Source organism: Oryctolagus cuniculus, chromosome X, assembly GCF_051225735.1.
Source record: "Oryctolagus cuniculus isolate XC-2025 breed Fujian yellow rabbit chromosome X, ASM5122573v1, whole genome shotgun sequence".
Classification (NCBI taxonomy): domain Eukaryota; kingdom Metazoa; phylum Chordata; class Mammalia; order Lagomorpha; family Leporidae; genus Oryctolagus; species Oryctolagus cuniculus.
Genome location: NC_142888.1, coordinates 25,214,861 through 25,286,117, shown reverse-complemented (window position 1 = coordinate 25,286,117; position 71,257 = coordinate 25,214,861). Strand labels below are relative to the sequence as shown.

Genomic DNA, 71,257 nt, shown 5'->3' with positions numbered 1-71,257 from the left:
CATTATTATTGACTATGGTCCCCCTGCTGTGCAATAGATCTCAAAAGCCCAGTCCTTCTGTTTACCTGAAACTTTGCACTCTTTGATTGACAGCTCCTCGTTCCCTCCCTCCTGCTGCCTCCCAGTCTCTGGTAACCATCACTGTACTCTGTACTTCTGTGAGTTCAACTTTATTAGATTCCACATACAAGTGAGGTCATGCAGTATTTGTCTTTCTGTGCCTGGCTTATTTCACTTAGCATAATGTATTCCAGATCCATCCAGCCATTCATCCATTGCAAATGACAAGATTTCCCCCATTTTTAAGGCTAAATAGTATTCCACTGTGTATATGTACAGTTCATTTTCTTTATTCACCCTTCTGTTGATGTGTGTGTGTGTGTATGTGTGTGTGAGAGAGAGAGAGAGAGAGAGAGATCTAAAATAGCCCTGCAGAATAACCATAGAACAGTAGCCTGAGCAACACAGACTTTTATCTAGTTCCCGTGCTAAGGAGTCTGGAGTTAGGTGTTTACAAGATTGGTCAAGTTGTACACAGTGATTATTATCAAGGCCTGCTTCATGCTTCTGCTCTGAAGTCTTTATTTTGTTAATTTTTAAAAATTCCTTCATCTGCTGGTGTAGCCCCTAACCGCCTGCGATGGCTGGAGCTGGGCGGGGCTGAAGCCTCCCATATGGTGGTAGGAACACAGTGACGCCCACGGTCACTGCTGCTTCCCAGGGTTTGCATCAGCAGGAACTGGGACCAGGGGCTGCATCTGGGAATCAGGTACTTCAACACGGCGTGCAAGCATCTCACCCTCTAGGTCAAATGTCTGCCCTTGCTTCGCAATCTCCAGCATGCTCTTTCGTGGCCGGCGCTGTGGCATAGCATGTAAAGCCACCGCCTGTGATGTCAGCATCCCGTATGCGTGCTGGTTTTTGTCCCGGCTGCTCCATTTGCAATCCTGCTCCCTGTTAATTGGGCCAGTGCCACCTATGTGGGAGACCTGGATGAAGCTCCTGGCTCCTGGCTTCGGCCTGGCCCAGCGCTGGCCACTGCTGCCATTGGGGAGTGAACCAGAGGATGGAAAATTCTCTCTCTCAAAATAAATAAATACATCTTTTTAAAAATTTTTAAAAGCATGCTCTTTCAACCTTTAAATGTGTCACCTTATGGTCCTAAGACAGCAGTTACGGTTTTATGTACCCACATAATAGTACCCCAAGCAGGCAAGAAGGGAGTGGATAGAAAAGGAATATTCTTCCTGAAGTGCTTTCTCCTACTTTAATGACTCCTTGCGCAGAATTGGGTCATGGGATCATTTTCCAATCTCTGCCAAAGAGGATTGGGATTTCCATGGCTGAATTAGCACAGCGGCCCTCTGAGGCTGGAGAAAGAGCCATATTTCCCTCTCAGGTGCTCCCTGCCAGCAAAGCCAGGCTTCTGTTAGCAAGGAAGAAGGGAAGAGAGGCTGCTGAGTAGTCAGCCAAGAGCGTCCACCGTGGGGCCCCAGGGTTGAGGTCAAGGGCATGGGAAAGGAGGGGGACCTGGGGCCTGAAGGTGAACCTTCAGCTCTGGGGCACACCTTCAGCTAAAGATGGCCCAGGTGCCTTTTACCTGGGCTGCAGGTGTGCATTCGGATGGCCAAACTCTTCCATTAAGCCAGGGCTGCTGAGGGTGGGAGCATCCCACGAACGTTCTGCAGCTGGGCAGCGCGGGCAGCGTTTCCTACATCCTGGTCTGCAGGCAGGCACCAGAGTCCCCTGGGGATGCTTGTCAATCATGCAGATGCCCAGCCCTGCCCTGCCTTCACAGGTTCTGACTTCAGAGGCCTGGACTGGAGACCCCTCCGGACAGAGACGGTGCTGTCTGGGGCTCCTGTTGCAAGGGTCCCAGTAATTCTGAGACTCAGGCAGGTTTGGAAACTATTGGTTTCGCATTCTAGATGCAATTAAATTCATCTGAAGATGGCGAGAAGCAGCTGGGGGTTCTGGTTAACTCACTGAATCCCCGGAGGAGAGCTGCTTGCTAATTCCTGTGGCATTTAGCTCCCAGGTGGATGCCGGGACTGGGATTCTCTGGGGTCCTGACATTTCCCGGGGACCGCTGTTTTCTGTCTTCCGGGAGGTGAGGCTGTGCTGCCATTCTCCCCCAGAGCTCTCGGAGGAGTGGCGAAGCTGCACGGTGCTCACAGGGGACCTGCACAGGCTGCAGGCTGTGGGCTGCGGGCTCGTGAGCTCCTGGCGTAGCTTGCTGTGTTGGTTTTGTTTCGCTGCAGTAATAAGTCACCACAAACACAACGGCTTGAAAGAACACCAACTTCGTATCTTACAGCCTTGAAGGTTAGGCGTTTGAAATGGGTCTGTGTCACTGTGTCAGCGGGTGTCACTGTGTCACTGGGTCTCCTTTCTGGAAGCTTCTACAGAAGGCTTTCTTTCCTGGCCTTTTCCACCTTTTGGGGGCCACCCATGTTCTTTGTCTTGTGCTTTCTCTTCTTCACCTGCCAAGCCAGTAACGGCAGGTGGAGTCTGTCTCCCAGGGCCTCGCTCTCAGCTCCTCTCCTGCCCCCCTCTTTTCCTAATAAAAAACCTTTCTGATACATTGAGGCCACATGGATCATCCAAGATGATGCCCCCAATCCCAAGGTCTTCAACTTAATCACACCTGCAAAGTCCCTTCTGCCACATAAGGTAACAGAGTCCCAGGTCCCAGGAATTGGGATGTGGCTATCTTTGGAGGGGAGGGTTATCATTTTGCAGGCCTTGTTTGGCAGTATGGGAAAGCTAAGAGTCATAGGAGAAATAACTTGAACTTGTATGGTTCGAGAGCCCTTTCCTTAGTTGAAATGGTTTCTCTCCCTTGGGATAAATGAGTTTTCCCAGAACTTCAGCCGAGGGAAGCATTGCTTTGGGGGTCAGGGCATTTCCTAGCAGGGTTCTCATTCAAGGCCACTCTTCTTTCCTGTGATTGGGCAAAGGAGGGGCTCACAGTCCCTGGACATGATGTGAGAGGAGGGACTTCCCTGATGGAAAGCCATCAATTACACGACTTTGTCTCCCTCAAACCTAGAGGTAGCACTTTAAGTGGAGGATATCTTATTGTTGTTTGATCAGAAGAGTTTTTTTTTTTTTTTAAAGATTTCATTTATTTATTTGAGAGGTAGAGTTACAGAGAGAGGAAGAGACAGAGAGAAAGGTCTTCCATCCGCTGGTTCACTGTCCACATAGCCGCCGATCCGAAGCCAGCAGCCAGGAGCCTCTTCTTGGTCTCCCACGTGGGTGCAGGGGCCCAAGCACTTGGGCCATCTTCTACTGCTTTTCCAGGTGCATTAGCAGGAAGCTGGATAGGAAGAGGAGCAGCTGGGACATGAATTAGTGCCCATATGGGATGCCAGCGCCATAGGCAGAGGCTTAGTCTGCTATGTCACAATGCTGGTCACAGTCAAAAGAAGTTTAAAACATGGCCCTCATAGTCTGGAATTTTCTTCTATTTAGGGCTTTGTCCCACATCATAGCTCTCTCTTTCCAATTTTATTATTCCTATTTCCTCTGTTAGTACTGTCTGCTGCCTTTGTCTCCCTCGGGGTACCCCCAGGGGAGCCGGTAGCCCCTCAACAATGTAATCCCAGGTGGAGGTCCTTTCCGTTTAGTTTCACGTGGGAAACCTTTTAGGGCCAGACACCGTGCTGTCTTGCTACTTCCGGCTACTGCGGCCACCACCTACAGTTCCCCAGGGCTCTCCCATTTATTATCAAGTGTCCGTTTCCCCATTCACACAAGGCGGATAATGCTGGTGTTAGAGGCGCTATTGGCACCTTGCCCGGACCCCCTATGTCTTCCCCTTGGAGTGCACACAGGCCTGTCTTCCAGCCACTAAGATATCTGTGTCTCTTGACTTCCTCCGGATCTGCAGCCCACTCCACCTGCACACAGCAGAGCAGGGAGCTGGCCCTCAACTGAGGACTCACGCCCCTTGGTGGATCAATACCCCAGCTTCTGTGCTCCGTGAACAGGTTAATCAAAGTGCATATTCTACAGTGGCTCCCCAAGCTCCCCAGCAGGATTGAGCCCCAGCGGCCCAGGGTGGTGGTAGTGGCTTCCCCTCCTTCCCTGCCTCACTTCCCCACTCCGCTGTCGGCACCTGCTGGAATACCTTCCCAAATTACTTGCGCTCATATCCTCATCTCATGGTCTCCTTCTGGGGGAAGACAAATGCGACTTCATAGACTGTACTGAGCAGGAGGTGCAACAGGAAAGGAAGCAGGGCGGGTGTTCAGTCACCACTTGGAACGCCCACATCCCATAGTGCAGTGCCCGGCGGAAGCCCAGGCTGCTCCTCTTCCCAGCCAGCTTCCTGCTGCCTAGGAGGCAGAAGGTGAGGGAGGGCTTGAGTCCTTGGGTCCCTGCCAACTATGGCGAAGACCTGGGTTGAGTTCTGGGCCCCCAGCTTTGGCCTGGCCCATCCCGGCTCTTGTAGTCATTTGGGGGCGTGAACCAGTGTCTGTCTCTACCTTTTCCTCTCTCCTTCTGCCTTTCAAATTAATAATAATAATAACAACAACAACAACATGGAGAAGAAGCATGACAACTCCTAGCAATAATCGGCACTCAATAAATGTTGAGATGGTTGAGTGCTCTGGTTAAAATGTGGGCTCATGGTGTGGGCCCCGAGCTGCCATTTCCCCAGCTGACGCTGGGCCAGTTCTCTGGGGGCTCTGGACTTCATTTTCTACATCTGTCATGAGGCCTCGGGGTGTGTGAGTGTTAACAGAGATAATACACGCAGAGCTCTTGTACATTATAAGACTCAACTGATATTAGCTACTTGTGTTGGGTTCCTCTACCTAACTACCGTCTCTTTTGCCTACAAAAAGGACTAAAAGAGAAAAAAGTCCCAATTCAGAAATCCTGTTGGGAAATACAGCGAGATGAGAATGACAGATAGATGTTAGTTTATGAAAAATGTGGATGTTGTAAAATTTTTGAAGAGTTTCCCAAGTAGAAAGGATGTCAGCAGTCGGCTCTATCACCAATAAGCTGGAGTACTTCCAGAAAGAGCTCCCTGAACCAAATAGGTGGCAGAAACATCAGCCAGGGTGACAAAGGCTCTCTTAGAACCAAGCTAGCGTCTAAAGGACACGTGACCACTAGGGGACAAGGTCATCAGAAAAATCAGTGTCCACTATTGACAGCACCTTCACCGAACCCGCGCTCCCCAGCCCCCTGCGCTAGCTCAGAAGGCTGAGCGACAGCAGGGAGGACAGATTCTCAGCTGGGATGTCTCCCTGGGGAAAGGGGCAGCACACACGGGCTGTCCGTTTCTCACTTACCAGAATCCCAAGACTCAGTTGAAGCTGCAACGTGATCAATTTCAGAACAGAGAAAAAGGGGGATCCAGTGTGGTCTACAGCCCCAAATCAAAACCAAAGTTATGGTTGGCACTGTGGTGCAGCAGGTTTAAAGCTGCCAGCTGTAATGCCAGCATCTCATACGGGCTCCGGTTCGAGTCCCGGCTGCTCCACTTCCAATCCAACTCCCTGCTAATGTGCCTGGGAAAGCAGTGGAAGATGGCTCAAGTGCTTTGGTCCCTGCCACCCACGTGGGAGAGCCAGATGGAGTTCCTGGTTCCTGGCTTCAGCCTCGCCTAGCGCTGGCTGTTGTAGCCATTTGGAGAGTGAACCAGTGGATAGAAGACTCTCTCTCTCGCTCTCACTCTCACTCTCTCTCTCTCTCAAACTCTGTCTTTCAAGCAAATAAATAAATCTTTAAAAACAACAACAACAACAAAGTGACATGGCTTCTAATGTCTAACTCGGTGTATGGCTTGAACGTGTCTCCCAGAAGTTCATGTGTTCAAACTTGAATTCCTAATGCAGCCGTGTTGGGAAGTGGGGCCTAATGGCAGGTGTTTAGATCCTGAGGGCTTCACCCTCATGAATGGTTTCAGGCTGCTCTCACTGGACTGAGTGAGTTCTCGCGGGAGTGGGTCGTTCTCACGAGAGTGGGCTATCATCAGAGCAAGGTGGGCTTCCTCAGCTCTCTCTTGCTCCTTCCCCCTTGCCCTTGGGCCCCGTTACGAAGCAGCAAGAAGGCGCTCACCGGAAGGTAGGCGGATGTCCATGCCTACTCCTGGACTTCCGAGCCTCCAGGACTGTGAGCTCAACAAGTCTTTCCTCACAAAGTCTGCTGCAGCCACAGCGAGCACGTGGATGGAGACGGCACACCCTCTGCGGTCTTCCCAGTTCTTGGCACCTGTACCCTGGCCTTGTCTGCTTGGTCCAACCAAAGTGAAGGAGAGCTTTTCAAGTACAATTTTTTTTAAAAAGGAATTATTAGTTATTTTTATTTATTTTAAAGGCAGAGTAACAGAGAGAGGAAGAGAGAGAGAGAGCAAGAGAGATCTTCTATATACTAATTCACTTCCCAAATGCCAACAGCAGCCAGGCTAAGCCAGGCTAAAGCCAGGAGCCAGGAACTCCATCCGGGTCTCGCATGCTGGTGGCAGGGACACAAGCATCCGCTGCCTCCCAGGGTGTGGCTCAGAAGCAAAGGTGGGAGTCGAACTAGACACTGATATGGGATGAGAGTTTTGCAAGTGACGGTTTAACCTGCTGTGCCACAGTGCCTGACCTGCATGCAGACTTCCAATCTGACTCAGGCTGGTCACAGAAAATGCACACTACACACCCTACAGAGAATCTAGTCCCAGAGAGCTCATTTCTACTGTAAACATTTCATCATTCATTCAGAAATCATTTATTAAGGATCTGTTATGTGGGTCTGTCTTAGTTTTTCTTTTTAACATTTTATTCATGTATTTGAAAGGCAGAGTTACAGAGAGAGAAGGAGAGACAAAGAGATCTTCCATCTGCTGGTTCACTCCCCAGATGGCCACAACCGCCAGAGATGGGTCTCCCACATGGATGCAGGGGCCCAGGCACTTGGGCCATTCTCTGCTGCTTTCCCAGGCATGTTAGCAGGGAGCTGGATTGGAAGTGGAGCAGCCAGGACACAAACTGTTGCCCATGTGGGGTACTGGCATTGCAGGCAGCAGCTTAACTTGCTACCTCATGACACTAGCCCCAGTCTGGTTTCTTTAAAAACTGACTCTGAGGGACCGGTGCTGTGGCGTAGCAGGATAAGTCTCCTCTTGCAACCTCAGCATCTCATATGGGTGCTGGTTCAAGTCCTGGCTGTTCTACTTTCAATCCAGTTCTCTGCTATAGCCTGGGAAAGCAGCGGAGGATGACCCAAGTCCTTGAACCCCTGAACCCATGTGGAGGACCCAGAGGGAGCTCCTGGCTTCTGGTTTCGGTCTGGCCCAGCCCCGGCCATTGCAGCCATTTGAGGAATGAACCAGTGGATGGAAGACCTCTCTCTCTCTCTCTCTCTCTCTCTCTCTCCCTCTCTCCCTCTCTCCCTCTCTCCCTCTCTCCCTCTCTCCCTCTCTCCCTCTCTCCCTCTCTCCCTCTCCCTCCCGCTCCCTCTGTTTCTCTGCCTTTCAAATAAATAAATAAATCTTAAAAAAAAAAAAAAGAAAAAGAAGGACTTGAACGCAAGAAGAGTAGTTTATTTGGGAGGTGATCTCAAGAAGCATCGGTAGGGAAGTGAGCGCCAAGTGGGCGAGGGAAGGGAGGGAAGGCAGGCAAGCAATAAACAGTGTATTGTCAAACCCCACCAGTGAGGGCAAGGGAGGTGCACATCGTAGGCCAACGCTGAAGCCACTGGGGATCGTAAGCCTGAGCGTTCCCATCCAGGAAGGCACAGGGCCGTGCCAACTCCTTTTGAGGGCTGCTGGGAAGGGCATTCATTCTCCAGTTCTCCCAGCCAGCCGCAGGAACAGCAAAGTGGGCTCCGGAAGCCAGAGAAAACACCCGGGCAAAACTACAGAGGCTGACTATCGGAATTGGAGAGGTCTGCCTACACAGAAGCCGGAAAGCCAGGGCTCAAACCGGTGAGCACGAACTGCACCTGCTGGCCTGAGTCTCATACAGGGCAGGGGCAGGGGACGCAGCCCTGCCCCCAAGGAGTTTGCGGTTTGTAGATGACAACAGTGCAGCGGACACGCACAGAGCCCTACGACAAGTGCCTTGGCCGAAGCAAGCCCAGGGCGCCCTAGGGACCGGGTGGGACAGGTGAGAGTCCCACCAGAGGAGGTGGGGGCAGGCTGGTGTGTAGGCTGCGGAGGAGGTGCTGGGAGAGGCAGTCAAGAAAGCATTTTCCAAGTAGGGAGACTTGGATTTGCAAATGCATGAAGGTCCAGGAGGGCATTTTGACAAACGTCCTTTATGTCTTGTTTTTCATAGCACGCATTCCCTTCGACCAAGAGCAACCTTTCTTCGGCCCTCCACGCTGGCCGCCGCGCCCATTATTGGATGTCTAACGCACTCCACAAATTCTATTATTGTATGCTGGATGTATGGGGCTATCTGTTAATATCTGACAGTTATTACCGAGAAACTAAATGAACCTTGGAGTGAATATTTTCTTTTCCTGAAAAAAAATAAAATAAGGAGAAAAGGTGAAATGTCAGTAAAAAGAAGAAATATTTTAAGCCATGAATCTTCACAGATGCACAGCATGCTTTTAAAAAAACACATGAAAAGATGTGAACTTGAGATGGGGCTAGGATGCATTCCCAGCGCCGGCGTGGATGTCTCCTGGACGCCCGCAAATGGCTTATCAAAGGCTCCAGCTGCGGGCTGGACTCATTTGTCACAGGCCTGACATCTGATGATGTCACAGAGCCACAGCTCTCCTGGGCCTGACTTGGAAAAGGTGCGTTGTGAGAGCTGCCATGTGGCCGCACCCAGCCCACCCGGAATTGTTCTGGCTGACGGTGGCGTAAGTCTTAAATGTCAGATTAAAATATATGCTAAGGGGCTGGTGCTGTGGTGGAGCGGGTAAAGCCGCTGTCTGCAGCGCCTGCATCCCATGTGGGCACTGGTTCGAGTCCTGGCTGCTCCACTTCCGATCCAGCTCTCTGCTGTGGCCTGAGACAGCAATAGAAGATGGCCCAAGTCCTTGAGCCCCTGCACCCGCGTGGGAGACCCGGAAGAAGCTCCTGGCTCCTGGCTTCGGATTGGCTCAGTTCCGGCTGTTGTGGCCATCTGGGGAGTGAACCAGAGGATGGAAGACCTTTCTCTCTCTGCCTCTCCTTCTCTCTCTGTGTAACTCTGACTTTCAAATAAATAAATAAATCTTAAAAAAATATGCTAAAAATCTGGCTGGCTTTGGCGGAATTGCGAAGCAGGTGAAGTCCTTCCTCCTTCCATGCTTGTCCTCTTCCACTGCCCCCCCCCCCCAGCCCCGTTTGTTTGCTGGTGACCAAGACTTGACTGTCCTGGGAGTGTCCAGTAGGCAGAAGTTGGCCAGCTACGGAATTGTTACCTGCCACACTGATGGATTTGCATTTTAAAGGGGAACCCTGGGTGGGGCGCATAGAGGGATGCCTCAGCCATCTGGACCCCTTAGGAGCCTGATTTGGGGCTCCTTTCAAGTGCGGTCAGATTTGAATCCAGGTTGTTAGAAGTCCACGCAGTCTTGGGAGCAAGGACTCCTGGGCCACTGCTGGTGTTCTGCTTCCTTCATCCGGGTGCTGCTGGTTGCATGATCTGCTTTGTGAAAAGTCATCAGATGGCAAAACTCATCAGGCAGAACAAGTTCACTTTCAAAAAGTAGCTTTGGAGTCTGGGAAGAGAAGACTTGGTTCTGGGAGTATCTGCTCTCTCCTAGCTGTTTATGTGTTACCACCTCTAAGCCTCACACCTGCCCTCACAGGTGGGTCCAATAATTATAATTATAAATCGGGTCCTCCCTCTAGAACGTTTGTGCTCTTTCAACGGTAGTGCAAGTTGCAGACACCAAACCTCCTGCTGCAGACAGCTTAGGGGAATGCTGCTTCGATGAGGGGTCTGAAAGAGTTCTGTGTCTGAGAAGAGAGGATTGGCAGGAGGCAAAAGGCCTGGACAGGTGGCAGCTGGGGCTGGCAGGCCAGGACAGCAGGAGTCAGGTTGGACGCCCCAGAGTGGTGATGGTGCCCAGAGGGTGGACAGAAGCTGACATATGTGGGCAGGGACCCAGAGGGGCATGGCAAGCTGAGTGAGACCACGATCCAGGGAGGGCAAGGGGCCGGTGATGAGAAGGCTCAGGGCAGCGATGTTTGATCCAAAATAGAAAGAGCCCTGGGGATCCTGTATCTTCAGAATCTGAAGAGGTAGCAACTGTTCTTGGCCTTCTTGGACCTGTAGCTGGGGTCAAGGTCAGTGGGTGAGGAAGGTGTGTGCTTCACCAAGATGACTACCATTTCCCCATGGTCTTCTGCAGCGTGGCCTGCCACTCATCTATCAAATCTCTGCCTCCAGTCTTTCGAATCTGGAGAGGTCCCATGATTCCCTTGAGCAACAGAATGTGATAGAAGGGAATCTCTACCAGTTCCTGCTGTAGCTTCCTCCTTCTGCTTCTTGAGACCTGTCGCCGTGCTGTGAGGAGCCCAAGCCACCAGGAGGTACTCTGGTTCACAGCCTCTGCTGAGCCACGTGTGTGTGCCACGTTGGATGCCCAGCCCAGTCCAGCCCAGATGGCTGCAGCTGTGACTGCACGAGAGATTCCAAGTGACAGCCACCCAGCTGAGTGCACTCCACTCACAGAATCTGAGAAACAATCATGATGGCTGTTTGAAGGCACTCCATCTCAGGGCGGTTTATTATACACAAAGACGTCATGGGAAAAGAAAGACAAGGGTCCCGAATGATTGGCACGCTGAGGGTGCCAACTCGGAGGGAGGCTACAAGTGCAGTTGGGCTTCCTCATCAGAATGCCGGTGTTGCCAGCAGCCTGGACACCTGAGCTGTAGACTTGGCTCTGCCACTCGCTACCCCTGGCACTTTCAGCAAGCCACCACCTCTGTGCACCTTGGTTTCCTCATTTGTAAAAAGCAGACGAATCACTCTTCAAATACAGACTATTGGATCTGGGCTCCAACTAGGGTAGGCAATGCAAAAATCAGTATGACCCAGCCCGTGAGACCTGTGCCCACTCTAAGAGGAAACCGGATGCAGTGAGAATGTTTGCATATAAATCCATGGAAGTTGGTGTTAATTGCATGCAAATCCCTTAGAACACTACCTAGCACTTACTAAGCGCTTAGGATGTATTCACTGCCATCATTATGCTGTGCTTGCAATTTATTTCTCTGAATGGGGTCTGACCGGATATTTGTGCCTGGATTGCAACTTTCAAAAGTTAACTGGGTACAACCACTTAGGAAAACGGTTTGACAGCGGAGTTGGACAATGGAGTTTATGGCTCAGCAATTCCAAAGAAACAGGTTTTTCTATCTGCTAAAAGACATATAAGACAATATTCACAATCACCTCATTTGTAACGGTCCCAAGCTGAAGACACTCCAAATGTCCATCAACAATCCAACAGATAATAATGGTTCATTCATCCAATGGAGCACCGTTCAGGGTTTGAAAAGGGTGAACTATGGCTCACACCACAGAATGGATGGATACAGCAGGAAATGAGTGAAGACACCGCACACCGAAGAGCACACGATGCATGACTCCATGGACAAAACAGGCAAAGCTACTCTATGGTGCTACAGATTGGAGGGTGTTGGCCAAGAGAGGCTGTGAGGGAACCTTCGGGACTGCTGGCAACGGTCTGTAGTTCTGGACCTTGACCTGGGTGGAAATTATGCAGGTTTAGTCATATGGAAAGATAATCAAGGTGTGCCCTTAGGAGGTGTGTATCTTGGGGCTCGGAACACAGCACCCCAAAGGACTTGGAACACAGCAACCCCGGAAGCAAGTTCTCCCTGATCTTCTGCCCTCGGGTCTCATGGAGTCACAGAAGTCAGAATGATCCTTCCGCAAGGTGGGTCACAGAAGCTAGAACCCCTCTCTCTGAAAGTCAGCCCTAAAACCTGGACAGGGTGGGGCCGGCGCTGTGACGTAGCAGGTAAAGCTGCCGCCCGCAGCCCCAGCATCCCATATGGACGTCTGTTGGAGTCCTGGCTGCTCCACGTCCCATCCAGCTCTCTGCTATGGCCTGGGAAAGCAATAGAGGATGGCCCAAGGCCTTGGGCCCCCGCGCCCACGTGGGAGACCCGGAAGAAGCTCCTGGCTCCTGGCTTCGGATCGGCGCAGCTCCAGCCATTACAGCCATTTGGGGGAGTGAACCAGCGACATCTCTGTCTCTCTGCCTCTGCCTCTCTGTGTAACTCTGCCTTTCAAATAAACAAATAAATCTTAAAGAAAAAAAAAAAAGCTGGACAGGTCACTCACTGCCTTGTCCCTTGAAGGATACAACAGTCGTGCTGTATGCTGGGGTGGGCTGGAGGGGCGTGGGTAGAGGGACCTGGCCCACGTGTCCCGTCACATCTCTCTGTGGCCTACACCCCTCTGCAGTCTTCTCTGAACCCCAGAACACAGGCAGAGCTTAGTCTTTGGGCTCTGAAGTCTTTGGCCACGGAAAATGTGAGTAAATACATTTGCTAGGCTTTTCTCCTATTAACCTGTGCTATAGAAATATGAGTTATGATGCCCCCCCCCCCACATTTAAAAAAAGGTTTTTATTTATTTTTTTAAAAAGGGTTATTTATTTATTTTTTGGTTTATTCAAAAGGGAGTGAGACTGGTATCTGCCCAGATGCCTGCCACAGCCTCCAGCCCACCCTCCGTATACAGCACAACTCCCATCCCGGTCTCCCACATGGATGACAAGGGGCCCACACACGTGGGCCATCTTCCTCTGCCTTCTGGATGAAAGTGGTGCAGCTGGGACTTGAACTGGCGCTCCAGTATGGGATGCCATGGCTTCACCTGTTATGCCAAACGCCTACCCTAGTCTTGTCCCTGATGGTCGGGAGAAAAAATCATCAGGCCTTCCCCTCCCCCCCCCTCGCCCCAAGCTTATACTTCAACAGAAATGGGGTAATGCTGGCTGGCTGCCGGCAGGCTGCTTCCGGGTTGCCCAGGTGGAGGGGGCGGGGTCGGAAAGGGGAAGGCTCTAGGTGGCGGTTCCTGTTAAGTCAGTGACCCTGGAAGCCCTTAGGGTGCTCCCTCTGGGGCTATTCTGAACTGCTTGTGGTGGGGGGGGGGGCAATGTGGGGCTCCTCCACGGACCCCTAAGGCCCTGAGGCCTGGCCCCTGCCTTGCACAGGAAGAACCTCATCTCCAAGTCTCAGAAGTCCGGTCTGAAAGGGTGACCCCGACTTCTGTGGACACGAAGAAGCACCGATGACTTCAAGAACCAGGGACCCAGACACGGAGCACAAGCCCAGGCTGGAGTGGAGACAGGGCACAGCTCAGTGGGCACCCACCGTGGAAGTGGAGCGTGGGGCGCGGGGCGGGGCGAGGCGGGGGTGGCGTTTGGTGCAGAATTTCTGCAGCTGGGAACTGGACCACAGGAAGGGCATGGGTTCCTGAAGCAGGAGGCTTTGGGTCGTTGGTGGCAGCAAGGCAGGCTTCCAGGAAGGGGAGGACTGCCTGGAGAGAGGCTTCCTTCTGGTCCCTGTTTTTCATCTCCGCTGGCCTCTGTCGCCTTGGAGAGGGAAGTCAGTAACACATGACCGCTCCCGGCCACTGTGCCCTTCGGTGCAGGCTCGTCCGAGCCCGCCGGAGCCCGGGCCGGCAGAGCGCAGCGGACTCGGTGTAATTAATTTAGAAACCAGGGCGGATTTTTTTTTATCACCTTCTACGCTGGAGCAGGTTTCGCTGCTGCCTGCGGGCTTCCCTGGGAGAGCTCTCGGGCTTTGGAGCCTGGGGGCGTCATCTGCCGGCAGTAGCCATGCGGGAGGGGGCGGCAGGGTTGGAGCGCTTGGACCACCAGGGTCTCCTGCAGCGTGGCGAACCCCCCAGGGAGTCCCCCTCTTTCCGCCTGCCCGTCTGCGCGTTCCGTTCCTGGCACTGCTGCGGGGACTCGGGAGGCGGCCCGGGGGCAGCCGGAGGCCTTGGCATCACCGCAGGGTAATTGGAGCGCGCCGGGGACCGGCTGGAGGAGGGGGAATGCCTGCAGGGCACCGATCCCCGCCACAGCCGGGGAGAGGGCGGCCGGGACCCCGAGGGCCATGCCAGGGGTTCGCGCGGCCACGGAATCCCTCCTCCCCAGCTCTGTGCCCGGGCCGCGCCGCACCCTCCCCGCAGCTCCGCCCGCTCATTAGCGGAGGCCGGGCCGGCCAGTTCGCCTCCTCCGGCCGCCAATTACCCGCCCTGCTGGCTCCGAGCGCGCCGCCGGGCCAGACAAAGGCGCGGGCGGCGGGCGGCGGGCGGCGGGCGGCGGGCGGCGGGCGGGGGAGGGGAAGGGAGGGAGCCCGGGGCGCCCGCGCCGGCAGAGCCGCGGCGGCGGCGGCGAGATAAGGGCGTCTGGGACGCGCTGCGCTCCAAATGGAAATGAATCCGGCGAGCAGCGCTGGCGAGCGCTGCAGTGAGCCGGGCATGGGCGAGGAGGTCGGACCCGGCTCGCCCCCCTCGGATCCACATCCCTCACCCCTGGGTAGGGACATCTGGACCCCGATCGTCCCGGGGCGCCACCGCTCTTGTCTAGCGCGGCTGTGCGTTTGGAAAGGGCTGGAGCGAGGCGCGCCACACGCCTCCCCTGCGCAACTCGCTGAATCTCGCTGTCGGGTTGTGCTTGGCTCCGTGCGGCTAACCAAAGCCTTCCATGTGGCCTCCCCCGCCCAGACAGGCCTTTCCCAGGCAAAGCTAAGTTGGGAACCTGGGTCGGGGGTATAATCAGCGTCGCGCCTTGGCAGTCTTGCTTCCAGGCATCGCCTTTGATGATCAGGCAATTTTTGAAATATATATATATATATATGTGTATATATATATATATTTGGAGAATACTGCATGGAGAAGTGAAATGATTTATTCGCAAGTCCACAAATAAGTAGCAGCATCTAGCGAAATGGTTTGTGGTCTTCTAACATTTTAAATACCCCGACTTTTTCAGAGAAAAATACACCCCACCCAGATCTTGCACTCCGATATTTTTAGATTTCGAAAAGGCCTTTGCAAAGTCCTTTCCAACAGTCTGTCTCCCCCCCCCCCAAGAGAGAGAATCTGGGGCCACTCTGCCAGCGCAGTGATTTCGAGGAGGGTAAGTTCTATAGTTCGCATTCTGAAAACCATCAGTGATTTTTTTTTTATAATCCAAAGTATGATTCTCAGGCTGGATGGGAGTTTCAAATTTCCAGAATCGCTGGCCCAGGAGGACCCGGGTTTTAGGGGTTTGAGTCTGTGATGAGGTGCTCCCGCCTGCCCTAGGTCAGGAGTCCTGGGCTGGGTGTGGAGCCTTCTGGGGTGCTGCCCAGAGTTGTCTGACATCTGTCACCTGGCTCTGAGGGGCTTACAGAGGCTGCAGCGCGGGGGCGGTGGGTGTAGGGGTCAGGGAGACTCGAGCCTCAGGGCACGCCTCCGGGATGAGATGTAGACTGCCCCAAATGAAGACAAATGTCCCTCAATAAAACGCCATTCCCGGGGGGCCTTCCTTGCAGTCTGCTGTCAGGCAAGGGTTAGGGCTCTTGAGGTCAAGGTCTTCCTCCCAGCCCCCCAGGCTACTTAGCTTTGCGCAGAGACTGGCCGGTGGGGGGCCTTGGCCTCCTCCTCCTTCTGCTCACATATGCCGCCTCAGAGACCAGGCACCGGGCCAGGAAGACAGCGGGAGGCTCCTTGCAAATCATTCCGTCCTCCCTGTGGGAAGAGGGCTCCACGAGCCCGGCCGCCGCGTGTCTGCAGCGAGTGTCTGCTTCAGAAGGGACTCTCTCTCATCCCCGCTCCTTCCTGGGGACCTGGCTTACAGAGCAGCGCTCTGTCCCCTTGGCTTCCCACCAGGAGGCCCTGGCCTGGATCACACGCAGCTGGGTGGCTCCAGCAAAGCCTCCGCATCACCACTCCTCTGAGCTCCTGCAGCCACAGCTCCAAGGGCCCCTCCCCTAGCTCACCTCCTCCCTCTACCCAGCGACGAAAGGGTTAACAGCAGGTGCAGCCGGAACGCTTCCGGACCCTGCACCTGGCCTCTTCCTTTCTGATTGGCCAGTGGAGAAGACAGGCTGTCCCTGACCTGGCTTTTCCAAAAGTATTAGGTGGCCAGTTAGTGACCTGTTGGTGAACTTGAGAGACCTCACTCTCAAATATCCCTGCTGTGGAGGCTCCAAATAGCTCTCCCATGATTTCATTGTTTTCCTATGAAGCTTTGGCCTCCCCTTTGGTCCTGTCTTCAGATTTTTTTTTTTTTTTTGACAGGCAGAGAGACAGAGAGAAAGGTCTTCCTTCCGTTGGTTCACCCCCCAAATGGCCACTAAGGCCAGCACACAGCGCTGATCCGAAGCCATGAGCCAGGTGCTTCCTCCTGGTCTCCCATGCGGGTGCAGGGCCCAAGGACCTGGGCCATCCGCCACTGCACTCCCGGGCCACAGCAGAGAGCTGGACTGGAAGAGGAGCAACCGGGACTAGAACCCGGTGTGCTGGCGCCACAGGCGGAGGATTAGCCTAGTGAGCCGCGGCGCCTGCCCAGATGTTCTTTACAGGTTAGGTTTTGCAAATCTTGTGTCCCAGAGGTGATTCAGCTAGGGAGGAGTGGGTGCCAAGATGGAGAGGGTGGCATACCCAGCTGCCCTCCCCAGCCTGACCACCGGAAGACAGGGACATGGCCATCTGTCTGGGAGTGCCTTGGGCGGGGGTGGTAGGGTGGTGAGGGCCTGAGGTTGGAGTATCACAGAGGTGCAGAGTGACCAACCTGGCCTTAGTCCCCCCGTTCCCCCCGACCTGGGTGGTTTGGGAAAGCGGGGGCTGCTTCCACAGCCCTTTGCAGGCTCTGCTCCTGGTCAGCTGTGGCTGGCTGCATTGAGAAAAGCAGCCGGCTCTGGTCACCTTCCCACCTGCTTATACCGCAAAAGGGAAGCAGAGACCCTTAGCTGCTCCTGGCTTAAGGTTTGCTGAGCTGGAGAACAGGACCCTGGCCCCGCCCCCCACCCCAACTTCCTTCAGATAATTGCCCCTCAGGGTCAGGCAGAGCCACAAGGTCAGTTCAGCTCCAGAATGCACCCTTTGCAGAAGCCAGCTCAGAGTGCCCCCTGCTGCCCTGGGGTTCTTATTAGGCCTGGGGCGTCGGATGGGTTGGGGGCTCAGCTCCTGGAAGCTGCCCTGCATTCTTCCAAGGTTCAAAGCTGAATTCTTAACACCCCGCACGCACAGGGCCCTGTGTGTTCCTTCCATGCCGGGATCGTGTGTGTCTCAAGAGAATGTACTGAATTCTACTTCTGAGGGGGCGTGTGGGAAAATTCTAGACGGACAACAGGACTGCATTAGGTCAGGTCTCACCAGAAACCTTACTTATCGCGAAGGTCCCTGGGAAGTCAGGTTAATTTTAAAATTAGGTTTGTTTGTTGGTAGCCCACAACAAAATAAAATTTAAAAATGGCACTTTCTATTTCTTCAAGTCAAGCACTTTCACTATGGAACATCTTGTTTTGGTGTTGTTTGATTCCTGGTTTGTTGCTTCAGTTTGACTGGAAGGTACGCAATGACTGTGTCTATTTATTTATTTGAAAGGGCGGAAGGAAGAGAGGGAGGGAGGAGCCAAGTGGGGCGGGGAGGAAGAGCGATATCTATCTTCTCTCCCCTGGGTCAGTCGCCAGATGCCCACAACAGCCAAGGCCAGGGTCAGGCTGAAGCTAGGAGCAAAGAACTCCTCCATCCAGGTCTCCCACATTGGTGGCTGGAACCCAACTGCTTGAGCCACCAACTGCTGCCTTCCCAGGGTGTGTATTAGCAGGAAGCTGCTTTGGAGGCAGAGCTGGGACGCATAGCAAGCACTCCCATATGGGTCGTGGGCATCCCAACCACTGTACCCAACTCCGGCCGCAGACTGGTGACATCGTAATGCTAGGGGATGCGTAGGATGTGTGCCTTGAGCAACCTTTTCCTTCTGTGCCAAGGGGTGGGGGCGGTCGGAACACAGGCAGGCAGTAGCTTGATGGATTCTCTTGTCTAGGTGATCACCCAGGGTTGAACCTTACCCAGACCTCAGGAATCAATTGGCAGAAGGGATAAGAGACAAAGGAGACAAAGTGATCAGATTTCAGAACCGCCAGGACAGATCTCAGGTGCGTGTGCGCGCGTGCGTGCACGCACACACACACACACACACACACACACTGGGCCCCAGGAAGGAAGAGGAAGGCGGCAGTAAGATTTCCTCAAGTGTTCATTTGTGGGTTGAAGACACCCACTAGGAGAGAGAAGTTCACCAAGCAAATGACTACAGAAACAACTCCAGGGGGCCTATTTAAAATGCTCAGGGGAATAAATTGTTTTAAAGCATTTAAAAAACACCATTTACATACAATTAATATGTTGATTGCACAGCGTTCTTATTAATTCATTATAGCAAGGACTTCCACAAAGCAAAACAGCCTTTCATTACTTAGCTTAGCTTGTGATAGAGCATGAACCAAGAAATTATAAATATATATATATATATATAAAAATCACTATATGAGGCCACTTCGAAAAGTTCATGGGGAAATTGAATCAAAAGGTAAGTTTATTTTGGTGCAAAAAAATAAACTCCATGCAAAATACACTGTTTCCATGAACTTTTTGAAGGCCTGCCCTGTCTATGTGTGTGTGTACCTGTGTGTGGTATGTGTGGGCATGTGTGTATGTAAAACATAGTCTTTTTTTAAAAAAAGATTTATTTATTTACTTGAAAGTCAGAATTACAGAGAGAGAGAAGGAGAGGCAGAGAGAAAGAGAGAGAGGTCTTTTGTCCGCTGGTTCACTCCCTAGATGGCTGCAACGGCTTGAGGTGTGCAGATCCGAAGCCAGGAGCCAGGAGCTTCTTCCGGGTCTCCCATGTGGGTGCAGGGGCCCAAGGACTTGGGCCATCATCTACTGCTTTCTCAGGCCATAGCAGAGAGCTGGATCAGAAGTGGAGTAGCCAGGATTCAAACCAGCGACCATATGGGATGTCGGCACAGCAGGTGACAGCTTTACCCACTATGCCACAGTGCTGGCCCCATAACTTGTAGTCATTAGTAATTCAAATCTTGTTTCTCAGCATCCATATCATTTGCCACACAGAGTAGAAGGGAAATTTTATTTTATATCCTTATAACCCTAGAGCTCCAATATGTTATCACAGTCAAGGTCCGTGACTGAGGGAGGCACTTGATCATGAAGATTACTGTGTGGGCGATGTAGATGCTACAGTTTAGCAGAACCCCTACTTTTGCTGAACAGAGGGGTAGGAGAAGAGTGGTCGTTGGTGGGGACCCACTGTAGCAAGTGCATGTCAACAGCAGACATGTGGAATTTTCATAAAAATTGTCAGAATGTATGATCATGACCTTGAGGCTGCTGAAGAATGATCTATGTTTTGCTTATTCACTGCTGGTAACAAACTATCCCAGAACCTGTGGGTTTGAGGCCGAAGTGATTTTATTATTTTTCAGGATTGTGTAGGTTGTCTAGGGCTCAGCTGGGTGGATCTTCTGCTGGTCTTGCTCAGGGGGTTTCTGGTGCAGCTAAAGTCAATGGTGGACAGGACTGGAATGTCTGAGGTGGCTTCATTCACATAGCTGACTCTCTGGTGGGCTGGCTGGAAAGCTGGGGTCGTCTGCATGGTTTCTGCTCATGGCTAGCTCGGGCTGCCTCGCTTGGTGGCTAGATCCCAAGAGTGAGTGTCCCAAGAGAACAATGCACGTGTGCTTACCTAGCCTCTGCCTGCATCGCTCTTGCTAAGGTCATTGACCAAAGCAGGTCACATGGTCCAGGCCCAGAGTCAGGATGGGAGGGAACTGCGCACAGGGGTGAATACTGGGTGGGAGGCATTGTTCACTGGGGGCCAGCACAGTAGCCGCTCCCACTTCTGTACCCTTTGAGGTCTGGGTTTCCATACATTCTGTATTCTCTGTTCTCTCCTGCCGTCCTCTGCACTGATCCCCATGTCCCCATCAGAGGCACGTGTGTGGGAGACCAGGCAGCACAGTGGTCAGTGGCCGTGGGGGTGGCTTGTTCCCAGCCCACCTCCCTTCTGCCAGCACCTGGGACAACTTGTCCTTGTCCGTGAACTCACCTCTCTCCAGCCCCGGGGATATGAAGGGTTATACAATACACAGACTGAGCAGGCAGGATGGATTTTTGTTAAGATTCCAAGTCAGATGTTTTAATATTTCACTGAGCTGCTGCAGAAAGCCCTTCATTATGGGCTGGAAATGCTTGGAAAATGGCCTTCTAATTAATGTGAAATGAGAGAGTGCCCCTCTGAGCAAGGGGGACTTGGCAGCTGTGAGGGTGATGTCAGTATGCCAGCACTTCCTGGGTGGGGTGATTGGATGGGGCCCGATCCCAGGATAGATTTGCCTCGTGGAGCTCATTCAGCATAAATCCTGCCGCGGGGCCAGGCTGGAGACAGCAAATTGAGAACCTTCCACAGCTCGCTGAGTTACCGCTTCCCAGAAATTGCTGAAGCCATTGATCTTGATCTTTTTAAATCATTAAATGATTTTGGCATTCAGGCACGCGGCGGGTTTGTGCTTGGTGACCTGCAGGAAGCAAGAATGAGTTCGACAGCGGATCCTGGGCGCCGACTCTCGCCAGGCACGGGCTCAGTCACGTGGGCCGCGGTACAGTGACCTTGGCACCAGGGTGCAAGCTGGCTTCTAAGTAAGACACAGAGCGGCTCCGTCGGCAGCACTCCCTCCCTCCTTCCCTCCGCTGAGAGCCTCGGGAGGGTGGTGGGTTTATGAGAGGCTGTAAAGGCAGTTCCAACCCCGGCGCCAGAACCCAGGACACTGTCACTGGGTTATGCAGCTCTGCCTTCTTGCGTGTGCCTCTCCGTGAATGAAGCAGTTGTTGGTGCTGTCTTGGAGTAAAAGGAATTAAAAAGTTCGCTTCAAGCTGGGATCATTGGGTGGGAAGTGTAGCAACAGCAATAACATCTAATATCTATTGAGCACTTACTGTGTGTTCCAGCACTGAGCAGTGTTGTCTCCATGATTTTTTTGCATGTGAACTTGACCACGAACCTTCCAAAGATGGTAAGTACCAGGTGCCCTAGCTATTTTTAAAATAGTGGCTACCCTCCTGGCCACCTGACTTAGTTCTATGCTTCTTATGACATTCAATTTAATCACTATTGATTGAGTGCTTAAAAAATGCCAGCCCTGGAAGAAGATGGGACACAGGACAGAGAAAAGAACCAAGTCACTGTGCTTGAAGGCTGGCAGTTATGGAGGTAGGGAAGGAAAGTCCAACCACTTCAGAATGGTTCTGACGAGTTAGCCACACTGCGGGCAGGTGTTTCTGCATGGGACTTCAGTGGAGGCGGCAGGGTATGGTGGGAAGGTGCTCATGTCCCCTCAGAACTGAGTTCAAATCCCAACTCGGCTGTGTGTTTTGGGACAATGTGCTTGTCTTTGTTTTTGTGGACTGTAACAAAATGCCCGAGGCTGGGTAAGTCTATAAAGAAAAGAGGTCTACCTGGTTCATAGTTCTCGAGATTTAAGGGCATGAACCACTTTGGCAAGGACTTCCTGAGGAGTGGCCTCAGGAGGTGACAGGCCACATCACCAGATAGGAAGCCAGAGAATGACTGGAGTGCACCCCCAAAGACCCAAGCACCTGTCACTAGGGCTTGCACTTTAAAGCTCTCAACATTCCAATGCTGCCACACTCAGGACCAAGAGTCCAGCACATGGACCCCTGGGGGACAAGCCACATCCAAGCCCTAGTAGTCATTGTCCTTTTGGGCCTCAATTTCCTTTTCCATAAAGTGGGGGTGACAATAGCTATTAGGAAGTAGGTTAGGTAAAGAGTCTCAGTAACGCTCTCATCAAGTGTAGTGCTTGGGGGACAGAGGACAGATGTTAAGTGTGAGTTCAAAAAGGGTTGAAGGAAGAACGTGGGGGGAAAGAGGGAGATGGACATGTGATGATCGTGGTTGGTTTTGTGCCTGGATGCGCACACACAGATGCACACATGGGCATGCGCACACGGGACTGCAGAGCTGGCGGAGAGGTTGGAAGCTGGGGAGGAGGCCCCGTGAGAAACTTCAGGGAAGCTGGGTGCTCACCACCCGGATGTCAGCTGCAGCTCTTTCACACAGGAGGCCTGGAGACTGTCTCTGCAGAGGTGGCCCGCAGGTGCTGCTGGGAGCAACTCTGCCCCAGGCAGTCCCAACACATCCTGTGCATTTCCTGCTTCGTTGGGGGCAACAGAATGTGCTGTTTGGGCAGGCTTGGGATGAAACAGGTGATAGCTGTGTGCCCAGACTTGGCAGCTGGCCTGCCACCATTGGTGCAGAGCCTTGCCTGGGACCGGGGCCAGGGCCAAGTGGGAGGGTGAGAGGCTCCTCCTAGCGCATCTGCAGGTCACAGCTGCCCAGAGACCTGAGAGTCACGTTCTCTCCCAGAGGGCTGGGACTGAGCCTTCTGGTGCAGGGACAAGGCTGGCCTAGGTGGCCCACCAGGACCTGGCATGGCTACGTTCTGGCTACATCACAAAATGCCAGGCTGAGGAGAAACTACAAGTCTTTTTTGGGGGTGCAAATGACAGAAACCCAACTCCAACGCACTGGAGCAAAAAGTCAAACTTATTGGTGTGGGGACTGGAAGTGTCCAGCAAATAACACCAGACACTGTTGGGTCTAGGGGCTTAAGCTTTGTCATTTCGTTTCGTAGCCAGTTTCAAGGCACGTGGTAGACGAGATGGCCACTGGCAGCTGCATGCTCCCTCACCCTGGTGGAGCGTCCTAAGGGGAGCTGTGATTGGCCAAGCTAGCATCAGATGCACGGTGACTGTGCCCCTCACTGGCCAGCGAGGGCTGGGCATTGAGTCTCGTGCAAGGTGGTGGTGGCAGCCTTGCACCTTTTCATGGAGTTGGTTGTGTGTGTGTGGGGGGGTGCTGCATAGACCAAAGCAACAGCCACCCACGACTGGTTACCAACCGGGCTTTCTTAACTGTTGGCAGGTGGCTGTTACTAAGGCTGCTCCAGAAAGTTCTACTGCAGCAGACTTGCCTTTCACATTGCCCCGCGGGGGTGCCTGAGGCTGCCAGCCAGGAGCGCCCGCCTCCCCTCTTCACCCCACCGCCCCCACTGGGCCCAGCTGCATCCATTTAGCTGGGCCATTGGGACCAGGAACAAGGGCTGTCCTTTGAGTCTCTGTGGCATTCAGGAGCACCTCGTGCTCAGCCGAAGGGCCGCGCCTGGTCCAGATGTCCAGAGGGGCCGGTGTCATGTGTCTGACAAGGCCGCCTTTCTGGGCAGGAGGATCTGAAGGAGGGAGCCGTCTGCAGCCTGGCCATGGGGTGATAAATGCCCCCTCTGGAATGCAGAGATGAATTCTTATAAAGAGGGGGAAAAAGGCTTTCATCATTCTTGCAAAGACTGCAAACAAGGGGGTTTTCTCCTCGCAGACTGCAGGATGCACTAGGAGCTGGGGAAACGGGGAATAGGGGGAGGGTGGCTGGGGCCGGTGACACAGACGCTCGACTGTGAAACCCCTAGGGACGGCCCACCAGAGCAGCAGTGTCTTTTCCTTTGGAACGGCCCCCCGGGGGCAAGGCCTTCCAGCCTCACTCGGCCTCCTGCTGCGTGTGCAGAGGCAGGCTGCTTACCCGCCCCAGAGAATGCCGGTGGTGTTTGCTTCTCTCTCTCTCTCTCTCTCTCTCTCTCTGCCTCTCTCTCTCTCTCCCTCATCCACGCACTGCCCCAGAGCTGCCCCCACACAAATGGCATTGTACAGCCTTGGACAAAAAGGGCCCTTCATTCCCGGCCATGCCTGGGGACAAAAAGCTGAGTGTAGCTCCCTTTGCTGTGGTTTCGAAACCATGGGGCTGCTGAGGACAGAGAAGGCGGGGACCTCCGGGGCCAGGCAGCGATGGCCGATGGCCGGGGGACACAAATTAGCTGTGATCATGTGAAAGAACCGTGGGACCCAGATCCACCCGGCCAGCAAGGCACTGCCTTTGCTACCCTTTGACCTACTGGCGCAAGAACATCACTCGTGGTGAGAGCTGATGGCGACATTAATGATGGGACTTCCAAGAGTTCATGGAACAATGGAATTAAAATATAAGTTTACTTCGCTGCAAAAAAAAAAAAATCTTTGACATCTATGCATAGATTTTCCATGATACACATTTTCCATAAACTTTGGAGATCCCATGGTATGCATAGATTTCAAGATTTTTTTTCTTTTTTTGCACTCAGAAAAACCTTACCTTTCCCATGTTTCATGAAGTTTGGGGAGTATCCTCGCAAAACACTTTTCTGGAGAGAGCCCTGTGGCCTTTGCAAATGTCTAGAGATTTTTTTTTAAAGATTTATTTATTTTACTTGAAAGTCACAGTTACAGAGAGAGAGAGAGAGAGAGATCTTTCATTCGCTGGTTCAGTCCCCAGTTGGCCACAACAGCCGGAGCTGTGCCAATATGAAGCCAGGAGCCAGGAGCTTTTTCCGGGTCTCCCATGTGGGTGCAGGGGCCCAAGGACTTGGGCCATCTTCTACTGCTTTCCCAGGCCACAGCAGAGAGTTGCATTGGAAGTGGAGTGGCCGGGACTCGAACCGGCACCCATATGGGATGCTCGCACTGCAGGTGGTGGCTTTACCCACTACACCACAACGCTGGCCCCTAGAGATTTTCATTTACTCTGCTAATATTTATGGACTCAGCACATGGTAGACGAGTGAAGCATGGAGTTTGGGGATCAGACAGAACTGGTTGCAAAATCGGTGTCAGAGTTTTAGCTTTATGACCTTTGGCATGTCTCTTTCCCCACATGTGACATGGAAATGACCACAGCGTCTGGAGGGTTCTAAGAAGGAGCAGGAGACCCAATGCACATAGAGTACTTAGCATTGAGCCTAGTATGTAAAAAGTGCCCCAGACATGTTACTAATTAATTAATAAATAATATTGGTAGCTGTATTCAAGTGGTAGATATTTTGGAGGGAAAATGAGAATTCTGGAAGACCCACCTTAACGAACGAGTTGTGTTGCAAAGTTAACTTGGGAATCTGTTATTTGGACCGAAGAACATAGTTCCAACTGAGACTGTGCTGGGAATACAGAGTGGCGGCTTTAAAACATGGTTGGAACATTTCTTAAAAAATGGGCTCTGCATCCCCTCCCTCTGAGTTTGCTGGGCTTGTGGCTACTGCAGTTATAGGGGGTGACAGAAGTGATGTCATGTGACTTCAGAGGCCATAGGGCTTCTGCGTTGTTTGCTGGAAAGCCACCACCTGAGGTTGTCTGCTTACCCTGAGGTTGCGTCTCCATGTGGAGGAGCCCTGGGTTCTCTCTCTCTCTCTCTCTCTCTCTCACGCACGCACACGCACGGACGCATGCACGCACACAAAGACTCTGAGCCCATAGTCGATGAAGTCACTCATCACCACTGGAGACTTCCCAGCGGAGGCCCACACAGTCGGGGCGGGGACAGGCCCCCTGTTCTGTCCTCTGTCTGAATTGCCCACCCACGGGCTCTGTGAGCTTTCATTTCACAGCTGTTGTTTTGCACCACTGCATTTTGGGGTAGTTTGGTCACCAGCGCTTGCTAGCCACAGCCCTGTGCCTCTGTCCCCAGGACTGCAAACACTCCGGACAGTGGTGGCCAGTGCCACGATTCTGTGTGTGCCACGTGTGTTCTGGAACCTAACCGAATCCCTCCTCAAGCACACCCTCTGAGACAAACTGCCAGTGGTAGATTCCTTAGATCCGAATACCACGGACAGTAGCTTCAAATGGAGAAAGTATCTTCAAGCCCAATGCTGAGGCTTGAAGGAAAATAGATATTAATTAGCTATGTCTGAGGAGACACATGGAGACTTGGCAGTGATTATGGATGGCACTTCTAGACAATTTCAAGGGTTGTTAGAGATTGATGGCACTGACTCTTTATTTTATCTAATTTCACTTCAAAACTAATAGCCTTTCTTCTCCTTGGTTCAGCTGTATCTGTTGCAGAATTTCATGTGGCATCGCTGAGAAGTGGAATGCAGAAAATAAAAAGGAGGTTTCTTTTTCTCCCCTGTGATTGTTAGACAGGCTATGAAAGAAAGAAGGGTGGCAGGACAGAGGTATAAAGCAAGGAGTAGCCAGGGATTCATCGCCCGAGCAGCCAAACTGAACGGGCAGAGGCGGAAAGAGGCAGTGAGCGCTCAGTGGCTTGGTGATGTAATGACGGTGGCGTACATGCAGCGGGAGCGTCTTCCCCTCGTGGTAAGTGGAGTCGGCTCTCCCAATTCTTCACCCTCCCCTGCAGTCTCATCCTTGTCGTGGTTTCACCCCTCCTCTGCTTTGGGCTTGCTCACGTGACTTGCTTGGCCAATGGAATGGGGTGAACGTGTTCATGTCGCGATTCGGAGCCTAGGCCCTAAGAGACTTGGTGAGTTTTTTCTTGTACTCTTTTGTCCCCGCTGTCACCATGAGAAGGTGATGCCCTGGCTTGTATCAGTCCCAGGAGGAGGATGACCGTGTTGGGAGCCAAGTCCCGCAGTCAAACCACAGGCTTGTGAGAACACGGGGCTTGTTGCTGGATGCTGTTAGGATTTGGAGATTGTTACGTAGTTGACTGATACACCAATAATCCAGTCTAATTGCTGTCTGGAGGAAATGGGAATGATTGGGGGATGTTGAGCAAATGGGGAAGTCATTACCCAGTAAATGGCTTTGCCCCGTGTCACTCTGACTTTGCTGAATTACGTTTCCCAGCATCCCCTGCCCTGTATGCTTCCAGGTTGTGCTTGGCCAGACGAGAAATGCGCATGCATGGAAGTGGAATGCAGCCATTCGTACCCTCTGCCAGTCAAGAGCAGGCCTGGCAGGCGCTGCTGCAGCTCACGCGTGCCAGCCCTCACCTGCAGGCTGACCTTGACGGTGTGGGCGACAGCGGGGTCAGTAGTGCCTCCAGCGCCTGCCAGTGCCTCTCTCTCAGCTGCCCTGGGTCTGGAGGCTGCTGGATGTGGCTCCGTGGTGGAGGGCACTGGCTAGCCTGCGGGTCACCCATGTTTTTGAGGTGAGAGGTGAGGAGGGATAGATGTAGGTTCCAGTTAGGTCTGGTGAGTTCTTGGTCCCCCAGCCCACCCATGTCCACCTTCCTGAGTACTGGCCAGGCTGCCTTGGGAGCCCACCCCAGGCAGAGAGGCAGCAGCCTCCCCCAGACTGCCCAGTGGCTCCCCCACCGCAGCTGGCATGATCTGTCCGATAACTCCTATAACTCCCTCTCCTTGTGGTCCCACCGACTCGGCTTCCCCGCTCAGACTCCTGTGGAGCAGCCAGTCGGGCTCCACACACAGAAGACAGCTGCAGGCCTGCTGTCCCTAACCACAGGGGTGCCACAGGCCTGCATGTAAGGAACTGAAAGTCTTACTGAGAGGAAAAGGCAGAGCCCCAGGACATGGTCAGAGGCAGGTGTGAGGCTTCGGGCCCTGGGGTACTGTGGACCGCCCAAAGGGGACAGGCAGGTGGAGGAAGATTCCTGAACGCAGCAGGAGAAACCGGAGGTGGATTTTCGCCTCTCATGGCCTTAGGATAATGGGTTTCTCTAGACTTCCAGGCAGGGCTGCTGCAAAGACAAGAGGCGGCCAGGGAGACGAATGCAGGAAAGAGAGAATTGCTGTCACCCCTGCCACCTGTAACCTAGACGAAAAACTTCTCGTTCCTTCTCATCCCAAGAACCTGGACTGCACAGCCCCCACCGGGGCTGGGCTGTGGACCAGGCACTCAACAAACACTGCTGCTCTTGGCCTTCCCTCCTAGGGGGTTTCACTTCTATTATTTATAGTGCCAGTGTTCATGCTGCCTGCCTTTCAAATAGATGCACGCTCAGCTACAGCTAATTTGGAATTTGTTTCTCCAAAAGCATTTAGAATTGTTTTTGCCTAATGCATCAGATTTAAATCCCGGGGCTAATTAATACCGAGGCATGAGAAAGAAAGCAAAAAGTCGGTTAAAATGCCTCGTGGAAATGAACTGGAATAACCCCCTCTTCAGTGCCGTACTGGGTGCAGTCCAGATGCACTGACGAGGTCATAGCTGGTGCCATGCCTGTTTCGGATGTCACTTCCGGCCCAAGTGGGCAAGGAACTGGCAGAGAAGAGATAGTATGTATATGTGTGTGCATGCACATGTGTGTGCTACGTGTGGGCTGCATTGGGTTTGGCATTGCATGTGTGTCTCTGCGTTGTGTATGTTATGTTTATGTGTTGAGTATAACACATTTGTGTATGTTGTGTATGTCATGTATATTGCCTGTATGATCTGATTTGTGTGGTGTGTGCATTCTGTGTTGGCCTTGTCTGTATTATGTGTTGTATGCATCTTGTTTGTGTACATCGCATTTACATGTGTTCTGTGTTGGATAATTCCATGTTTGCATTATGTGTGTTGTATGTGTGTGTTGTATGAATGAGAGATTTTTTTTAGTATCAATTCCATGAAGCTCCAGGGGCTTACAATGAGCTTTCAAATACAAGATTCATTGTATTTGGCCTTGAACTTGGCATCTTCAATGAAATCAGTGGGATGTTCTCACCCACTTCAGCCTGAAACTGAAAAGGATGGGAGTAAGGGTTGGGGTGGGATTTGAAGCTTGAGCATTTTAGGGTTCTTCTCCTAGTGCTATGGTCTGAATGTTTGTGTCCCCACCCCTCAATCATATGTGGAAATGCTACCCCCCAGGGTGCTGGAGTTATGAGATAGGAGCCTTTGAGGGCTGATTAGGTCACAAGGGGTGGAGCCCTCACAAAAGGCATTAGTGCCCTCCGGAGGGCAGTCCTGCCCCTCGTGCCATGTAAGGGCACAGCAAGAAGGTGCCAGCTACGAGCCAAGCAGTGGACCTTAGCAGACAGTAAATCTGCAGAAGTCTTGACCTTGGGACTTCCCAACCTCCAGAACTGTGCGAATGAATGCAAGGTCCTGGTTGCCAGCCCTCCAGCAGCGGATGGCATTTTGTTTCAGTGGCTGGAATGCACTAAGACACCAAAGAAAATCTCTTCTAGCTGGAGTCATCTGTACTGGGAGGGGAAGTTGGAGGTCCCCAGGCTGGGAAGTGAGAAGCGGTTTGGAAGTCCTGCTCCAGGGCTGGAGGGTGGCAGTGGGAGGGCCTGGTGATGGAGGTGGCAGGGCCCAGTGGTGAAGGGAAAGCATGGCCCCAGGCCCAGGTTTGGCCTGGCCACTCCAGTCGGTTCACCCATGGAAAGGCTTTTTCCCACTGGCCTGGGCCTGGAGTTACTCATCCTGCTCTCTGTGGGCAGTAGGATGAGCTGTCGCTTTCCTTTTCTGCAAAATACGGGGCTTGAACCCTTATCCAGTCTTCAAAGTTTCTTTCCGCTGCAACACCTCAGTGGCCCCCGGAAGAACAAGTCTTCATTCCTTCCTCCTCTTATTGATTCAGTAAATGTGTGAGGCTTTCCTAGGTGCCAGATGCTGGTCCTGAGGCTGGGGACACACAGGAGACAAGTCCAGTGCAAAGTGACCCTGGGAGTGGCTGGAGCTGCAGCGGTCAAGGCAGAGCTGGGGACCCCTGGAGGAAGAGCAGGGATTTGGGAGAGGGCCAAGAGGGAGAAAGGCGCCTGAGGCCGCAGGAACAGGATGGCAGAGAGGGGAAGAGATGGCAGATTTTGGACGCTAAAAGGCACTGCGGTGGCTGGAATATTGAGAACAAGCCAGGAAATGTCAGGGACAAGGGTGGACAAGTGCGTAGAGGAGGGGGGCTTTGGGGCCAACGTCAAGGATCTCTGTTTGGTCTTTGAGGTGCCAGGAACTCTCAAAGATATTTGCACAGGGGAGTGAGAGCATAAGGTTTGCCTTCCAGAAAGATGATTTAGCTCACAAGGGGAAGGAGTGAGATTGGCGCGGGGGAGCTCAGTTGGTGAGTGTGGGAGAGTGCGTTCAGGCATTGGGCACTCTGGTTAAGCCACTGTTTAGGATGCCCTCATCTCATATCTAAGAGCCTGAGTTTGAGTCCTAGCTCAGGACTCCATTCCAGCTTGCTATTATGCACACCCAGGGTGGGGTGGGGACAACAGGTGATGGCCCAAGTATGGATCCCTGCCATTCATGTGGGAGATGCAGATGGAGGTTCTGAGCTCTTGGCTTCAACCTGGCCTAGTCTTGACTGTTGCAGGCATCTGGGGAGTGAACCAGCAGAGATAAGACCTCTGTCTGTCTGTCTGTCTGTCTCTCTGCCTTTCAAATAAATAGACCTAAGTGATAAGTGTAATGAGAAGAAAAAAATATGTGAGGGCCATCGTTATGGCACAGCAGGTTAAGTTGCTGCTTGCGATGCCGATATCCCACATGGGTGTCGGTTCGAGTCTTGGCTGCTCCGCTTGCGATCCAGCTCTCTTCTATGGCCCGAGAAAGCAGTACAAGATGGCCCACGTCCTTGGGCCCCTGCACCTGTGTGGGAGACCTAGAAGAAGCTCCTGGTTCCTGGCTTTGGATCCAGGTAGCTCCGGCCGTTGCAGCCATCTGGGGAGTGAATCAGTGGATGAACGACCTCTCTCTGTCTCTCTTTCTCTCTCTCTCTCAACCTCTGCCTCTCAAATAAGTAAATCTTAAAAAAAAGATCAAGGATAGTGCACACTCCCAGTTCCTCCTCCACCACCACACCAGTGTGGACTCCTTGCCCGCAGCCTTCCTTGGTGGGTGCCTCTTGGACTGCTTCCTCTACCTGGCCTACCCTCTACTCTGCTCTTCACTTCTCTCCCTTCCCCATGTCCCCCAAGTTCCTATTCATTTCATTTTAATCTGAGAGGCAGACAGAGACAGAGAGAGAGAGAATTTCCCATTTGCTGATTCACCCCCCAAATGCCTGCAACAGTTCCCTTGCTGGGACAAAGCCAATCTGGGTCCTCCATGGGGTAGCAGGGACCTAACTACTCTGCCTCCTGGGCTCTGCATTGGCAGGAAGCTGGAGTCAGGATCTGGGGTTGGGAATTCAACCCAGGCTCTCAGATATGGGGTGTAGACATCTTAACTGGCATCCTAACCATTAGGCCAAAGGACTGTTCCCCATTCATTTTCTATGCATAACATTTTATTGATCTCATTTGTTGGTTTTCCTCTAAAGCCCACCCTTAGACTTTTCCTTGCCCATTCAAGGCCTTTTCCTAAACAAACACTGTTTCTTTCCTAAAAAGGAGTCCATTGCAGCCTTTCAAATAACTATCTCACCCCACTACATGGCCATTTAAGGGAGAGGGCAGAGACAAAACAGCACCTAAGGGAATTCACAGCGGGGGGGGGGGGGGGGGGGCACTTGGCAACAACTAAATGACATCACCAGTGTCATCTTATCTGATTCTTCCCTCCACGGGGTGAGGCAGGGGAGGAAATGTAAGGGATAACAGAATGTTTGAGATGGGTACTGTGGTTTGGGTATGGTCTGAGTGTATCTCCCAAAGGTCCATGTGCTGGAAGCTTGGTGCCCAGTGTGGTGATTTGAGTGGTGGTGGAACATTTAAGAGGCAGGGCCTAGTGGGACGTCATTTGGTCATTGCGGATGCCACCCTTGGAAGGGATTAATGTAGTTCTTTCGGGACCCCTGTTGGTTCCCCTGAGAGTGGGTTGTTAGAGATCAAGGCCACCCCCATGCACTTGGGGTCTTCTGCATACAGCTGTTTCCCTTCCCTCCTCTCTGCCTTGCTGGGATGGAGTCAGGTGGCCCTTACCAGAGGCTGCACAGACGGGGCCACCCAAGCTTGGACTTTCAGCCTTCAAAATGTGAGCTAAATAAAGTGGTTTCCTTTGTAAATACCCACTCTGAGGAGGTATGCTGTTATAGCAAAAGCAAGTAGACTAAGACGTAAGATTATGGAGAAGAATCTGAAGTGAAGACTCACATGTGAGTCACCGATTACGGATAGACTCCCAGGGCAGCCACTGAGGGAGTGGGGGGAAAACAGGGCAGGGAGGGGAAGGGAGCCAGGCAAGGTGTGATCACAGGCCGAGCCTCGGCCTCAGCCTGATCCTGATCCTGTGCAGGAGGCCCGGAGGGGGCTGAGTGACACCTCTGAATCTACCCCAACTGGAAGAGGGGGAGCCGGGCTATGCCTCCATACCAGCTATAATCTTTGCCCACGTGTCTCGCTGGGGGAGCAGACACTCCCAGGCATCTCAGCTCCGCACAAGCTGGGGAGAGAAGCTCTGGAAGCCGCTGGCCAGCTGGCTAAAACAGAACTGCAGATGTGGGCCGCTTGAGCACACGGCAGATTGGAAAGGGCGCACTAAAGCCAGGAAGAGGAGCTGAGCGGATCTGCGCCAAACACGAACAGTGTCTGCTACGCAGATCCATGCGTGCGCCCGCCCCCCCCCCCACCTTCCTGCCATTATTTTAGTTTCTGTTGCTGGGTAACGAATGGCCACAATCGTAGAAGCTTAAAATGCCTCAAATCTCTTCCAGTCGTGGGCCACATCCTGATGTTTTGGTCACAGACAGATGGCATAAACAATGGTGGTCCCTTAAGATGAAATCATCTAGCGACATGGTAATCTTAGCTGGTGTATGGATGCTTTGTGAGGTCCAAACAATGAGGAAATCATTTATTAGAATGGAGTCCCGTCATTACGCAACACACAACTGGATCCCCTGGTTCTGTAGATTCGGATTCCTGGCTCAGTGAGCCTGGATTTTCCGTTTAAGGTCTCCCTGGGCTGACACCCAGCTGTTGGCTGGAGCTGTGGTTCTCGCCTGTGGCATGAAGTCTGCTTCCAAGCTCCCTGGGGATTGGCAGGATTTGGCTCCTTGGGGTTGTAAGACCAGGGCTCTGTCTTCTTGCAAGCTGTTCTCTGGGGACTGTGCTCAGCTTCCAGAAGCTGCGTGTAGACCCGTTGTCATAGGATCCCTGAAGGCAGTTCACGTGGGTGTTTGCTGTGTTCCAGGCCACCCAAAGCATGTCACTGCCCTGCTCTTGTGCCACTGGCTAGAAAATACTCTTAGCTTCCCAAGGGGGGGTCACTTGATTAGGTCAAGGCCACTCAGGCTGACCTCGGTTTTGCCATGTTGTATATCATAGCTAGGGGAGCAATATTTCCTATTTCACCATATTCTCAGGTCCTGTCCATCCTCGGAGTCGCTGGGGGAGTCATCTGAAATGTCTGCCTACTCGGAGACACCTCAGGTCAGCAACATGACAGTAGCTATGTCACACCCAGGTGTTGGCAGATTCACGGGCACTGGCAGATTCCTGGACCTTGTCCTGCTCTGCCAGTAAGAGTGCTTTTATAGCTTGACAGCCAGCTGACAATTTGCAGATGGTCCCTGGTGTCTGTCTTGTTTCCTGGGGAAAGCAGGAGCAGGAGCCTAGCAGAGGATCTTGGGAAGGTACAGTCATGCAGCTGTAACCATGGCTCTCACCCTTCCTGGGGGTTCTTGAGGTCTTCCGGTTTGAGTCGCATGAGCCAGCATCGCTTGTGGGCTGTAGACCCCGAGTGTGTACTTTCCCCCTGCTGTTGCCACAAACCACAGCTGTGTTAAGACACCTCAGCCTCTCTTTATAAAAACCTGATTGATCAGTTGATGGATTTTTAGTTATTTGAGAGGTAGAGAGAGACAGACACAAAAAATAACTTCCACCCTTTGGTTCATTCCCCAAGTATTCACAACAGCCCTGGGGCTGTCAGACTGAAGCCGAGAGGTGGGAACGCAATCTAGGTCTCCCCACATGTGTGGCAGGGAACCAAGGACTTCGGCCATCAGCCTCTACCTCCCAGGGTGTGCATTAGCGGGAAGCTGGAATTGGAAACAGAGACAAGACTGGAGCTCAGGCCCTCCGCTATGGGACGTGGGCATCCCAGGCAGCATCTTGACTGCTATGCCAAGCATTTGCTCCCATAGCCGCTGTTAAGTATTGGGAATCCAGTGCCATTTAGCACCCTTGCGCCTGCATGTGTGCTTATATTTGGGGTTGAGTTGAGCCTCTGTGCCGTATCAATGTAACACTAGCTGCTGTAACAAATAAGCTCTCAAATGGCAATGGCTTACTGCAGCCAGTGTGCATTTCTGTTGCATACGCCAGTCTGACGCAGGTCTTTCTGGGTGGTGCGTGGCTCTCCTCCCTGTGGCCATTCAAGAACCCAGGGTCCTTCTCTCCTGTGGCTCTGCCTTCGGCAAGGGACGGCGGTTCACAACCTTTAGCAAGCCTGGGAATCCCCTGAGGAGGGCTTGCTCAGCAGATTGCTGGAGTCCACCCGCAGAGTAGCTGATTGAGTAAGTCTGGGGCGAGGCCTGAGAAGGTGGATTTCCAATGAGTTCTCAGGTGTTGCAGACACTGCCAGTTTAGGGGCCACACTGCAAACCATGACTCCAAGACTAGGGTGTCGTCAGTTTCCAGTCTAAAGGAAAAGGCAAGACAGGAGACTGAGAAGGGAGGTGTGTATATTTCTTAAATGTCTTCCTCTGTGAATGATAAACGCTATTTCCTCTCTCACTCAATAGCTATGAGAACTAGTCATGTGGCCACTCCAGGACGCAGGGGTAGCTGGGAAATGTAGTCTTTGGCTGTGCAACTGTGCACCAAGGACAGCCTTATGCTCTACAAGGGGAGGAACACAGATTTTGGTGGAAGAGCTGACCGTCTCTCTGTTACCCCCCAAGTTGGGGCTATTGTGAGTTGAGCCTTGTGGCTCCAAAGACAAGTAGACATTGGCAAGGTTCAAAACTCCAGAACCAAACCATGTATTTTTGTGTCAGGACTTCAGTGGCATGGCTATTTCAATGGGACTGACTATGAGCTGCCAGACCCAAGCTTATGGGTTCTGCTTGAGCTGCTAGTTTGGAAGGACACATTTTGCTTCACTATAAGACATGACCTCAAACCAGCAGCCTGATTGGATGGACCGGCTGCCTCTTGGAGGTGTTTCCGTGTTGGTGCCTACCTTTGTCCACCCAGATCACGGAGCTGCTCGGCTTCCCACCTTCCTGCCACTCTGCTCTGCAACAATGACACCATTGCCATGGCCTGGGACACAGGCCTGACGACGTACTCTCAGCCTCCTATTCATCTTCTTTTTATTTTTTAAAGAATTATTTTATTTCTTAGAAAAACAGAGTTACAGAGAGAGGTAGAGCCAGAGAGAGAGAGAGAGAGAGAGAGAGAGGTCTTCCATTCCACTGATTCACTCCCCAGATGACCACAACGGCCAGAGCTGAGCTGATCTGAAGCCAGGAGCCAGGAGCTTCTTCTGGGTCTCCCACATGGGTGCAGGGGCCCAAGGACTTGGACCATTTTTTACTGCTTTCCCAGGCCATAGCAGAGAGCTGGATCGGAAGAGGAGCAGCCGGGACTAGAACCGGAGCCCATACAGGATGCCGGTGCTGCAGGCCAGGGCATTAACCCACTGAGCCACAGCGCCGGCCACCTCCTATTCATCTTAAGACCCTCCCATCTCCTGGCTGAGCTCTGGGAGGACTGTCCATCTCTGTCTGGATCCACCACATTTCCACCCCACTGTTGGTAAGAAAACATTTGCATTTTCCCATGGGGGTAATGGATAGCAACTGAACCTGGCCCCTGCCCTTGGCCCAGCCTGGTTCCTCACTGACAAATGGCATCCATCGCTCACCTGGATGCTGACCGCACAGATTACAGACTGGGGACAAGCACTCATCACGAAAAACGTCATCAACTTCCTGTGTCTAAAGAGGGATTAACTGCCCAGCAGTGGAAGAAAGCCATGTTTTTAGTTCTTGTGCGGAGAAAATATTAAACACACATTAAAATATCCATGCCGGGAGAACAATGAGGGCCACTCTAACGGGAATCCAGAATGTAAAAGGGCCCAGTTCAGGCTTGGAATTCATGGCACAGAATGTCACGTAATGGCAAGACAGCCGTTCATTATTTCAGTGAGCGCATAGTTATTCAACTCTACCATGTACGCCGAGTCATACGGCTCCCTGGAAAGCTACAATTGATAGGTTTACAGGACCACAGAAGCAAAGCGGAAGGGAAATTATTAACAGTGATGATCTGGCTGGCTTCCAGATTACAGACGGATCATAACCAGAAGGTTCGTTGCAACCTTTGTCGTTTGGTCAGTGAAAATGGCTCCGCTTCGAGCCCTCTCCCTGGCACCCGGAAGCCTGGCTTTCCATCTCAGCTCTGTCGCTCGGTGGTTGGCTGAACTTGGGCAGCTCAGTCTTCCCCCTGCCCCTTAGACTCCTCATCTTGGGGATCTCCAAGGCCCCTTTCAGCTTTGATATCCTCTGGATCAAGTGTAGTCCACTTGCACATTTACAAATGGCTACCCCCTTCTTCCTTACATCTTTCCTTCTGCAGACTCACAGATGCAGCCGCAATCCGGTTTATGACTGACACAGGGCCATTCGTTGCGTATGGAGGCTTAGTTAAGGCAATGCAAGTTAACATGATTGCTCCCTAATTGATCAGAACACTATAAAAACAGGGAATTTTGTTCATGTTGAGAAAATGAAATTGGTGGCCACCAGTAGGATACAGAGCCTCATAATTGAAGGCACACCCTCTTAGTCACCGTGGGTGATGCCACAGTGGCATACTTACACGGTTCAAAGACTCCAAAGGTAGATTAAAGAACAACTGGAGAATCTATTTTGTGCTGGATGCTTTATAAACATAATCTCTAATTCTAGCCTCAACCCTTTTGTTAATTTTATGTGTCAATTTGACTAGATTAAGGAATAGCTAGCTAGCTGGTAAAGCATGATTTCTGGGTGTATCTGTGAAAATGTTCCTAGAGAAGATTGGCTTGTGAGTTGGTGGATCCACCCTCAAAGTGTGTGTGTCTATGTGTGTGTGTGTGTGTGTGTGTCTGTGTGCTGGGGGGGGGGGCGGGGGCACCAGTTGGCCGAGAGCCTACGTAGACCCAAAGGGCAGAGGAAAACCAAATTTGCCTCCACTCTCTTCTGGAGCTTGGACTTCTTTATTCTGCTGTTGGACATCAGAACTTCAGGTTCACGGACCTCTGGACTCCAGACTTGTCCCAGCAGCTCCTCACTCAAGCCTTGGCTTCCCTGGGTCCCACGCCTTTGGTATGAACTGAGCCACACTGCTGGATTCCACGGCTGTACAACTTGCAGGCAGCCCGTCGTGGGACTTCTCAGCTGCCATAATTGCATGAGCCGATTCCCTTAATAAATTCCTTCTCATGGATCTAGCTGTATACCCGTGGGTTCTGTCTCTCTGGAGAATGCCCTTGAAAGTAGGCTTCTGCATCCCCAGATTACAGGTGGGGAAATTGGGGCTTAGACAGAACTACCTGGCCAATGACAGCTACACCTACCTAGAAAGTAGTGGGGCATGCCTTCCTGATTCCAGAGCCCATGGATATTTTTTCCCATACCCTGCACTGCTTCTCTGGTTAATGACTTAACATTACTATTAAAGTAAAGAGGCAAGAGTATTTTTAGGTAAAGACCAACAAAAGGGATACTAAGACAAAGTACTGATTTTGAATGAGCAATTCCGTCCAGCAGGCTCGATGTGCCGCCAGGAGTTTTAACATACCATATAATGAAACTTAGGGCAGTGGCTTGCCCTTACATTGCAATATTAAAAAATATGTGCAAAAAATGTAAACCAGTATAGTTATCTGTCAGAGATACTTAAGGAAAGAATGTCAGTATCACATCGAGGAATCTCAGCAACTGGTGGATTTTATATTTGCTTATATAAATACATTTTGGCTTCTAGTCCTGGCAATACTGTGATCAAGATAACCCAAAAACCCATTTTCCACAGTTATCTAGAAATAAACAAATATTTATTTGAATGAATAGATGAGCACACAGGAAATTGACAGGGACTGCGGGAGAAAAGGGTACTGAAAACTGGGACAGTGAGCTTATGAATGATGATGTGACCGCCTTTGGGCGGGGGTGAATGGAGAAGGAAATGGACTCACTCCTCTAGGGACGTGGACAATTTAATGTCTATTTGGGGGGCAGGAACCGATGCCTTGTGTCCCTGGTAGGCAAATGTTGGGCCTGAGGTACCTTCCATAAATCTGGGGCCTCCACTGGAGGGTAGATGAGAAAAAAAATCTGCTCACTGACTGAGACGGGCTTGTCTGTGCTGGTTGAAGTTCTGAGTGGAATAAAGGGTCTCCTGAGAAATTTTTGACTTATATCTTATGAGGGTTTAGAATTGAACATATATTACTTGTGTGGTCCAGGAAGCCCCAAGCTAAGATATTGTTATAAAAATGATATTAAAACCCCCAGGGAGCTTGACAGAGACAAAAACAAAACTTCATAGAGGGACACCCCATCCATTAGGCCTCAGAGAATCACTACACATAAAACCATGCTTACGACAAGCTCGCGATTGAAAAATACAAAACAGTTGAAGAATCAATTGCATCATGAGCAAGACACTCAATTTCAGATAACAAAACAATCTATTAGTGACCATAAAATCAGCATGCTGAAGCTGATTAAAAATCTAAGAATAAAAACCTAAAAGAATAAAGCATCTAAGGAAAAAGTGGACACGAAAAAAGAACAGGTGTGTTTGAATTAGAGAGCTAAATAGAACTTCTAGAAATAAAAAAATTAGTTATTGGAATAAAAATCTCAATTTTAATTAAGCAGGAACTACTGAACCAGAGAATAATGTCATAGAGTTACCCAAAGTATAGCACAGAGAAAGAAAAATAAGAAAGGGAAGTGAGGAGATATGGAGAATAGAATGAAAAATTCCCGTACACAACTAATAAAAATGCCAGAATCAAAGAACAGAGGTGAGAGAAGCAATATTCTCTTAAGTAACAGAAATTTTTCAGAGTTGATGAAACACAGGTTCAGAATGCATAAATCCTCAACAGGATAAATAAAAGTAAAACCTAAGCACAACACAGTAAAATTTCAAAAAGAGAGCATCTAAAAAGCCATCAGAGAGGAGTGACAGATTACCTACTAAAGAATAACATTAGGACTAGCAGCATATTTCTCACTAGCAGCAGTAAAAGCCAGAAGATGCTGGAATGATACCCTCACAACATTGAGTATAAACAGTTTACCTAGCATTCTATACTTTACTACATGATAAATCAAAAATGAAGGTGAAATAAACACATTTTCAGATAAGCAAAAACTGTGTACCATTAGTAGACCATGGCTGAAAAGACTCTTAAAGGATATACTCCAGAGAAAAGAGAAATGATCCTACTTACAATCAATAAATACCTTGGTGAGCACAGATTTGTGAAATAATAGGAATGCTATCTAACTTGAAGGGTGAAGATAAAATAATGCCAAATTAGGAGAACAATAACATACAATGTGGAGGAAGGTGACTGGAAATAATGTCTTTCTTGTATTGTTCAAGATTAGAGCTGAATTGTTGATTAAATTAAGACTTTGTATGTCAAGGATGTATACTAAGATTTTCGGGGTAACATTAAAAGCATAGAAATGGGACACACAATTTCCAAATCAGTAGAGGAGAAAAAAGAGAATAGAGGAAATTTCCATGATCTAGTAGGAGAAATGAAGGTTGAAAAACAGAAGCACGGTGAGTAGGTATTATCATCTGGAAAGTAGTTTGGGTGTCCTCTAAAGCCCGTGTGCTGAGAGCTTGATTTCTAAGTCTTTTTTTTTTAAGATTGATTTATTCAAAAGGCAGAGTGATAGAGGGAGAGAGAGAGAGAGAGAGAGAGAGAGAGAGAGAGAGAAAGGGGTTGGTTTCCACCTGCTGGTTCACTACTCCCCAGATGGTTGCAACAACCAGGGCTGCCATAGGCAGGAACCAAGAATTCCATCGGAATCGCCCATGTGGGTGGCAAAGGGCCCAAATACCTGGGACATCATCTGTTGCCTCTTAGGCACATAAGCAGGAGGTTGGGTCAGAAGCAGGGCAATCAGGATACAAACCAGCACTCTGATATGGGATGCCAACATCACAAGCAGCAGCTTAATCCATGGAGCAACAACGCCAGCCCCAATCCCCGGCGTCCTGTGTTAAAGGATTAAGGCTGCAGGCTGATGGAATGATGATGTTGGAAGGGAAGTGACTGGATTGGATTCAGTCGCTAGGAAAGGAATGGCATGATTAAATCACAGGGCTTTACAAGAAGACACTATGTGAATGAGCGTGTCCTGCACCTCTCCACTTCCTGGCTCATCATGTGACCCTCCTTCCCCCATCTTCCAGCCTCACCAGACACCTAAAGCAGTGGAGTCAGCCGATGTTGGATGACGGACCTCTACACCTGCAAGTCAAAATAAACCTTCTTCCTGCATAAGTAGCTCTTCTCAGGTATTGGTTATAGTGACAGAAAACGGATTAATATGTTAATACAAAATGAGGGTGGGAGGGACGTTATGGGGGGGAAGCCATTGTAATCCATAAGCCGTACTTTGGAAATTTATATTCATTAAATAAAAGTTAAAAAAAATACAAAATGAGATGGCATGTGCAAATACAGCAAATCATGCCTCAAAATAAATGCACTAAATGCTCCAGGTATGAGATACATGGAAAGGGAGAATGATTTTATAACTTAGGGGATATACTTCTTTATAAAAATTAGGAGACCTGCTACTAAGTACATCCCTATCAATCCTGAGCAAACTTCCAGCAACACCAACATAGTGCTGGGGTGGGTAGGTAGAACTGGAAGGATGTTAGCATGTACCGTAGTACTTCTCTGGTTTCAGGGTCCCTGTATCCATTCCAGTTATTACACCCACATAAAAATCACTCGAAAACATAGTGGCTTAAAATAACCACAATGATTTTATTATCTGTCTTGATTTTTGTGGGCCAAAAATTCTGGAAGGGCTTGGCTGAGTGGTTCTGGCTTGGAATCTTCCATGTGGTCACAATTAGACTGTGGTTAGAGCTGGAGCAGCAGATGGACTGGAGGAAAGGGGGCTGGTTGGGCATCTTTCTCTCCTTACACGATCTTGGGGCTCTCCGTGTGGTCTCTCTACGTGGGCTACTGAGGCAGAAAGCATGGCAGCTGGGGTATTTAATTGGTGGAGCAAGGCTCCAGCGTGGGCGACCTAACAAGCAGGGTAGAAGTCGCATCACCTTTTCTGACCTAGCCGCAAAAGTCACAGAGTGTCACCCTGCATCCACATGATATTCAAGTCACAAGTGCATGCAGAGTCAAGGGGTGGGGATATGGGCCCCATCCCCCCACCCCAACTCCCTCTTAATGGGAGGAATGCCAAGATGCGTTGTAGAATCGCATTGCAGGATATACAGTGATTGTGGGATGAGGGACTTTGATGGGGCCGTCCTTGGAAGGTACCATGTGCCGCAGAATAGGTGTTGATACATTTAATAAAGTGATGAAAATGGTGGGTAATCATCAGAAGAATACATTTAGAATGTGTGGGGCCGGCATTGTGGCACAAGCTGCCACTTGTAATGCCTGCATCCTCTAACAGGTGTCAGTTCGTGTTCTGGCTGCTCCACTTCTTTTTGTTTGTTTGTTTGTTTAAAGATTTATTTATTTATTTGAAAGTCAGAGTTACAGACAAGGTGAGGCAGAGGCAGAGGCAGAAAGAGAGAGGGCTTCCACTCCCCAAATGGCCACAATGGCTAAGGCTGGGTCAGGCTGAAACTAGGAGCCAGGAGCTTCACCCATGTCTTCCATGTGGGTGCAGGGGCACAAGGACTGAGGCCATCCTCTGCTGCTTTCCCAGGCGCATTAGCAGGGAGCTCGATTGGAAGTGGAGCAGCCAGGACTCAAACCGGTGCTCATATGGGATGCAGGCACTTTCCCAGCTACACCACAGCGCCGGCCCCTGCTCCACTTCTGGCGAAGCTCCCTGCTAAACGGGCCTGGGAGGCAATAGAAGATGGCCCAAGTATTTCCATGCGGGAGACACTGACAGAATCCCTGGCTCCTGGCTTCTGCTTGCTCTCCGCTCTACTATGGCAGCCATTCAGGGAGTGATCTAGCATAAAGAAGACGTCTCTTTCATTCTGCTTTTTAAATAAATAAATACATTTTTCATAAATAAATAAATATGTATATCATTAAAGAAACTTTAGCATGTATAGCTTATAAACTATCAGGGAAACACTTGATATTTTCAATGGAAATAGGCATAAAAAGAAAACAAACACAAAAGAAGCGCTATAGCTACTGCCAAATAGGAGACAAGGAGGTAAAATGAATTGCTAATGGCAGTTATAATAAAACAAGTGGGCCAAAGTCATTGATCAGGACCCAGCCTGCTCTTGTCTGTATTCAGCTATTTTGTATTCTTAATACTAAAGAATACAGAATACAGGGCTGGGCGTTCAGTGTAGTGGTTAAGGCACCATTTGGGATGACATACCCTGTATCAGAATGCCTGAGTTTGAGTCCTGGTTCCACCCATAATTCCAGCTTTCTGCTAATGGACATTCTGGGAGACAGCAGTGATGGCTCAGGTCCCTGTCATCCACATCGGAGACCTGGATTGAGTTCCTGGTTCCAAGGCAGGGGAGTGACCCTGAAAATAAGACCTCTCTATTTGTCTGTGTGCTTCTTCCTCTTGAATAAAATCAAAATATAAATAAATCAATAAGGGGCCAGTGCTGTGGCGAAGCAGGTAAAGCCTCCGCCTGCAGTGCCGGCTTCCTATATGGGCTCTGATTCAAGTCCGGGTTACTCTACTTCCAAGCCAGCTCTCTGCTTTGGCCTGAGAAAGCAGTGGGAGATGGCCCAGATCCTTGGGCCCCTGCACCCACATGGGAGACCTGGAAGAAGCTCCTGGCTCCTGGCTTCAGATGGGCCCAGCTCCGGCCATTGTGGCCATCTGGGTGAGTGAACCAGCGATGGAAGATGTCTCTCTCTCTCTCTCTCTCTCTCTCTCTCTCTCTCTCTCCCTCTCTCTCTGCCTCTATAACTCTGCATTTCAAATAAATAAATAAATCCTTAAAATAAATAAATGACAATTCAAAAGACTCTAGAACATGGTAGTCTCCCCTCACGTGCAGTTTTCTGTCTGTAGTTTCAGTCATCTGTGATCAGCTGTAACCTGAAAGTAGGAAATGGAGAACTCCAGAGAGAGACAGTTCTGAAGTTCTAAACGGCATGCCTTTCTGAGTAGCACGATGAAATCATGTGCCACCCCACGCCGTCCCTCCTGGGATGGGTCCAGAGTATCCACGCTGTATGGAGTACCCACCTCTTCGTTTCTCAGTAGCCCGTTTGGTTATCCACTCGCCTGGAGCGGCATCACAGGGCTTGTGTTTGAGCGACCCTTACGAGTATGTCACAATGCCAAGGTCCCCTCATTTCATCTCATCACATAGGTGTTGTACTATCTCACATTGTCCCAAGAAAGGTGAGCAGAGTGGAAGATATTTTGAAAGAGAGAGACCACTCTCATGCAAGTTTTATTACAGTGTATTTTTGTACTTGTTCTATTTTATTATTAGTAATTGCTAATCTCTTACTGTGTCTAATTTGTAAATCAAGCTTTATCACAGTGTATAGGAAAGAACATAGTGCACACTTGTACAGAGTTCAATATTGTCCACAGTTTCACTTATCCACTGGGGGTCCTGGAATGCAGCTCCCAAGGCCAAGAGTAGACTACTGTAGCTGAAAGCAAAGGAAAAAAAATATATGCCATGAAAAAGAAATCAAATCAAGCTGGCCTAGCCATCTCAATGTAAGATAAAATAAAATCCCAGGGAACAGCACCGTATAGGTCAAAGAGGGTGGTAGATACTGGGAAAAGGGATGATATTTGCAGAATATATAACAATTATGAACACATTTATTACCCATACAGCTAAATACATCCAACACCTACAGTAGTCTAGGCATTGTTCTAGATTTGAAAGATATAGTAGAGACCAAAAAAGGTAGAAATGCTTACTTATGTTAGAATTTGTAGCCTATGCAATTATCAGTGTAGCCTCAAGTATTTAAAGCAACAACAGACAGAATCAGAGAATCAAGTACATCAACCAGGAAGTGTACCTAGTGATGTTAAGATTTCTCTTTCAGGGACCGTTGTTGTGGCATAGTGGGTTAAGTTGCCACCTGAAGCACCTGTATCCTATATGGGCGCTGGTTCGAGTCCCGGCTGCTCCTCTTCCAATCCAGCTCTCCGCTATGGCCTGGGAAAGCAGCAGAAGATGGCCCACGTCCTTGAGCCCCTGCACTCACGTGGGAGACCCAGATGAAACTCCTGGCTCCTGACTTCATCCCGGTCCAGCTCCAGCTGTTGCGGACCATTTGGGGAGTGAACCAGTGGATAGAAGACCTCTCTCTCTCTCTCTCTCTCTCTCTGCCCCTCTCTGTGTAACTCTGACATTCACATAAATAAATATCTTTTTTAAAAAAAGATTTCTCTTTCTGAAAACTGATGAATAAAGAAGACAAAAAATAAATAAACCTATTGAAGATTTGAACCACACAAGGCATACAATTTAACTAATAGATATGAATAGAATCTTTTTTTTTTTATTTTTTTATTTTTTGACAGGCAGAGTGGACAGTGAGAGAGAGACAGAGAGAGGAAGGTCTTCCTTTTGCCGTTGGTTCACCCTCCAATGGCCGCCGCTGCAGCCGGCGCACCGTGCTGATCCGATGGCAGGAGCCAGGAGCCAGGTGCTTTTCCTGGTCTCCCATGGGGTGCAGGGCCCAAGCACCTGGGCCATCCTCCACTGCACTCCCTGGCCATAGCAGAGAGCTGGCCTGGAAGAGGGGCAACCGGGACAGTATCCGGCGCCCCGACCGGGACTAGAACCCGGTGTGCCGGCGCCGCAAGGTGGAGGATTAGCCTATTGAGCCACGGCGCCGGCTAGATATGAATAGAATCTGACGCCCAACAGATTACATAGTCTTTTTGGATGCACATGAGACATTCACAAAATGATGTAGCACAGCATACCAAAAAGGCATCGTAAAATTCCTCCCAAAGCCTCAACAGCACTCAGGGCCCGGGCCCTTTTTCTTTTAGCCTTGCGACTCTTTTCTGCGAGGACTTTTGGAAGGCAGAGCAGCAGAAGGTTGAATGACTCTATTATCGTTTAATTTGCCTCTCCCCAGCAAAAGCGGAATGCAGACGGCAATGGCCGTGAACAGGCCTGTCCCTATTTTTCCCAGTGGGAATATTTTCTGTGGGCAGAGTGTGCCTCTGGTTCTCTTCAGCCCTGTTCTTGCTCTTAATCTGGGTTTTTGCTCAGGAGAAATAGAAGGGGGCCAAGGCAGGAGGGAGGGAGTTCGCTGCTGCTTCTGCTTCTTCTTTTAAGAATTATTTTATTTATTTGAAAGACATAGTTACGGAAAGAAGTAGAGCCAGAGAGAGAGAGAGAGAGAGAGAGAGAGAGAGGACGTCCATCCACTGGTTCACTCCCCAAATGACTGCAGCAGCCAGAGCTGAGCTGATCCGAAGCCAGGAGCCAGGAACCAGGAGCTTCTTCCAGGTCTCCCATGTGGGTGCAGGGGCCCAAGGATCTGGGCCATCTTCCACTGCTTTCCCAGGCCACAGCAGAGAGCTGGATCAGAAGTGGAGCAGCCAGGACTCGAACCCACAACACCGGCTGTAGGGGAGTTTGCTTCTTTCTCAGTGTGGCAGGGCCGGTGCTGGTGCCAGGGAAGGACTTTCCTTAGCACTGATCCAGACTCTGCTAGTTGGGGATGAGCTCGTGGGGTTTCTAGGCTGCCTCGGTGGGAGAGCACCAGGTCTTAGGGAGAAACTCTGCCACTGTCTGCTAAAGTCGTCACCGGGATTGCACCAACAAAAATCAGAAGTTCCAAGACACTGCATCCCAAGTTTTAGCAGGAAGCCCTCCTGGATCTGGCCCCTTCATCAGGGGGCAGATTCAAGAGAAATCTTAGCACCAGCTGCACTTCCTGGCTCATCTACTTTATTCTCTGCTTCTGTCCATTGTTTTCATCCCAATCATCAAATAGTGTTCCACTGAGGGCCAAATTTCACACCTAAATCTATGCCCCTCCTCTCACTTCTCTTTAATTCCAAAGATCATCTCAGCCTTTCACGCATATTTTCACGACCAGGTCTGAGCAATTCTTGTTCTTTCATCCCAATTTTTATCTTGAAAAAAGTTTCACGAATATAGGGTCCTTTTAACTTCAAATAGTAGTCCCTCTCCCACCTCCCCACCCCTGCCCTCTGCTACCACTTTATTTTTCAAAACAAAACAAACCAAAGCAAACACATTAAAAACAAAACAAAACAAAACAAAAAAAACAAACAAACAAAAAACAAAGCCGAGGCAGTGCAATAGAAATTCAGACATCTCCAGGTTGATGCCGTACTTCTAGCGGCCTTTCGGACGTAATTCTCAACTCTCACCCACATATTTGAAAAATAAATGAGTCTTTTGATTGGCATTTGGAGTATTGGAACCTGAACCCCGGCTTTATTTTTAAAGCCCGTTCCCACTGGTATTCGCAGGCAAGCTTTGCTCTCTCGCCTTTTGACATTTAGGTGTTACCCAAGACAATAAATGGCCCAGATTTCAGTCTATCGAAGTGGAGATGGGATACCTGAGACCTGCTCCCGCCTCGTGCTGGGTTACCACTCGAGGTTTTTCACGCGTCCAGCTCTGTATTTAATGGTGTGTGGTCGTTAATTCGCTTTCACGTTTGAAAACCCCAGAAAAGCGGTCACTTTCCATGGAAGCTTCTTGTGAGAACGGACTCGGGCAAATGCATCCATTTTCACAGCTGCTGTCCACTTACTGTGATCCAAGTGTCTGCCCTGGTCGCCCCCAACGTCCATTCTAAACCTTTCTGGTGGATGCAGGCAAAATTGCCTGGGCCATTTCGGTGTAATTCTCTCCCTTTCCAATTTTTATTCTGAAGAACTTCAAATCTTCAGAAGAAATAACGGATGGCATAATGAGAACGCGGGTTGAGTCGCAAATCCTTATTTTGCTGTATTTGCTTGTCGGTCGGTCTTTTTGCATCTCTGTCTACCCGTCTTTTTCTTGGACCATTTGAAAGTCATTTGCAGGCATTGTGACACTGCGCCTTTAAATATTTCAGCCTTCCGTGTTTCCGAAGAGTCAGGAGACGCTCCTCCATAATCGCTCCTCCATAATCGCACATCCCAGGAATTTATATTGATATAAAATGATCATCTAATGTACAGTCCATACTGCAGCTCTGTCAATAGTCCCTATATTGTACTTTAGAGCATGTTCTTTCCCTGATCCAGAATCCAATCTAGGATCAATACTGCATTTAGTTGTCATGTCTCTTTAGCCTCCTTTAATCTGTTGTTCTAAGGAGGTTGGTAGCTTTTGATGGGAAATGGTATTTAGAAACCAAGGCCTAGGTGGGCTCATTCTCAGCAGTTCCTTTTAAGCCCGGCTGTGAGTTGGCTGCAGAGAGGATAGCGGTAGCCCACACTCCGTGAGAATTGGCTCAGACTTTTCTGCCCCATCTTCCGCCAGTCCAGCTGGGCGTTCCAGGTGAGGAGTGTGGCCAATGGAATCTGGAGCCAGACAGAGATCTGAGCCTCCCCGATATGGCCTGCGGAAACTTACACAGTCATTACGCCTGCTTTCCCGTCATTAGGATGAAAATCGCTGTTCCTAATTGCACTGCGTTGGGGTAAAGCTGAAACGATGGCACACGCCAAAGTTCCCCGCGTGTTCGTAGTTCCCAGCGTGCCTTCCACGGGGTGGGGGATGGAGGAGGAAGAGTGAAGAAAACTGGGCACGATCCCAGTGCTTGCAAAGCTTACCGTTTAGAAGGGGAGACCCGCGCAATACCATTTGGGCCCCAGTAGAAAGGCAGACCCTGCATCCCGCCCCCAATTCTCGTCTCCTCTAAGTCCAGCACAGTGCCTGGACATGGTGTGCTGGCTGCTGCTTGGATCCCTCAGCAACTACAGGCATTTCTCAGGCACCGTCACTTCATTTGGTTTCTCACTCCTTGGATTCCGGGACGGAGTGCAATCCGCGTAACGGATCGCTTTTGAGGAGGAGCTGAGTTTACGGGGGTTGAAATGATATCCACCCGAGATTGCCAACGAAACCGCCAGTCAAGCCCTACGTATTAGTCATCAGTCAACTGGTGAGAACGGGACCCATAGTGTGAGAATGTACGAGCCAGGTTCCGAGGGAGCCGTGCGGGGTGTTGGTAGACTCGAGGCAGGGGACCACAGAAGAGTGGGTGGTGTCGGGACAGCAGCTGAGAGGATGAGCTGATTGCTGCAAGCTAGCACAGGGTCCTGCTTCGTGTTCAGCTCAGAGCGGGGTCTCAGGCACCAGGATGCTCCAGGACTCGGAGTTCTCAGTTGAGCAGGGAGGAGTATGGAGAAAAGTGTTCTTGATGGCAGTTTGAAAAGGCGTAGGCAGAGGAGTAGAAGGCATCTACAGGTGGAAGCAGCCCAGGATAAGCCCCATAGCGTGGTGGTGAAGATGGAAGGCTCCAGAGTTTACACAGGCTGGTTCCAGTGCTTTCCCTGTGTGACCCTAGGTGGCTAACTCAACCTCTCTGAGGCTCCACTTCTCCCTTATCAGGTGTGGACAAATGACCATGTCTACCTGCAGCTGGTGGCTGGGTTAAGTGACATCATACAGAATACTGAATACATGATGAGCAGAATCACCCCCCACCACCACCACACTTAAAAAACCTTCCAGAGGCCCCAGTCCTTGGATGAGGGACCCTCCCCAGCATCAGGTCCACAAGAGCCCAGTGAGCTCAGCATCACCCAGAGCCAGTGAGGTCCAGACTCTGGCCTTGGCCTCTCTGGCTCACCCCCTGGGTCTCCACCGGGCTCCTGTGTGCCTGCGAGCAGATGGGAAGGGAAGCAGACAAAGCGAGGCTGCAGAAGCAGCAACTTGCTCTCGAACGGGCTGGCAGCCCCCCTCTCCCCTCCCAGCCTCACCCTGGGCTGGGAGCGCGTGCTGGGAAGAGGATTAAATCAATGCCAATTCACATCTCTCCAGAAGCTGGCTCCCTGATCCGAACTAATAAGCAAATCATTAGTGAGTTAGGGCTGGGGAGGGCTCGACGCGGAGCTCCTTCACTCCAGCCGTAAGACAAGCGTAAAAACCCCAGTGCCTGCTCCTGAGCGACCTCAAAATATTCAGACACAAGAGATTCTCTGCGGCACAGCAACCATCACGCTCTCCGGTGGCCCCATGGCCCTGGGGGGACCACCGCTGCCGGCCAGCGGCTTTCTTCCACACGGGGCTGTTGACCAGACCCTGAGCCCCCCAAACCTCGCCTCTCTCCCACCGGGCCCAGAAGCCAGCAGGCCACGATGCCCTCACCCCAACCCACCCTGCCTTGGCCCCCTTGCTTAGTTCCCGGTGAAAACCCATTATCTCTCATTTACATCTAAACTAGTTTTTCATACTATTTTAAAGACTGTTCCTCCCCTTCTGTAATCTCCCTGCGAATGAATTAAAAGTTGATTCTTGAAACGCACAAATCTTGGGGGCAGTTTCTTTTTGCTTCTTATTTAAATCATATGCTGTTTTGGACTCACCCTTTTATTTCCTCCCAATTATGATTTCTGGTGTGTTTTCCAGGGCTTTACAACATGGCATCTGATTATACACAAAGCTACAGAATAAAGCCCTGTTTTTCCCTTCATTAACGACACAAAGGATGGCTGTGTGCTCCACACAGCACTTTGTGATTTAATGCAGCTTTACAGTCTAAATCGCACCCGGCTTGGGCAAAGCAGATTTGGGAGTGAATCAACGCATTTTCTTGCTGCCAGGAGCTCCCTTGCAGATTCCAGCAAATTCTTTCACCGCACGGAATTAGCATTTGATTAAGCTCTGCAGACACGTTCAAACTTTTACCACTGAGTGCCGGCAGGGCTGCAGTAATCTCCTAAGAGGGAGGAACCTAGAGCAGCCGCCTCTGCCCCGCCTGCTCCCGGCGGTACACACGGCAAAAAAAATGGTGGGCGATGGATGGCGGGGGGGGGGGGGGCAGAGGGAGCAGGGTGGGGGTGGGGGCAGCGTCAATGCAGGGACACTTGGGATATGCCCTCGGCTTGTATTGCACCTTTCTGCCCTAAACTTGTACTAGACGGGGAGTCACGTGATCTCCAACCAGAACCGGGCTCCAGGTCTGAAAGAGTGGGGTTGGATCTTTCCTGGTGCCCCTGCCCAGCTCTGTGGCCCCGTCTCCCAGGCATCCACCCAGGCGAGCTCGTGATTCTGCAAGTTATGCCTCCCAACAGCCTGGGTTTAAAATCTCGTCCGTTTCCATTATGCAAATGTGCAAAGCGGAAGTTTATCGAACAGGGGCTTTGTACCTAGAAAGCGGGCGTGCCAGCATGGGGGGCTATAAAGGCTTTATTGCCACAACTTTGGGGTGATTGCTTCCCTCGCAAATGCCAGGAGCACGATTGAATTATGCAGGTCTTCCCAAACAGGTGGCAATAAAAACTTTACAGCTTCTCACACCATCGCATATTTTGTTTATGCCTCTTAGGTGTCTTATTTTGTTAGTTTTTTTTTTTTTTTGGACCCTTCTGTTGCTATGGAAACAGGAGTAGGTGGAGGTGGCTCCCCTGTACCTGTTAAGTCTAATGCAAGGTAAGTCGGTTATCATCCAGTGCGAGGAGGGGAAACAGCTGGTCCTGGAACATCAGAGCTATTCTGGAATTCCACAGCATCCCTGAAGGGGTGGAAAGGAATGTGGCAGAAGGGCCCATTTCACAGATGGTAAAACAGAGGTCTGAAAAGCCTCTTTCTGCAGTCAGCAGGCTCACCACATAGGAGGAAAAGCAAAAGAGCAAAACGAGTGGGTCTTTCAGGTGCCTGTTTGTGTATGGCTGTCATCGGACTTCAAAATTAAAATCAGCTTCTCGGTTTTGGTGACCTGAGGGTTTTCTGTTGCTGGCGGCTGCCAGGCCAGGGGATGGTGGACCATCTATGGCCCGGGACTGGGGATGGCTTGACTATAGAAGAGGGTAGCCACAGCCTCCCCTCCCGAACGTGACAAGGAGAACACACTCGGGCCGCGGAGGAGTGGAGTAAGGGCGGGAAGGGTCCAGACGCCCTCTCTACTCCAGAAGGGACAATTGGCCAGCAGGTGCAGGTAATGCCAGAGGTGGAGCTGCTGTTTCTGTTGCCCCCAGGATGAGTGCTTCTGGCCTGGGCATCCTGTTCAGCTGTCTCCTTTGGGAGGGCTGGGAGTCCACATCCTTTTTAGAGGAGAGAGGAAGAGGGCAGGAAAGAGGAGGAATCTGGGGGAGGGGTGGTCCCCATTGGAGCTTTCAGCAATTACAGAGAAGAAGTCCTCTCAGAAGAGCACACCTCCCTTGGGGTGCCCTCATGGAAACAATGGTATCCTCTCACGAGCATGAGGGCGTTGGTTTAAGCGGGTATTGACAATGAACAGGAAGAGCTGGATTTCCCAAGCTCTCAGTGCACTTGAACATGTCCCGCAACGGTCCTGTCCCTTGGTTTCTCTATTACAAAAACATTCATTTATTTTCACCTACTTGAAAGGCAGAGTGACACACACACACACACACACACACACACACAGCGAGCCAGCAAACGAGAGAGCTCTTCCATATGCTGGTTCACCCCCTAAATGCCCTCAGCAACTGGGGCTTGGTCACACTGAAGCCAGGAGCCAAGAACTCCATCTGGGCCTCCCACAGGGGTGGCAGGGGCCCAAGCACTTGCGCCATCACCTGCAGCTTCCCAAAATGCATCAGCAGGAAGCTGGATTGGAAGCAGAGTAGCTGGCACTTGAAGCCGGTGTTGTGATATGGGATGTGCTTGTCCCAAGGGGAGGCTGTGCCACACACCCTCCTCTGGCTTCCCCCATTTAAGGAAGACCAAATTTAATAGGTATCCTAGCTCAGTCCCACAGGGAGGTGCCATGAGTGAAAATGTGACAAAGAGCCACATTTGTAGAATTTTACGCTCGACGACGGGCTAATATGCATTCCTGTCCTGTTGAGGAATATCTCACCCACTCCTGGGCTGGATAACTAACCAAGGCAGGCAGGCTCCGCCCAGCCATCCCAGAGTCCTGTGCGGCGGCGCTGCTCAGAGCGGTCCTCGGATCTGGGCTGGCTCAGCAACAATTTGTTAGCAGCGACGAGACAGCACAGACAGTGAGAATAGCATTTAGAAGCTTCTATAACAAATGACAGGGTGATTTTCTATCTGTTGAATCTAAATACTGACACTCTGGGCTTGTTTAATTTTATTTTTCCCCAGTAATTCATTTTTGCCATATTTTCCCAAAGATTTGCCCGTGACAGATTAGCAAAACAGAAAATAAGAACCCACTGGTCTTGCGGCACAGGTAGCTGGAGCAGCAGTGCGCTGTGGGACCCCACAGCCACCCTCCTGCCACAAGACCGTAAAAGGAGGCTCCCGTGGCTGCTTTCTGTTGATTCGATTATGCCACAGAGAGCCCTGCTCCTGGCGCGGCCGGGGCTTGAGGTTTGAGGAGCACGCCCATGCGGCTCTGGGTGCTGGCCCCCAGGCCTCCCTACCCTCTCAGCCTCCCCAGGCTGCATCTGCCTCCTGGGATGGCCCTGAGGGACCTCGCTCCCCATCAATCTTCCCAGAGCCTCGAGAGCATGAAACACGAGCTCTCTCCCAGTCCCCCCTCCCCACTTTCCTTTGGGTTCTAAGTGAACCTGAGCGAATGGCAGGAGCTATGGAACACGCAAATGAGATTTCATGATCTAGTTCATTAAGCTGTGAATCCCTGGGCCCACCATCCGCAGAGAGCTGCTCGGGCTTGTTTTCTCTCTCTCTCCCTCCCTCCCTCTCTTTCTCTCTGTCTCTGTCCCAGGGGAGACGCTCTGCACTACACCCATTAGTACCCTCCTCCAGCCTACGGACGGCGCCCTCCCCGTCCTCTGGCCCACCCACCTGCTGCCTTCTGCACACCCCCGGCACAGCCCTCCTGTTTCTCTGGGTGGCCTGGGGACAGCTTGGGCTTAGGACTTCCGGCCTTTTTTTTTTTTTTTTTCTGTTAGCTCTGATCTTCTTGTGGGAATGCTATCTGCATAAGCAAGTTAACTTGTTAGGAATACTCCCCCCGGGTCATAAGAAGGGCTCAAAACCAAAACCAAAACAAAATGAGCCATTGATACGTGAGCATTATTGTTTTCCAAGTTTTGATTTTGTGGTCTTGGGCAATTAAACGGAGAGCTTCGTTTTTCTCCTCCGTAATCGGGGGATTACGAAGATCTCCTTCATCTGGTTGTCATAAGGATTACAGGAATGATACTCAGGGTAAGGGGGACGGCCCCAGGAGAGTTGCACGCATTTCCCTGCCCCGTGCCGCACACCTCCGGCTTTCTCCAGATTTCTCCTTCTCGTCCCCCATCCCCACCTACGCTCAGGGACTCCCTTTCATAGGCAGACCTGAAGGTGTTTCATTCAGGCAAGAGGCGCCCGTTCTTCCGGCGTAGGCTGGGTATTCTGGTGAGTGTGTGCTTGCGGGTGACGCACTGCTAGGTCCCACGTGACTCTGGAAAGCCCATCCCCATGGCCCCTTCCTTGGGCATTGCCAGGCATTTTTGCACCTGGGCAGGGGGAGCTCAGGAGACACCAGCAACCAGTCCCTAAGAATGCAGCGTCTGACCGCTTCACTCATTCAGCTCTTGGTTTCTGGTTTTAAAACTTGACCTCGCCTCCAAGATTGCCTGGGGCCTGCTTCTTTTTCAAGTGCACAGAGACGGTCACTTTTTCCTCATGCTACTAATTTTATCAATTGTATTGTTTCTTCTTTCTTTTTTTCTGGCAGCCTCTTCTCCACCATCTTTTTCCCCTCCTCAGCCTGCCTGGTGATTCAAACAAAAGCTTACGAGAATGAAATAAATACAATCGTGAGGAAGAGTAGCAATAAATCGAGCCGTTATATTAATTATTGTCATCTTTGGAGTTCTCTTGAGCTGACAGGCAATAGGGAAGACACGTATTTTAACACCTATTTAATGTCAAACTCAGTGCTTTGGAATCCACTCTGTATTTTATTTGACTTGCTCCTTTACAAAGTTGCCCAAGCCACCAATGATTCCAGAAAACCCAATTGACTACCATCTACCAGCTGCTAGTTGCCAAGCTCACAGTGGGATGGTGGCTGGCAGGTGCCCCACAGTGGGTTTTGTAGAAGATGGCCGAGAGTGGCAATTGCTTAGGCCCCGACTCCATGTCCCAGCATGCAGTACAGCTGCTGCTCTCTTTCAGGAAAGTGTCAACGTTTACCACACTCTGCTTGTTCCAGGTACTGGGACTGCAAAGCAAACTGCCTTCGAACTCAGTGGCATAAAACAACCATTTGTTCAGTGCTCGGATGTGGGCCATCAGGAATTTGGACAGCGTGCTGCAGAAATGACCTGTCTGCTTCATGGTGTCCGGGGTCTCAGCTGGAAGACTCGAGGTCTGGGCACTGGAGCCATCAACAGGTTTGTGCACAGCTCTGTCTGGTGGGTGTGGCTGGTTGTCAGCGGGGACCTTGGCCGGCTGTGGCCTCTGTAAGTAGTCTGGGCTGCCTCACGTTGTGTATCCAAGAGCAGGTGTTTCTAGAGGGCCGGGTAGAAGCTGTGTCCTTTTTATGACTTAGCTTTGGAAGTCAACAGCATCATTTCTAGTGACCAAATACTATCAGCCACATGGAGGCTGTCCTTGGTGGCCCTCTTCTGCCTCCAGTTGAGAGGTGTTGGGTCCAGGCCTTGTGGCTGGAAGGAACAGACACTTGGACAATAGCCAGGATGATGTTCTACAGTGGAAGAGTTCTGGAATCTAGACCACACAGTCACACTTAAGGCAACTACCAGAATGACCTTGCATAAGCTCAGTTTGAACCAGGGCAGTTCTCTGCCTAAAATACCTTGACACCTTCCTATTGAACTTAGGGGAACACGCAAGCTTCCGGGCCCACAACTCCACCTGGAGCGCTTGTCACCCACTCACACTGCACTCCAAGCTCTGGTTTCTGTCTCAGACTCGCCTGACCTTCTCTTATTTGTGGGGTTCGAACAAAACATCTCCTCTCCAGAATGCTGCCTCTGTTTAGAGTGCTTCTCCACCAACTCATTCCCTTTAGTGGCTGAACAAGGTTCTGAAGCATCCAACTCCTTAGAGATCCTAAGACCACCCATTATTCCCTAAGAGGACTCACTGTGGCAGAATGGAAAGGCCAGGAGCGGCCGAGTCAGAATTAGCCTGTCCGCCATGACTTTCTAGACCCGTCCTGTCTAATAGAAACGTCAAGAAAGTCCCCAAAGTGAGCCATATGAGTCATTTAGAAATTTCTAGTAGTCACATGAAAGGGTAAAAAGAGATAGGTGAAACCAATTCTCCGGATACATTTAATCCGATATATCAAAAATATTTTCCATTCTTTTTTCACATCTAATCTTTGAAATCTGATGTGTGTTTTACATACACAGTGTGTCTCCAATAGAACTAGCCTCACTTCCTACACTTATTGGCCACATGTAGCTACTGGCTATGGCGTTAGACAGCATAGATAGCTGACATTTCCATCATCACAGAGACTTCCACTGGACCGTCTGCGCCTAGAGTGTCTTTGTTACATACAAAAGCTTTAAGGAGCACAGTGCTCACGGAGTTCCGGACTCCCGTGTGCCAGTGTTGTCCCTAAAAGTTGGGAGCAAACCGCGTCTTATAGAATTCAGTGATGCTTCAACAACCCGGAGGGCTGACTATTTAAAGGGAAACTGAAGCCAATTGTTGAAAAAAAGTTTTATTTGGAAAAAATTGCAATCTCACAGAAATGTTACAGGAGTGGTCAGAGTACAAAGAAAAGGCAAGTACTTCTTTTTTTCCTGTATTGAGCTAATTTTAACATTTTACATCTTATCCCATTTGTTTTTATCATTTGTGGAGATTTGGCCACCCGTGGATGGAAAATGTAGTTAAGCATCCAATGGTTGTGTCTGTACTGACGATGCACAGACTTTTCTTCTGTTCACTAAACAAAACAGTGCAGCAATTAATTACTTAGCACGCACATTGTATTAAGTATTACAAATAATTTAGAGAGGATTTAAAGTACACAAGAGGGTTTCATAGTCCCATTTTACAAACGGGACTTGGGCAGCTGCCCATTGTGGTATCCATGTTGAGTGAGGGGTAGGGAGGGTCCTGGACCCAGTGCCCTGTGGCTGCTGAGGGACAATTAAACCTAACTTTTCCTGTACACTGTTGGAGGAGAAGTTGCTACTCTTCAGGCCGCTGGAATCTGTGTGGCTCACAACAGTGAAAATGTTTTTCTCACAGATCTGGCGACTGTGAAGTTCAAGGTGCAGCTGGCAGCAGAGCCACGGTCTGGTTCATAGAAGGCATCTTGCAGCTGTGTCGTCACACGAAAGAGGGGTGAACTAGCTCGCTGGGGTTCCTTGTATGAAGGTGCATGCACCCCGCCTTCATGACGTCACCCCTCCCAAAGACCCCCACCTGCTAGTACTGTCACATTGGAGGTGGCTAGCGTTCCAACACGTGCCTTTTGAGGGGACACACACACTCAGACCCTAGCCCTTTATTTTCCAACACTCCAGTATTTGCTAAAGATAAGAATAGTCTCTTACATAACTCCAGCAAGTCAGCAACAACATAGTTATTGGATTTAGTAAATACATCAGCAATGCAGTGTTTTCATCCGGCCGACCTACCACACATAAGGACGCTTTCCACAGCATGTCCCCACCCTGGGACAGCATCTCGTCTAGGAACTACATTGCATTTGGTTAACTCCTCTCCTTCTGTGTCCTATGTGTAGCATGTTTCAAATAGCCAATTGTTTCAAAGTGCGGAACTCTTCATGAAGTGACTCTCCTCCTCTCTCCCTCTCCACCTTATTTCTTTTGCAAGTTTAGATGGTCACTGTACCGGGCTGGTGAACACTGCTATTTTAGAAAAGTACGTGTGACACAAGAGGCTGTGTTCACCAAAGCCCTAAGTCTAGGGTAGGGCCTGAACCTTGAGTTCTGACAAGGGGATCTCATGAAGCCAACTCTTCCTAATCAAGGGCTGTCTTGCAAGTGCATCCATGGCCAGCGGGGTGGGGCAATGGCCCTGGGCTTGTGTCAGCAGCCAGCGAGGCCGCAGAGCCTCACTGATCCTCCTGGCTTTCCTTGCCTTCGCAGGGACCTCGCACATGCGTACAGCGGGCCCACACCAAGGCAGGCGGCGGCTGGCTGATGCCTGCAGAAAAGCTGGCTTTCCTACTCTGTGATTTAAGACCCTGCTTCTCCACGAGTTCACATAACCTCCTCTGACTCTCTAGATTGCAAAACCAGGCAAGAGTTCCCTAAACCCTCAGGAGACCCGAACAAGTCCTCTCGCTTGCTCAATTAGGGCGACAGACAGATCACAATGGGAGGAAACACTAAATTAACTGTGACAGTCATTAATATGACCTGCTCAGTGGCAGCAACTGTGTTGGGGGATCGCGGATCCGATGGCTATAACATACTGGTGATGGGGCTGCCCCCATTGGCTCTGTGGCGGGCCTTGAACTTGCTGGAAAAGACCAGGCCTGCACACAGGGCCCTGTAGTCATGGCAACGGGCTCTCGCTCAGCAAAACACATAAAGATGATTCATTTTGTTTTCCTTTCTTTTCTTTCCACCCAAATTTTCATGTGGGTTGGAATCTATTTTTAATTTTTTTTTTCCTTGGAGGAGAGGCTATTTTTAATTTTGTTGCCTCCCTCCTGGGGGCCTGCCAGGCCTCAATTTGAATGACCAAGGGAGGTGGGCCGCACCAGGCTTGAAGTCCCACAACTTTTCTGGATTTTTCCAGGGTTGGGGGAGGGGTGGGAGGCAGGGGAAATGGTTGGCAACGGGGCAGGAGTGGCCTTGGTATCAAAGGTGGAACCTGAAGTCTTGAACACATCCTTCAAGTCCCCGAGCTTGCCGGCTCTCAGCAGGGGAAGAGGGAGCCCTCGCGTAGTGTTTCCAGCACTGATGGGAATTTTGCCTTCAGTAAATTACACTCTTCCCAATGTGACACAACGTGTTCATAACCGTTTTCCTATTGGGTCTGTGAGGGAGTTGGTGTGATCCACTACACCCATCCATGCCAGGGGCCCACTCTCAGATCCCCCCCCACACCCCGGGAAGGTGCTCTGGCCAATGGAGCGAGGGCAGAAGCCATGTGCGCACTGCCACGCAGCCTGGTCCCTAACACTTCCCCCATGACCTCTGCCCTTGCTCTCTTTGTTCCCTATCCGCAGAGCAGCCCTCTGAGGACATCCCCTGGGGGATGGCGAAGCCATCTGAAGCCAGAGCTTCCGAACCCAGAAGGCTGTGAACTTGGACGGGAAGAGGAAGCCGCCTCTTTACCTCCACTAACTTTCTAATGAGATTTAGCATTTCCTTTAATTATGAACAAGGCAGGCAACAAACCTCACAGTATTAGCAGTACCTGAGACCTTGTCTCCAACAGAGATCAGAGATATTTTGGATCATATTACGGTTGTTACGCGGATTTCAAAATATCGTTTTCACTTATCATTTCCTCGAAATTACAGTGGTTATTAGACCTGTCACTCTATCTTATTAATTACTGTGTTAATAAAGAAGCATACATATTACAATATCGCAATTGTGGTTTTTTTTTATTTTGATAACTACATTTCAGTGTAATTGGTTTTCTCAGTAATTTTGTTTTATGATATACATTCACAAACCTGCTTCTGAGAAGGAGCCCCTGGGTGCTGCTCTGGTTTGAATATGGCTAGTCCTCTCTGAAACTCATGTTGAAACTGGATTGCTATTGGGACAGCATTGGGAGGTGGGGGTCTTTGAGAGGTGAGGAGGTCATTGTCCCTTTTGCCCGCACCTGCTTGCCCACATCTCCCATTCACCTTCTGCCCTATTATGATGCCCTCAGCAGACACTGCCGCTATGCTGTTGGACTTCCCAGCTTCCAGAACCATGGGACAAAACACACCTCTTTCCTTTAGACATTACCCAACGTAGCAACAGAAAACCAACTAAGACAATGGGCTTCATCACACTGCCAAAGTAGTCCACGGTCCAGAAGGAGAGCGATCCTGGCATCCTGCTCCTGGATCACCACAAGAGAGTGCCCGCCACACGTTTGTATACCCAACACCCACATCCACATCTCATCCTTCCGCCCTTCCGACCTCTGAGAGAGAGGTCCTGTCTTTTCTGTAGCTCAGCCTCCGGATGCCTCTGCGTAGTGGCGGTGCCACAGGAAACTCTCTTCCTCCGTTGACCTGTTTATTGCTTTTTCCTGTTTATGAGCAAGGCTTGGTGAACAATGCTCTAGAACGTTCTGTGTCTCTGTTGTCCAATTATGGTAGCCACAAGCCATGCGTGACGACTGAGCATTTACCACCTAGCGTGACTGAGGAACTGAATATTTAAATTTCCTTTGTGTCCATGAATTGAAGTAGCTACATACTGGTAGCTCCCATACTGGGTGGCTGCGTGCTGGAGCACAGCTTCTCAGGGTGAGCATGCATCCGAATCAGGTGGAGGGCTGGTTAGAACGAACAGCAACGGGCCCATCCCAGAGTTTCTGAGTCAGTGTGTCCGGACTGCGCTTGACAATCTTCCGTTCCAGCTAGTTCCCAGGGGGCTGCTGCTGTGGGTTCAGCTGATTGCAACCTATTGCCACCATTTTGGGCTGGATGATCCTTTGTTGTAGGAGCTGGGCTGTACTTTGCAGGCTGTTAAGCCCTGTTCTGGCCTTTACCTATCAGATGGCCATAGCGCCCGCCCCACCCCGCCACTTGTTACTACCCAAACTGTCTTCAGACATCGTCAGATTTCTCTGGGAACAACATTCCTCCCCTGCTCCCCAGTTGAGAATCACTGGTCTGGACACATAAAAAGATCTATTTTGTTTCATTTTTTAAAAAAGATTTATTTATTTATTTGAAAGAGTTGCACAGAGAGAGAAGGAGAGAGAGAGAGAGAGGTCTTCCATCCGCTGGTTCACTCCCCATTTGGCCTCAACAGCTGGAGCTGGGCTGATCCGAAGCCAGGAGTCAGGAACTTCTTCCTGGTCTCCCATGTGGGTGCAGGGGCACAAGCACTTGGGCCATCTTCCACTGCTTTCCCAGGCCATAGCAGAGAGCTGGATCAGAAGCGGAGCAGCCAGGACACCAACTGGCGCCCATATGGGATGCTGGTGCTTCAGGTCAGGGAGTTAACCCGTTGTGCACAGTGCCGGCCCCTCATTTGGTTTTTACATTGGCGTCTAAACATAGGACATTGAAGAAAAGGGGACCAGAGTTATGGCGTAGCCAGTAAAGCTGCTGTCTGTGACACGGGCATCCCATATTGGCACCAGTTCGGGTCCTGGCTGTTCCACTTCGGATCCATCTCCCTGCTAATGAGCATGGGAAAAAGTAGCAGAAGATGGCGCAAGTGTTTGGGTGCTCGCCACGCATGTGAGGGACCCAGAAGAAGCTCCTGGCTTCTGCTTGGCCCAGTGCTGGCCATCTGGAGAGTGAACCAATGGATGGAAGATTTCTCTCTCTCTGTCTCTGACTCTGCCTCTCTGTAGCTCTTCCAAAATAAATAAATCTTTTAAAAAATACACTATCTCGGATTTAAATATGAAAATTTCTTCTTACATCTGCTCTGAAAATGCCCCATATTATACATTTTAACATAATAAATATTATTATGTTTCAACAACATGCCAGACTAGGCTGGAGGGCTTTCTTTTGTTCCCATTAAAAAGAATCAGTTGTGTGTACGGCTTGGCGCTCCTCAGGCCCTGTGTGGGTCTGCTTGTGGCTGCTGTAACAGCATATCACCGACTATGGCGTGATGGAGAAGGAAGAGAAGGGGAGGGAGTTGGCGTCCCAGCGCATGCGCGTCTGGCGAGGGCCGTCCCGAGGCCCCGCAACATGGCGGCCCGCGGCGTGCAAGGCCAGGCCGGAGGGACAGGCCAGTGGGCTGAGCGCCCTCGCGGAGCACGCTCAGTCTCAGGATGAGGACCCCCTCCTCCCTCCAGGTACTGCATCTGCACGGGTGGCGCCCTCAGGGCCGCGCCCCTCACACCCTTAGGGGGCAATGAAGTTCCACGAGGACTTTCGGAGGGGCCATTCCCAGCTCTGCCAGCAGGCCGCCAGCGCCGGCTCCCCTCTCCTGGGCTGCTCGGCCCTTCCTTTGCCCGCACTCGGTGCTGGGCTTTCTTTCCCCTCTTTTGTCCCCGCCTCCCGGCTCCCCCTCCCCGCTCCCCCTGCAGTACTGTCTGGGCCTTTTCCAGCCCTCTGTGCTGTTGATTTTCCATCTCTGTTGCTCCTGCCATCTCCGGCCGGGCTTCTTCCTCTCCTCTTTTTTATCTCTAGTCTGTGTTTGTCTTGGGCTGGCCAAGTCTGGCCTCCGGCTGCGACGCTGGCTCCGCGTCTGTGTCGGCGTCCTGCCCCTTCGCTCGCTCACAAAGCAGCTCTGGACAGCCGTTAAGTGGAACACGGAGTTGGCCGATTTCGTAAGCATCCAGAGGACACACAGCTCAGGCTTCCTAGGCCGCGAGCCAGAGTCGCGTTAGGCCCCCGATCGGGAGACCTTTAGGATTTAGTGAGTGCATTTTTTCAAATGAAGCGTTTCAAAATCGTTGCGGCAGCCTGTGTCCTCGTGGTTATAAAGGGAGGCCCGATCGCTGTTGGTGGGACAGCCGCACGTGGCTTGACATTTGTCCTGTGCAGGAGTCACACATGTCACGGGCTGACATTCTCATACGGAGGTGACATTAAACAAACAAGGTGGCGGGGAACTCTTTAAATCACCGGCAATATTGCAGGCAGTCAATCAATAGGTGTGACAAGCCTTTGGCTTCTCAGAGAAACAGGCTTGACAGACGTGGTGCTGCTAATTTGGGGCCCTCTCTCTGTCTCCCTACCCTGTCTTTACTCACTGTTAGTGCCTTACCAAAAATGATCTTTTAAAAGACCCAGGCGGAAGACTATTTCTACCCACGGCTAGGTTTGTGGGATGACTTGGCAATATCAGATGGTTGACAAAAATTTTCTGTTTTCACCTGCCTCTTTGGGCTGGTGTCTGGGGCACTAAGCGGCCCACTCTATTTCAGCCCGCCCTTATGAGAGGGAAGACGGGGACTGGGAGGAGCCCAAGTGAGGCGGGCTCCCTAAGAAAAACTGGGAGGCTCTGTAGGTTCCTTGACAGAGATGCATGGTCCATCCCACAGTGAGAGAGGCCGCTTCCAATGCAAGCGCTCCTGGGACAGCCGGTTGGACTCAGCCAGTGTTACAAATGCCGTGTTATAAATCAGTAATATCAGAAAGTCACTCTTTGCTAGATTTTGGCTAAGGATGACCTGCTCGAGGGTTCTGGCTAACCGAGCGTAGGGAGTGATGCTGAGGGTGACAGGGACTCGCTCAAAGCTTGGCTTCTCTCTGATGGGAGTGGCGACCCCGGGAAACCACAGGAGCCATGCCCCACCTCGTCGTCAGGTACGGCGCGTGGTGGTCTGCTTTCACCCCAGAACCCAAGAGCACGGACCTCAGCTGAGGCTGCGAGGAGAGGGGTGCGAGGATTGGAAACAGCTCAGGGCGGGGCAGGGAGGGGAGAGGTCTGGTGAGACAGGAAACCAGCAGGGGTGCGGAGGGCAGCTGGGAGACAAACGCTGTGTAAGGCAGGCGGCCGTCTCTCTGAGTAGACATACTGCTGAGTGTCCTCCACAGGGGATACTGGCCAGGGAGGAGCCTGTGGCTTCGTCGCCAGGGTCTGTGACAAAGGAGAATGCACAACTTCCGGCAGCTCGCTTCGATCCCAGCCAGCTGTACAGGTGACAGTGCCTCTCAGCAGCTCTTAGGACCCGCAGCGCTCCAAAGCGTGACTGTCCTGGTCCGCTCGTGCCGCTGTAACAGCATGCCGTTGATGGGGGAACAGAAATGGACTGCTCACAGCATTCAAGAGCGAGGTGCGGGTGTGCAGGGCCTGCTGAGGGTCTTCAGGTTGCGTCCTCACACGGCAGAGGAGCGGAGAGAGCAAGCCCACTCCCTCAAGCCCTTTCCCGAGGGTTCTGGTCTCATGACTGCATCACCCCCCAAGGGCCCCACCTCTTGACACTGTCACATTGGCCACTGGGTTTCGCCACGTGAATTTTGGAGGACCCGTGTACACAACAGGAAGATCTAATCTGTCTTTTCTGTGACAGCTGTACACACGTGAAAGTGAGTTTACGTCGGTGCAAAAATGTTTCGAAATCCGTGCAGAGTGTTTTCAAATGCACATTTGCCATGAACTTTCAGAAGACCCTTTGTGCCCGTGTCCCGCCCGAGTCTCCTGTCCCTCAGTGTCACTGGCTATTCCTCATGCCCTGTGTCCTGGGACCCTTCGGACTACTATCGGACTACTCCTGTTGCAGTTAGCTAACGCTGTGTAATAACAGGCCACAGGACTCCTGGAGCAGTTACAGGGGGAATCACTGATTCTGATCGCAAGGCTGGATTGGCCAGGGGCCAGCCCGTCTGGACTGGGTTTGGCTGGGCAGTTCTGCTGATCCCGTCTAGACTTGTTTACATTTCTAGAGTCAGCTCATGGGGGCTGGACTTGATTAGGGCTGCTCTTTCTGCACCACCTGGCTCTCATCGCCTCTAGGGACCTGGGAGCTGGCTTGAGAATGTTCTCGTTAAGGTAGCTCACGCCTAAGAGAACAACCCAACTGTACAAGTGTTTTCCCAAACTTTGGTCTTGTGAAGCATGCTAAGGAAACAAGTCACACCACCAAATCGAAAGCCAAGGTTGCAGGGGAGGGGGGGCGGGGGGGATTCTGACTATTTGTGGGAGAAACTTGAGCGCAGCATGGCAAAGGGCAATGCTGAAGCAGCCTGTGGCAGATTTGATCTGATCAGATCACGGGAGACCTGGGTTACTCCTTCTCTTTTTCTGGACACTTTGTTTCTATTAAACTCAGCCTAAGAGCCAAGGAAACTTTGAGGTAGCCATACTGCTGGCTTCCAGTGAACTTTATACTGCTGGCTTCCAGTGAACTTTGCGGCAAGTTGAAATTGATAGATTTTTGGCCTGTGCTTGCCAAGTTCTGGACCTGTGCCATTGACCTTGTAGAGCCAAATGCAGGACGTCACAATTATTCCTACTAAATTGTATCTTGAAGGAAAAGGAGCCCAAAATAGTGAGATCCGTCCTCCTTCTTTCATATCTCATAGTACCTGTACCTTTGGTCATGACGTCACCGGGGTTCCTTCTGGTGACGAAGGCAGCAGTGTTGAATTGACACGCTGAAGAGAAAGAGCCCTGTGTTCCACTGTCAGAGACGATCCTCTGGTTTGCCGGAGATCTACTATTCTACATTTCTTGGGTCTAGCATAAATCCACCCAACGTAATCACCATCCAGCCTTCACTTCTCCATCACGCCCCCAGGGCTATGATGAGACCTTGTGGAATCCCTGCTGTGATCCCACGAAGGAGGCAGGGTTTACGGAGGAGGTGAGACAGAGCCGTTCTAGACTGCGGGAGCAGATGAGCCAGCTCCCTGGTCAGGATGGGTATGGGGGTACGGCTGGGGACAGACTCTTCACATGGGCACCAGGAGGTTCATAACAGCCGTGCCAGATGCAGGACTTGGAACATAAGGACAGGAAGGGAAACTGGGTTCATGTCACAAGGTGTCTTGGATACCAGGATAAAGATTTTGGAGTTTTTCCAACAAGTGTTGGTTTTCAAAAACTTTTTGCAATGTACAGTGGCTCCTTGGAGGTGCCTGAGGGGTTGCCTTGCCTAGGGGATTGTGTCTGGCACCTTGTCCTCCATTCTCCTGACTTTTAACACAGCACCTATCTCCCCAGAATAAAGACTACATTTCCCAGCTTCCCTTGCTCCTAGGTGTGGCAGTGTCATTTAATTAGATGAGACATAGGTAACTTCCAGGGACTGTCTTTCAATGCATGAGGTGTAAAACTTCTTCGTCCCTGGTTTTTTTTTTTTTTTTTTAAGATTTATTTATTTTATTTATTTGAAAGTCAAGTCAGAGTTACACAGAGAGAAAGAGAGGGAGAGGGCAAGGGCGAGGGCGGGAGGTCTTCCATCTGTTGGTTCACTCCCCAGATGGCCACAATGGCTGAAGCTACGCCGATCCAAAGCCAGGAGCCAGGAGCTTCTTCTGGGTCTTCCACGCAGATGCAGGGGCCCAAGGACTTGGGCCATCTTCTACTGCTTTCCCAGGCCACAGCAGAGAGCTGGATCGGAAGTGAAACAGCCTGGACTGAATTCATCCCTTCTTGCTAGGTGGCTGTAGATCATTAATATGAAGTGATATTGGAAACCTTTAATGGCAGAGAATCAAAATGGTAGTAATCTGAGTCCCCGGCCACATGGAATGCTTTACCAGCCATACAAGGACTAGTAGATTTCATTTTATGTTTGGAAAATATAAAATTCTAGAGGCCAGCATTGTGGCGTAGTGGGTAAAGCTGCAGCTTGCAGTGCCGGCAGTGCATATGGGCACTGGTTTGAGTCCCAGCTGCTCCACTTCCAATCCAGCTCCCTACTAACGTGCCTGGGAAAGCAGCAGCAGATGGCCCAAGTGCTTGGGCCCCTGCACCCGTGCTGGAGACCCAGAAGAAGCTCCTGGCTCCTGGCTTCAGCCTGGCCCAGCCCTAGTCATTGTGGCCATTTGGAGTATGAAGCAGTGGATGGAAAATCTCTCTCTCTCTCTGTAACTCTGCCTTTCAAATAAATAAATAAATAAATAAATAAATCTTTTTTACAAAAAACTAAACGAGCTTCTATCTATGTTATATGTTACATTTCTCTTAGAGCCAACTCAATCTAACTGATACAGAGGGCCAGGAAACCAAATGAAGGGCTCCCTCTCTGTTTTATCTGTTAGGGTTTTGCTAATAAGAAAGGACCACCATGCTGGGCACTGGAGGTCCATGGATGGTTCTGAAGTAAGGAGGGGTGCAGAGCCACTGTGTTTAATGACAACAGCCAAGACAGATCTAGCCATGCTGTACAAGGGACATCCAGTGCTGGTGGGAGACCACAGGCACCTGACTGTCTCTACGCATGCTGGGAAGTCAGCCCTGATGTGAGTAACTGAGACGCCTAGGTCTTCCCACCACCAGCAAACCTGTGGATTTATGGCCATGGGGACCTTGGCCACGCTGATCACCTCGCTTGGGTCACTTGGCACGGTCTTGTTGGATGGCTCATTAGCTGAATTTACAAGATGCTAGAATCTGCCTGGAATACAGGCACAGAGCTCAAGATGAGCTTGTCTTCGTGAAGCAGTGGTGGAGCATTTGCTACATGGTAGTCATGGGAATTTGATTTCCATTGCTGGTCATCACCATTCCAGTTAGTGAATACCTGTTTATCCTGCAGGAATGAAGACATGGCCCTGATTGCAAGGCAAACAAGTGGATGATGGCATCAGGGAATGACGGGATTTTAGTATAAACCCCACAGTCACGGAGTTAGGTATGTAACATTTTTTACTTTTGTGAAATTGAGTTAGGTATGTAACATGTTTTATTTTTTGTGAAGTTGATCTGAAATTGGTCTGGAGCTCCATTCTAGCAAACTATAGAAACTTGACCTGGTCCTCCACAGGAACTGAGACACTTAGAGATTTGTTTCTAAACTCCATTGGTTCAGGGTTCTGCTGCCAATTTCCAAAGCTTCTAAACTCTGCTGGGCTGACTGTGGTCCTGGCGTGAGTGCAAGGCCTCTGGCGTGAGGCTGGTCTCTGGCCTGCCCTGGTTGTCGGTGCGGGCGAAGGTACCTGCTCCGTTGCCTGCGTGTGGAAAACATCTGTGTCCTTTTTGTGCTCAGCTGGCAACTGTGCGGGCAGTCACCTGGTGGCTTCCTTGTTGGCCCGGGGAAATGTTGCCCGCTCTCACGGCGGGCTCTTGGCCACTCTGGGCTGTGCTGGGAATATGAGCAGCTCTCTGAGGTGCTTCTCATTTCCAGCCCTAAGACACCCCCTCCCAAAACACATGTTCTACCCCTTGGGCACGGTCTCAGCGTATCTGAAAGGCTCCTGCACTCCGGATTCCCCCCACCCTGTATCTGCCCTTCCCGCTGGGTTTGTCCTGTCCCGGCCCCAGGGATCACTGAGGGTTAGTCGCAGATGAGCTGGGCCCCCTTCCGATGGTTCTCCAGCGTGCCAACTCCAACACTCTCCCTTCCAATTCTCGCCTCTCGCCAGCTGGCCTAACCTTGCTCTGCTCTGGGGCAGGATCGTGCCTTGTTTCTGCTCTGTTGTTCGCCGCTCCAGTGGCAGTGCCGGGCCTCTTAGCTCCTTATTCTCTTGGCAGGCAGGAACCTTTGCTCTTTCAAGAGCTCCGTGCTTCTCATCGAAAGACCTGCCTTTCCAACTGTGGCCTCTGCTCGGAGTGTTCTGAAACTGCGCGCTGCCACGGCACCGGCTTCTTTGTCTCGGGCTGGCTCCTCAGCCCTCCCACACGCAGGCACACCAGGAATGCCGCTGCCCTCACACATGCAGGCCTGGACAGACAAGGGGGAGAGGCAGGGAGGACATTCCTGCTATTCTTTCTTTCAAGATATCCTATTATCCCAGTGGGTTTTTTTCTGTTTTGAATTATCAACCAAATCAGCAAACCTCAAAAAAAAGTGGCTTGTGAGGACTGTTTCTGAGTACCTTGTTGTTTATTTATTTTTTTTTAAGATTTAGTCATTTATTTATTTATTTTTTTTGAAGAACACAGGAAAGAGAGAGAGGTCTTCTCTATGCTTCCACGTGCTGGTTCACTCCCCAGATGGCTGCTGTAACAGCTGGGTAGGGGCCAGGACGAAGCCAGCAGCCAGGAGCTCCATCCGGGTCTCCCCCATGGGTGGCAGGGGTCCAAGTACTTGAGCCATCATTGGCTGCCTTCCAGGGTGCGTCTTAGTAGGAAGCTGGATTGGAAGCTGTGTAGCCAGGACTCTAACCGTTTATGGATTGTGGGTGCCCCAAGCGGTGGCTTAACCCACTGCGTCACAAAACTTGCCACTTGGTGCTCTTTCTTTATTGTGTTGTACCTTTTCTTTGTGGACGCAGTCTGCTACAGGCCTCCAGGACTCGGCTGTCTTTCTGGTTTCCAAGGGGCACATCCTCCTGCTTGCTAGCGGGAACGGGAGCACGGCTCAGAGCCAGAACTCCAGTCCCACACTGGAACAGCCTTTGTTCCCGTTCCTGTTTCTTGTGCAAAACTTCCAGTATTCAAAACATTTAGGGCGAGGGTGGGATTTAATTTTAATTTCTGTTTAAATGAAGTGCTGCCTACTCCCTCCTCTGCCACATGCATGTGGTAGAATACACAAGCGGACACAAATTCTTCCTCTTCCAACAAGAGGTTGAGAGGCCCTCTCCACCTGTGGATTCCGACCTTGGCTGTGTATTTGCTTTGGTCAATGGGCCCATAGCAAACACAGCACACGCGAATGAGTCTTAAGCTAGCTTGCTGCTGATGGGACATTTGTAGCTTTGTCACCCCTGTGACCTCAGCCGACCACAGACCCATGAGGGAGCCTGCCTGAGACCAGCCCTGCTGCCCAACTGAGCCTCGCCCAAGCTGCCATTGCATTGATTCCTGAGTGACAGAGATGGCTGTTTTTCTAAGTTACTGACTTAGGGGGTCATGTGTTAAGCAGAAAAAGCTCACTGCTACAGGATACAAAACATAATGGAATATTTGGTGAATTGGCACTTTGTATTTCTTGGGGTTTTAGACTGAACATCAATTGTATCCATACAGGACTATAGATTTATAAGAGGTTGAATTGTATAGAGTCCAGAATATACCTAAGCCCCCCCTAACCTTTTTAAGTTAATGAACTACCATGTCCAAAATGCAGATGCCAAAATAGTACACCACAATGCCATTAGATTAACTCAATTTATGTTGAATATATTTTTGTATGTGCATGGAAGATTCTAGAAGAACACTGAAGAAACTATTAATAGAGGGATATTGTTGGTTCTAGGAGTAGAGGGATGGGATAGTATGTTATTTACATCAAGTTTGAAGTTTTCATCATGATTGCCTGTTAATTCTATCATTAAAAATACTAAAATTAAAAAAATAAAGTCCAGGATAGGATGATGTTGTGACACAGCTGGTTAAGCCGTTGCTTGTGATGCCAGCATCTCATATGGGAGCACTGGTTCGAGTCCTGGCTGTTCCACATCCGATCCAGCTCTCTACTAAGGCACATGGGAAAGCAATGGAAGATGGCTCAAGTGCATGGGTCCCTGCATCCACGTGGGAGCGCAGGGTGGAGTTTCTGGCTCCTGGCTTCAGCCTGGCCCAGCCCTGGCTGTTGCAGTCATCTGGGGAATGAACCAGCAGATGGGAAATCTCTCTTTTTATCTCCATCTCTCCCTCTCTCTGTCAAGTCTGCCTTTCAAATAAATTAAAATAGATCTTTAAAATGAAACAAAGTCCATCACCAAATGATTCTAACCTAGTTGAAGGAGCTGTGCTGTTAGTTTCATATGTATTTCTTTTTTTCCTTAAAAACTCAGGGTCCAAAATTTATCCTGATTACTTCAGGATTTTTTGTTAGCATGGGCACCAGTGAATTGCATTTTTACTCTGGTAAGCATTTGCTGCATGTCAGAAATACTGCCTTAAAAGAAAGAAAATGCTTATTTATTTAGTTTTGTATTAATTTCCCACCTACTTCCAAGAAATATTTGAAACTCCTAAGGTAATGCATTAATTAAACGCTGCTAAGGCACAATTTCTAGCCAAGTAGAAGAATTTGTATTACCATAAGCGCTACATTTGCAAATTGGAAAAATAAAACACCATAAAATCTGACTTCATTGAGGGCTCCTGGCCCAGATCCACTGAACAGAGTCTGAATCAAGAGTAGGATCGGGATGGCTGAACCGGGAGATGAGGATCTTTAACTAGAATGAAAAAGACCCCGGGCCTGGATCATTGGCTTTTAGCTGCTGTTCACAGCCGCATGGCTAACCAGGGCCCAAGGAGCCAGCCTGAGGGCTCTAGAGAATTGCACTTTGCTTTTGAGCTCCAGGATCTGTCAAACCAAGGCTGCAAAAAGCGTACAGGAAACTCTCTGATTCTGAGCTCACATGGCTGCCTGGCTCTCCTGGGATCTGGTTAACCACATGATCCTGTGGCATCTGAGGATCATGTCATCAGCTTGCCTGTGCTGCACTCGCTGCAAAACGGCAGTGGGAGATTGACCCTCAGCTCAGAACGTGGACGTATTCCAAGGTTGGGGTTTGCTAGTGGGTTTTCCACATCAGATGCACAATATGGGGAGGATCTTGGCTTAAGGCACTACCGTGGTGGGCTAGGGGTGCTGAGGCAATGCTTCTCGGAAGCACAGTGAAGAAGTTAGATTGCAGTGACAATCCGAGCCAGAGCGAGGTGGGAGGAGTGAGGGCGGGGATTGGAAAGGGCGTTAAGAACAGTCGATTGCCTTACAAGTCCACAGACCTGTGTATGAAGTAGAAATACATGCACACTAAGTTTGAAATATTAACAGGAAATCTCAGAGGTGGTCTAAGTCAGAGCCCAGTTACATGGGCTCAATTCACGAGATCTTTACCAAAAAGACCCGGAAGCGTATGGGATGAGGACTAGTGGTTTGGGGGCTGGCACTGCAAAGCAGCCGGTGAGCTCCAAGGCTGCTGGCCTTTCTTCTTCCTTGCGGGCTGCACATTCTCTTCTTTCTCCTTTTCCCATTTTCTTCCATGCCTTGGCAGGTGCATGTTGTTTCCCGCTTACTCATTAACCCCGGCTGAGCTGCAACAGGCCGCTCCCTCTCAGTCTGGGGGAGCATCTCGAGTCTGTCTATTGGTGCTGTGCTCTGCGTGTGCTTCCTGAAACTCACGAGGGTAGCTCTCAAGAGCTGGTGGAAAAAGGAATTAAAAGACAAATCTACTTGGTGCAAAAAAAAAAAAAAAAAAAAAGTGAAATCCATACACGGTTTCTCATAACATGCACTTTCTAGGAGTTCTTTTGAAAACCCGCTCAGGTGTCCCCTTCAGCCGGGAGACCCACGCCTGTTCTAACAGACTCTGGTAATGAGCAGCCCACAGGCCCTCCGCCTGTTACCTTCTCAGGGCACGCTGGCTACATTGCCAGCCGGCAGCCCCTGCATCTCTTTGGGAGCATCTCTGGCTGCTGCTCCGCCTTAGCAGGGGTGGCTGGCTAGAAGTGCTGGGTATGAATGTCTATTGAGTGCTAAGAGGCAGTGTGCAAACTCCCAATTCCTTTCTCCTTTGGTGGGAGCACTCCATTGCTTGCCTCCCACCCTGTTCTCCATGAGAGTGAGCTCTACATGCCCTACTTGGCTGACAATGCACCGTGTGTGGCTGCCTGCCTTGTCTCATTTCTCCACTCCACTAGG

The 71,257-nt window shown here is 50.7% G+C and overlaps 1 long non-coding RNA gene across 1 annotated transcript; it reads left to right on the top strand.

Moving 5' to 3' along the window:
* The first annotated feature begins 11,766 nt into the window (after window positions 1-11,766).
* On the top strand, window positions 11,767-58,482 carry LOC138847581 (uncharacterized). The gene is made up of 4 exons (XR_016228522.1): window positions 11,767-11,865; window positions 40,133-40,237; window positions 54,150-54,330; window positions 58,128-58,482. It is a non-coding gene; the product is annotated as an uncharacterized LOC138847581 (long non-coding RNA).
* The last annotated feature ends 12,775 nt before the right edge of the window (window positions 58,483-71,257 follow it).